Source organism: Amphibalanus amphitrite, unplaced genomic scaffold, assembly GCF_019059575.1.
Source record: "Amphibalanus amphitrite isolate SeventyFive unplaced genomic scaffold, NRLGWU_Aamphi_draft 000909F_arrow, whole genome shotgun sequence".
NCBI lineage: Eukaryota > Metazoa > Arthropoda > Thecostraca > Balanomorpha > Balanidae > Amphibalanus > Amphibalanus amphitrite.
The window spans coordinates 49,582-110,319 of NW_024882403.1; the positions used below are offsets into that span (position 1 = coordinate 49,582).

Consider the following 60,738-nt stretch of genomic DNA (forward strand, 5'->3'; position numbering starts at 1 on the left):
CCAGGTGACCGCACTTCCCCCGGCTCAGTAAAGGCCAAAGGGATTGTATTTGTGGGAGAGGTCGTCCTCCGGCCATAGGCCATTGCTATGATGACATAGAGGGGAGGTTTTATCTGCAGCGGATGAACCGAAATCGTAAGATAATTGGGGATCATTGTTTCATCGTTTCTCTAGGAACGATAAAACATTATGCGATAACGCATTATGAAATTCAATAATCCTGCATCAAGGATCACATTCCAATCTCTGAAGTCTTGTCTAACAAAATAGGTTCATTTTCTTGGCCGGACGATACAGATTACAGGACCATCGGTTCAGGCAAAGATGTGGGCGTGAAAAAAAATGAGAATATACAGCCATCCGACCCTCAGGCCTCAACTCTCGTTCACTGCCTTTCGGTACTCCCTGTGTGAGCATTATCTCACCATTGGTTCTTCATTATCGGCTGGATGAGACCCCAGTGGCACGGAGCAATCCTGTTTACCCTGTCCCTTCCTCCCAATCCCACCCACACACAACCTCTTCACTTCTATATATAAGTATGAAGATATTTATAGCTTTCTGCATCTGATTGTTTTCACCCACACAGCTCAGCCAGCCGAATGGGGTTCGATCAAACGGTTCTCCCACACATGGCACCGGATACAAATGCTGCCGAAAAATGGACGATGCAATCGATGAGTCACTCATACCATCCTGACAAAGATAATGAAAATCAAACAGTCTGCGGCAGGCAGCGCTCAGCCAAAAGGGAAGTATAATGAGACTCGCGGATGAATTCATACGGTGATACATGGGTCATGAGTCCAGGGGTGCGGAGCCGGAGCCGGAGCTGGAGCTGCAGAGCCGCCGGGGCCGGCACATTTTGCCCGGAGCCGGAGCCGGAACCGGAGCCTATTTTTTTCCGAAGCCGGAGCCGGAGCCGAAGCTGTCTGAAATTTCCACGGCCATAGGGGATGTACTGAGTCGGAGCCGGAGCCGGAGCCGGAGCCGGAGCCGGAGCCGCCGGAGCCGGACCATTTTACTCGGAGCCGGAGCCGGAGCCGGAGACGCCATGACATTTCACCCGGAGCTGGAGCCGGAGCTGGAGCCGTTTTTTTTTCTCCGGAGCCGGAACCGGAACCGGAGCCGTCTGAAATTTTCACGGCTCCGCATCTCTTGCCATGACCCGCGCCCGTGTGTCTATTCCGTGTCGGATTAAATGGCACAATATTGCACGATGGAGGCAACGACAAAACAATGTGTCGTTATCTGGATAAACAAATGACTTTGTATGCAAACAACTCATCATCTCGTCAGTTCTATTGTTCCGTAAGTCCGGGAATGCAACTCTGGCCATTTGCACAAGCGTTCATGAATTTTGAGTGGGTGATGTAAATCTATTGAATTAAACATGACATAAGAATTTAGCATAATTTGCGTTGCATTCATACCATTCACTGTGCTTAACTAGTAGTCTGCGCACATATACCAACAAATACTCTTATCCTGTAAATGCGGCATACTTAAGAAGGTCAGCTGATAATTGGTTACATGCCGGTGAGAATTACAACTGACAGTTTTTTTTTAATTATTTACAAAAAAAAAACAAGGGATTAGAGCCGGAGAAGTGAATGCTTCATCAGAACTTCCAGTATGGATGCATCTCGGTGATGCATGTCACTTATTCTGTCACAAACAACTAACGTGAAGCTCTCCCGACGCTTACATTTTATGTCTCAATCAAAACTAGACCAGCCACTTTCCCAAAAAACAACCACCGTCCGCCAGTCATATATAGAAATTCCACCCGTCCCCCTCTCAGAACTCCCGGTGGGCCGCCACTGTCTTCTGGCTGGCCCGGAGATGAGATGGGATGTCAACACTCAACTGCTTCGCCAGTGTAGGCTAATTCGCGCAATGGCAGCGAATTTATGAAAATGAACACGGTTTCATAACGAGGACGGCTTGATTATGTGAGGCAGGCACGTGAACAAATGTCGCATTGTGTTATGTGTTCACGATAACAATATATAAACGAAATGACTTTTGTCGACTAAGCCGGCTGGGAAAATATAAGCCTATGTAAATTTCACATTGCGCTTTGACTGCAAAAGAATGAACTTGATGTGGCGCATTAATAAGAATCTTATCTGTCTGGCGTCAAAAATGTAAGTCAGCCCCGTTCTGCAATTCGGCTTACCACCCTGACAAGTGATGTCAGTTACGGAAAATCGGAATACCGATACCAAACCAAATACCAACCAAAACCGTTGAGAAATACCGAAACCAAACCAACTTGGGAACATGAGGAAAATACCAACTTTTTACCGATTTCTTAGCATTAGCGAGGGTTCATGATACCAACAAAATACCAAACACATTAGGATTGAAATACCAAATACCGAGTTGGTATCGGTTTGGTAGGTATCGGTATACCAAAAAGTTGGTATCCGATTGACATCTATAACCCTGACTGAGGTTGGTGCGACCACTTGAAGTCTTTTTTTGCACTTTCTTGGAATGCGTAGGAGATAGAACTGAGAGCTGGCCTACCTGGCCTCTGATACAAGCCAGAACTTAGACATCAACCGCATTTTCAGGTCAGTGCAGGTCACTGACCTATGATGTCATAAGTGAACCTCTGCACGGTCCTAAAATGTTGCAACTTCACAACGTCCTCAGTGCCAGAGGAGCTTTCACAGGGAGGTGAAATTTACGGGACCTAGTATCCTCCAGAGGCCTCACAACTTCCGTATCTCGGATTTTGTTTATTTTTATTATAAGGTCACATGAGGTCAGATCGCTCACGTGGCCTCACCATAATACGTCAAAGAGGAAATATTAAAACTGTTATTTTGGCGGCGCTGAGTAGTGATTTGTGTAGTTTGACCTGACTTTGACCTGAAGTTAACACCTTATGTGGGTTCTCCCAAACGAAAAGCATAACATTCGACGTGCCTGAGACATGTGCCAATCACGCGCCACCACGGTTAACACAATGGTGCCAAAATCGTGACTCTACGACCATTTTTGGCAAAACTATTCACCAAAAACCGAGCCCCTACGTAACGCCATTTGACCTGAGGTCAGTGATCACTGGTTGACCTGAGGCCTTAAAATTGGTTACCAGCTGCGTGTCTCAAAGGGGCAATTTTTTCGCGAGGCTCTAGCTCGACCAGGGGCGAAATGGCGAGGGGTTCCACCCCTCCCCCATATATGGCTAACCGATGAGTTCGGTGAGGGTCAACTCCGAAGTTTTATCCAAAATTTCAACTTACTTTTAGCGACTGACCTGACCTTGACCTGAAGCAAACATTTTAAGATTACGCCTTCCAAACAAAAAAGCAAAGGGATCACTGGGATGTAGGACTAGGGACAGCAAACGTTTTAGAGATATTATTTGTAAGATGTGTGTCCGATTATGTAGCACGTGGTTCAGAAGGTCTGGCCAAGTTTAGTTATGAGTACAATAAAGCAAATGAGTGTTACTAGATATTGCGTAGCATCTCCTGGCTATTATGCCCCCATAACATGACCATCATGACGCTTATTGCTGGTTCAGTATGACAGATAGTGCTAAATTAGACTACACGCATGCATTTAGCCATTATTCTGCACTTAGCGTGACGCATTTACGCAGTTTGAAAACATTTAGCCACTGTCAAACATCGTAGCAGAAGTGCTATTTTGAATGCATTAATTTAAGCTATACCTACTGTTTCATTGCGTAAGCAAGATATAACAACATGGCGTTTCATTGCATTTTTAACTAGCCAGCGAAGTGTGTTTGAGAAAGTATTTTAGGCTAGCCGATTACGCTGATTATAGAAGTAAAAAAAAAAATAACCAACCGTCTGTACACTTCTTGCACATTAATAATCACAAATAGGACAGTGAAGTGTCGACACTTGCCATGCATCTGTCAACACTGATGCCATTCGCTTGAAGCATTATGACAACTTATACTCCTGTACGAACCAAGATTCCTTTACTACTCAGGCTGGTTCACTAGGGAAATAAAGGCGTCTTGGTGACGGCATCAGAGGAAATCCTTCACGTTCAAATGAAGGGATTATTTGAATGGCTGATTTTGGCTCGATATACATAGTCCTGTTTTTTTTTCATTTCAGCCCCATTTATCGCAATGAGGCGAACTCATTGTTACATTGGTACAACTCTTGATGACACACAATCCTTTTTTTCTCTCCAGCTCGCTCGAAAGATGATGAAATTTGCATGCATGCCTATGGGTGAAGAGAGATTCTACCGCCGTGGTGACGTCACGGTAAAGGGATTCTGGAGCTCGTGAACGGGGGCTGGTGCGAACTGCCCCTGAATGCAGAATAAGTCTGCAGATCGCATGTGATATATCGAATGTTGCTTGCAAGTCAGACAAACTCTATTCCTTTGAATTGCGTTTTTCTATTAAAAAGCAAAACAAAAACAAACAAATAAACGGAGCAGTAGAATTGTATGTAGATTCGTTCGCATGAATAGGGACCGCCACGGAGGTCGACAAGACATCCAATATATTTAAGCCTGTAAACTGTGACACATGTGTCGTATACATTCTGCCACAATGTAAATACTAAACGGTTAACATTAATTCATTGCAAATGAACGACCATCACGATGGCAAAATAACGTGCTCGTCTTTTGGTTACATCATATCATGCTGAACATCCGTGCATGGTTCAATCTTGGTCCAATCTAGCGCTAAACCAAGTTCCGGACTTCCTTTTCAGATTTCGTGGTCCTGCTTTTGTGTACAACGTCGGACAATGTCAACATCGTGTTCTCACGCCTAACATGGTACCGACTACCGATGTGCCTTGTTTTGGTGTATCCGACCCAGATATTGCGATTATGCAACCGTAGCAGCGCAGCGCAGTAGCTGTGCGGTTCCTTTGATATCCTGGGAGGACACAAACAGAGCCTCGATAACGTTACACAAAAATATGCCGCCACTGAAATTTTACAAGTCCTGCTAAGCTGCACTGGATATCAGAGACACCAAGACGATCCGAAAAACAGCCGACTTATTTTCCTTCCGGTAATGGTATAGCTCCGCCGTCCAGCATTTCCTAGACTTCCGTTGAAAACAGCCACTCGGCAAGCCATCGATTATCCCCAGCTCCTTCGCCACTAGCCACTACTTTGCCACTAACCTCCACTGATAAGCTGCGAGCTCTCTACAGGCCATTATGGGCCGTTTGCCGGTGCCTAGTTGACCAATAAGCTCTCGCTTTTAGCCTTTATTGCTGCTAACGGCAGACCGGCGAGAACAGGCGGCACTGTGTGCGGTCTGCCGGTGGGCGCAGATGAGTCAACTTTCGGCCGACAAGTTGGGCCATTTTCAGACCGCACGGTGTGACCTGTCAGTTAGCTGAGGCTCCCCACCTCCAGCTGTGGTAATTTGGCACTGCTCGTTACGGGTGCTGAGGGTGGGCACCGTGTGACGACGGATAGAGGCGAGCCCCGTGTGCTAGTCCACTACGGAAAGCGGGGTAATGCGTCTTTGGTTAGTCATCATTGACGGCGCTCTTAGTTAGCATTGTGATAGATGATGCATCAACAACAATGCATCGATAGTTTTCCTTCTTTTTCCTGATCATTGAAACACTTTGTAGCAAACAAGACTCAATTGCCAACTTGTGTGTGGGATAAAGCGTGGACCTATACAGCTTTATAAGTTTTATTGCCGATTGCCCACACTCGATTACGCCAGCGTCATCATTATTTCATTTCATTTATTCACATATCAGCCACGGGACATGCCCATTTACGGCCAAAGTCACAGATACGGCCAAAGTCACATTAAATTCCTAATGCATCCACATTCCGTCGGCCTCCTCGTTCTCGCTTTCTTTCATTCCACATCATTCACGCTGAGCATCGCTCAGTGTGAAGGACATTTGACACTGAACATTGCTTCAGTGCCGCCTATGTCGCGGTAGCCGAAATACCTTTATTTCTAGCAAACCGAGAACACGCCGCGCCGGCCGCTTGTGGCGTTTACAGAGAGGGGTGACGGGAGCGGGCAGAGCAGCAGTTGGTCTGCCTCGATGACACCGGATGACGCCGGATGGCGGGCCGATGACGGACCGATGACGTGCCAGTGACGCCGCAGATGACGGATCAGGGCTCCTTCGACACCCGAAGAAGGCGAAACAGGGGTGCGTGTATAGGCGAGGCTTTTTGGGAGGAAGAGGAAAGAGAGACGGGGGAGAGAGAGACAGAGAGAGAAAGAGAAAGAGAGAGAGAGAGAGAGAGAGAGAGAGAGGGAGGAGGAGGAGCTTTGCTTCTAAGACAGCCAGCCAGTCGTACTCTGATTAATGCTACAACTACAATTTCGAATACCGCATTCAGCTGCACCAGGCATGTTACGATTACGGAATCCAAATCAAATGGTCCTTAAGACCTCATCATGTGAGTACTATTTTTAGAGCATCGCTATGCTTTCATTTTTTCGTGTTCAATATCTATCTTTAATTTCCATTTCATACTTGGTCTGGAATTTGGGAGGGCAAACCGGGAAGTTTTTCATAAATTGTCGTCGCTTTTACAAGACATCTCAATGCCTCACAAACCGTATCATTATTCATTACCTACATTATATAAAGTAATAAGCAGCCTAACACTTTAGTCTGGCCTGACCGTGTTAAGGTGTCCAGCCCGGTGGTCCAATCAGACCATTAGTACAGACTACAGACTGTCGGTCTGCCGTCAGACTCGAGTGTTTTAGTTGGACTCGCTGTCGGCAGTTCGCCTGAGGACCGCACCAATGAAAGCCGCGTGTGTGTACTTTGGTGAAGAACTGCCACCGCTCGAAGTGAGATAAATTAGTGCAGCTTTGGGTCGGTCCCGATCCATTTTTAGACGACCCGGGAGACGCTTGAACTGATGGATCGACAGCGTCCCGGCCAAGCTGGTAAATTTTTGGGTCCAGGGAACACGACGGTGATGCCTCGACGATACCGACGCTTTATATGTATTGTAAGACAGTGATACACTTATATGATAATACTTTTGCTGATCCCGATCGAGATGTCTCAAGGCACCAGCAATAACGATGCATTGTTCGATTTGTTCCAGTTTATCTATGTTTGCATCTATTTGGGCTTATCTGTAACAATCACCATTCCGAATATAAATGTGCCATCGTCAATCAACTACGCTGTATCGATAGTTCTCTTGAGAGGGAACAGTAATATGCACTTCATCAAATCAATAAATCTGTTGGGATAGCTTGGTTGAGTGGTGTGTCTGGGAATCTAGTCAGACTCGTTGCATTAGCAGTGTTAGAAGAGCGCTTTGAAGAAATCGAAGTACGGCAGACCGACGACAGATGATGGAGATTTGACGTCAATAGCTGCTTGTGACTGCTTCGCTGGTCTGTTGTGTGCGACTAATGTGATAAAAGTAAACGCCGTTATAATGTGACCATTATTTCATAAATATGGAAGGTATTGCAACAAAAATTACCCGACGTTTCGTTTAATCAAGGATAATCATTATCCTGGATTGTTTTTCAAGGACAATCATTACAATAGGTTGAAAACTATGCCTACCTTTGAGGTTATGATAAACGAAACGTCGGGAAATTTTTGTTGGAATGTCTTACATATTCATGAAATGCACAGTTTACACAAGTCCGTGCAACCGTTACTGGCAAGTCATCTCTAGACACCTTACATCTTTTGCTAGTCACAATGCAATCGGGTCTGACCTTAAACAATGTTCAAACAACAAGTTGTATACTTATCAAAGACGCAAATAATTAATCACTTTGCTAGCAAATGTTGTTGATGCCTTTCTGTATTAAATCACCACAGATCAGCTGGACGGGGCATGAAAACAAATATCTAATTCGAAAACAAACGGTCGGTTTGAAACACACAATCCAATGGTTGTAACAGTAGCGTCGGGACACCTTCAATTAAGGGGGGGGGGGCACTGCCGACTTTTGGTTCCATTCTTTCCATGCAACGCCCATAGGGCTAATGTTAAAATGCCAAAATCAAAGGGGGGCACGATGCCCCGGTGCCCTCCCCGTTCCGCCGCCTATGGGTTGTAAATACCTAACAGTGGGGCGAGAGGGCAAAAGCCGCTGTTTGAAGTTCGTGCTTTCCCATCGAGCTATGTCGTTAAAATTCTTGTGTATAGCCGATATTGCCTCACAGAGTCCCGCATCCCATTACATAACTCTCGTATTACCAAAATAGCATCCGTTGACGAGACACGCTCTCAACTCGGTGCAAATACTGACCAGCCCGGCATCGATCGCTAAATTTAGCCATTATCTGACCAATGTAGACCGTCCAGGGCCAAGCTGGAGGCCGGTGCTGGTCAGATTGATGCCTCTATCTAAATGAGGGCCTGTTTTACAGGCGGCATCTGGTCTGTGTTTGCCGTCGGTCATGTTCTGACATCGGACGTACCCACGTCCCGTGTTATCTGGTCACACAGGGTTTGTAACAAACACACAGAGCGGGCGAACCGGCGCCGGCACCGGGGAGGGGGGGGGACGACGGACCGGCCGCCGCGCTCTATTAGCGGTCGATTTGTTGGCCGATGTCTGTCGTTCACCGCGCTCAGATGACGGCATCCGCCGGCAGACCGACGCCGCAGCGTCGTTTGATCTGTAATCGAAGCCCTTCTACAGCGGCAGCTGCGCCGCGGAAAGCACAAAACCTGGCGCGGCGAGCGGCGGCGCAGGTGCGGAGAGTACGCCGCGGCGCGCCACGACAGCCGCACCGCTGATGGCACCATCAACTAGCGTCTAAACAGGAGCGCGAGCGGCGAAAAGCGCCAGACAGCGTCGTTGCGCCTTCTGGCCAGCGCGGCGCGGCGCGGCGCGGCGGGCGGGCGGGCGGGCGCGGTCTCCTCTCGCCAGCCGAGCCGGCGCCTGGGCTGTTAGACTAACCCGCAGAGCACGGCCGCCAGCCCACACACGGAAGAGACGGCCGACGCTCAGCTCCTGGCGCAGCCCGCACGGCAATTCCACAGTCAGCGGCGCCTCAAGGCCGCCGTTCCGCCTCTGGAAGTGAGCGTGTTGACACTACCTAACGATGTTGATTGTTGACTTACCCGTCAGCGCCGACCGCGATTGCAGATGTCCGCCCGCGATACCTTTCAGCAGTTCGCTCGGGCGGCGGTTTTCCTGCTCGCCGCGGTCGCGAGTAACTCAGTCCAAGGCGTCTGCCGGCTAATGGTGTGACGACAGACAGCTCGTCACACCTTTCGGGCGGCCCACTGCAAACATCGCGGCGAGGAGCTACCGTTCGGGTTATATTGGGCATTCACAAACCGGGAACGATCACACAAACTGGTAGGCTGAGTTAATGGATGCTATTCACACGACGTGATAGTTGCAAAGGGAGTCGCCTAGTTTGTCACTTGTCAATTACATCGTAACAAGAGATGAATGATTCAATACGGCCGAAACCGCAAATAACATACTCGTATTAGGCAACAGAAGTCAGTGCCGAGGCTTCCGTGTTTGCTGATGGCGGCAGTTTGGAAGTAGCTTCACTTCAACCATTAATCCGCGCGACGCCACCATACCGCAACGCACCACGCCCACGACTGACGGGTCACCGTGACCTAGCTGCCCTGCGGCGGTCGGTCACGTGGTCTCACTCAGCTGACACAGTCGGCGGTCACGCGGTCCCACTCAGCTGACCACCCACTCGGGCACAACAAAGGCCTCCGAGTGGCCGGGATGGAGCTTCCGCCCACTCGAGTGAATCCAGGATAATGCACGTATGGGTAATTAACGACCCTATGCTCTTAGGGAAGAGTTGTATGAGAAGGGCGACGTAAATTATTGAACTAACATCAGGGTTTTAGATTTAGCCGCTAGGAAGGAGCGTTATATACTACTGCATCTGGCGTAAATGCCGGCGAAAATGTTACTCGTAAAACGTTTCTCGATATCTTGCCATTCGTTGAGCTGAAGTGCAGTGAGAGTTATGGACCGGATGAAAGGCTCTTTCGACAAAGTTAAAACCGCCGTCCTCTAGAACCGACACGGAGTCCGAAATAGAATCGTAAGTCCACCACAACTTAACTTCCTGGCTGAATTGGCGTCAGTGACTCAAGAACTCGGGAACATGTTCACAATCACCCGAAAAACCAGACGGCTCCCTCTTTTCCACCGTACGAAATACAAACTACCGGTCAGTGTTCATAAATAAAGCATATATTAACACTTACAACATATACTGCCAGTCTATGTCGCCCTGCAGTTCAACGTGCAGTCCGAGCCTCACCCGAACATGATAGTCAGAGGCTCGGCCCACACATTAGTACCAGCAGCTTTTCGCTGGCAAACACTGACACAGCTCCTGACGCGAGAGCGGCAACGAATTTCCTCCTCATTCAGTTCCTCTGCGCCTCCTTAGTCGGAGCGTATGCAGCGCAGAATAGACATTAGCGGCGCAATGGGGCGCATCGCGTCTCGCGACAAAGCCGGCGCGAGCGGTGCGGAGTGGCGGGCAGTCACCGAGGGTCTGGGCAACTAAATCATGGCGAGCGCGCAAAATGAGAGAGTGCACTTTGCCGAACGAGTCAGGGTGACGGATGGGCTGTTTGCTACTGTGAAGGGCGCGCCGCCGCGACGGTGACGGAGGGCGACAGCCGAGACGATTCGGCGGGGTCTGCACGTGCAGATACGGCCGTCGATGGATAGCCGCGTGTCGCCAGCGACGCTGCGCGCGAGCGGCATCCATCTACATAGCCGTCACTGGTGAGAGCACGTCCGAACGACGCGAGAGTTTGACAGGAGTTAACGTAACCACACCGCGCGTGTTTTGGTTTCGGAGTCATCACGGAGGAACGCGTACAACCCGTCAACGTAACGTTGCGGCATGGCATTTGCACGTCCGAAGTTTAAGCGATGAACTGTGGGTGGCGGCGCACGGCGGGAGGTCGACGACAGGTGACGATGGAAGATGTGGGACCGGGATGTTTTGCTTTCAAGTCGCTGTTGTGTCGGCTGGGGAGGCGGGGGGGGGGGGGGGGAGGGGAGGACTGCAGCCATGTGACAGCCGCATTGGCTCGCACACATCGTCAGGAATCACAATCAGACACTCAACACGGAAACAATGAGCTGGCAGACATCCACAGGAAAACGGCGCTCCATTGTATTCGCCGGCGACAAGGGTGGGACACGACCGACGCGTCATCGCGCAGAGCGGCCCGCATGTCACCAACATGGTCGGCCAAAGCATGCAGAAACACAACGGACAACTTACGGGAGCTGCACAGTTCGGCGTAGCTTCCCTCCTTGACAAAAATAAAAGACACTTCGTTAAAACGCACACTGGCTCAGATCATCTGCCAGGCGTGCACATCTCGAAACAAAAACACAGACCTTATCTGGTGATATCAAAGAGCTACGTCCAGTCTTCGCCAGCGCAGAGGGGCCGTCCCCGCTCTTTGGCCAAAGACTAGTGTTATCACATTGACTGCGGGAGGTCGACCTGACACCGGGGCCGACCTCGCCGCACACCGCCACACGGAGACTGCCCGGCGGCAAACACTCACGAGCGCCCGCCACTGTCTACCGGCGCCGCACACGTTCTCTGCACATCCGGGCGGCCGCTTCGTCCAGTTCGGAACACCAACATTAACGAGCCAGGCCTCAAATGCCGGAAACGCAGTTTACGAGGCCTACGAGTGATTGCATTGCTTGCTTCCGCTGACTCTCTCGGAGACGCGCGTCCCAGCAGAGTATTTTTCGATGACACCTCTCTCCCAGCGCGCGATGACAGGCGGCACCTGTCAACTGTCAACTGTCAGCCGGCACTCTCGCCGACGTCCGACGCGTGCGTATGACAGCCACGTCAAAGAAATTCGGAAGAAGTCATCTTCACACTCTCAGCTGCAGCTGATTCAGCATTCATCATGATCCAGAAAAACGCTGGTGAAGTGCGGAGGACACTTTTCTCGCGCTTTCAACTAAACTCTGCTTCTAATATCACCTTTCATTCCCGATGAAATCGCTCCCCAAATGCGCTGGGGATGTCAGCCGCGCCAGTCAATGCTTCACCTCGATATCTTGCCAAGCGTTGCCCAGGATATGGGAGTGAACACATACACCGATACATTAACTGGAGAGCGATGCTCGCCGCACTATGGGCCGCGGGCGGCCCTGATCACGCTGTTCGAGTCCAGCCTCATGCCACGCGGAATAAGGTCGTCACCTGACCTGCTGACACGTTCACGGCGGGTCTATTCATCTGACCTGGGGATCGGCTCATCTGACCCGCGGACCGGCTCATCTGACCTGCGGACCGGCTCATCTGACCTTGCTGGCCCACTCATCTGACCTCGCTGGTCTCTCATCTGGCGAGGATGACGCTCACCGCCAAAATGAGCCAGTTGGCGATCTCGTGACAGAGCGGACAGCCGTTATCTGGAAAGGAAGGAGAAAAAACCACGGTCAGAGAAGAGATAAAACATGTCAATGAGTTGAGGCATTATAACTGGTTTATAAAGCAGACAAACAATTATTGTTTTTTTTTTTTGCTTTGTTTTTTGTTTGTTTGATTTTTAGGCGGCAATCGGAACAAGTTGCACCAGAACAATAAGTCTTCTAACCACCACATTTCATTCGGTGTGCAATGTTCCACTGAACTTCAGAATGGACATCTCTCTCCATTTGTACTCGGATGCAGTTCTGTCGCCACAAGACATGAAACAATTTCCAATATCGTGTCCCTCAGCGAAAACAAATGTCCTTCTGTCACACTGACTCGAAAGAAACTCATATTTACGACGGCCGCCAATAAATACCCGGACACGAAACAAATGACAGGTGATACGGAACAACGGCGTCCACTTAAATAAATACAGCCCGAGAGGAGCCATTCCCCGTAAAATATCACTGGTGCCCCGGCGAAATACACTCGGGTGACTGCGCCCAATTTCCTGCGGCAAAAAGCCTCTGGCGGCGCCATAGCAGCGGTTATTGGAGGCACCCCGGCTGGGGTAGATGCTGGGGCACATTGCGATATAATGCCGCCCATGGCGTACGATTTCCATAGAGCTATTTTGGGCTACCAGTTGGGTTGCTCAAGGCATGGAAGTTTATCGTCGGTCCATTGCGATTTATGAGTTACGAGTGAAATCGCAAACTTGATTTGTTCCCTATAATTCCTCTGATTTAGCAAAGCAATCCAGTTTTCCGAAATCGGCGGCTACTGAGACTGACAAAGACCCTTACCATACCTGTGGCAGTCGGCACTGCCTTCTTACATGCTGCCATTAGGAATCGCAGATTGTAATGATTCCCTTTGGTCGCTTTCCCACGAACACAATTACGCTCCCGTTGTATGTGGCGGGTCACATCGGCACGCGTACGGTACGCACAGTCGCACGCAGACGCACATCCGTGACAGCGGGACGGCCGGCCATAAATGACACTAATGACGACGGCGGTGCCTGTTACGTCAATGAAGCGTACTGCCGCGACGGCGCCGTCGTTGTCAAGTCACGTGCCTGCCGTCGGTCGGCCGGGTCGAGCGACTGATAAACAAATTACGGACGAAATTACTGCCCTGTGCCGGCCCCGGGCGCAGCCGACCCAATACTATCCGGTTTACGACTGAGTGCAAATGACTGACGGAATTAGTTTTACTACAGCTGGCAGTTCGAACTGATTTAGTGTGAACCCGTCTGTTGATGGGTGGAGCTGATTTGGAAATCGGCTGATGAGGATGACTACCATTGCTAATGTTGATTTCATTTTAGGGTGTTGTTACTAAATGGTTATATGGATCCAGTCATAATCAGCATGATTCAATGCGTGGAAGCGTTAAGGATGGTGAACAAAAAGGAAAAGACGCCGGCTCGAATTTCTAGACATTCTTGGAGACATTTCGTTACACACAATGACGTAGTAGCAGTAGGAGTATTCTTATTTCGAAAAATTAATTACGGACAGACAATTTCATTCCCATCAGAGCAGTAGCCACAGTCCGAGCCGAGTCCGCAGCTGGTGGTCAGATGAAGACAGATGACCTACAACGGGCCATTTTACCCGCCTCATGAAAATCAGACTCGGCCGCGACCCAGCCGCGCTGACGAGCCGTTTTGAAAGGCCGTCCTTTTATGAGATCCTCCCACCGCTCTCTCCGCCCGCACACGAGGCGCTCCTCGCTCTGCCTGCCTGTTGACGCACATTTTTCATCATCCGCATCCCGTCCTCAATATCGCACGCATCTCCCTGCCTTCCGAGACGTGGATCGGGAGGGGGAGAAGACACCCAGAATGAATACACAAAACCGGCCGGCCGGCCGGCGCGGCGGGCGGCGGCGCTATAGATTGAAATATACGCCGTCGACTGTTGCGCGGCTGGTGCGCCACTGTCGCCGCCGCGCCGTATTGTTTTTGTCGCTGTTTTGTCGCCGATAAAAAGTGCGCCGCTCGTCCGTCGGCGATCAGGCCAGCTGTTGCCGCCGGCCGCCGGCTTTGTGTCATCGCCCGAGTCGCCCGTCGGCCCGTCGGCGCGCCCTTTATTGCCAATACGCAGCCGACTAGTGAGAATAACGACGCCCTTTGAGAAGCCATTAAGCCAGAATTGTGGGGATGACTCATAATTTCGCAGAGTAAGCGAGCCCGCGCCGTCGCCGCTGTCCCCTGCAGGCACGGGCTGCCACGTCCCGGCTCATCACGCGTCTAGCGGGATCGGAGCCCACCCGCCGCGAGCGACGGCGCTGCACGCGCCAGTTGGAGACCGGGCCTGGTGACCGGCTGGTACTGCCTGGCCGACGGACAGAGGGCACACCATGGCGCGAGTTACGGTATTGAGACCTGAATTTGGGACGTTAAGAAAGACAGTCGCAGATGAGAGCCGAAATTAACGGGAGAGCAGGAGTCAAAATCAACCACTATGCACTTTCGAGGCACGAGTCAGAGTCAATCCCACAGTCGCGGCTACATTCGAGTCGAAATGCACCCTGAGGCGCGGAGGGAGCAGCGGCCTTTCTTTGAACGGTGGCGGAACGGACCGTCACGTCGGCTACACAAAGGCGCTACTTTGCACCACTCGGGTGTCACCTCTCGTCACCCAGGCGTCACCTCTCGTCTCTCAGTGACGCCCGCATCGTTCCGGTGATAGAAGGGGCGGCGACGAAGCCGGTTTTTGCTCGGCGCGGAGCCCCGGCCAACTGACGTCGTCCCGCCGAGCGGCGGAGGAGGCGTAATTGGACGAGGAACAAGGCCACTGAAGGCCGCCGGAAGTGGAACACAAACAGTGTGGCTGACCACCCACCGCGGGTGTGGCTACAGCGGGACGAGACGGCGCTGCGGCTACCGGGCTGGCGAGAACTCGGACCACTCTGGATCTCATCATAAACCGTACAGTGATACACAGACAACACGACACACAACCACCATACATACAACTTCACTGTATCATCCAGCCTCCACACGCTTCAAGCAGTCCACAACAAACACTAGTGCAGCGTTAGTGCACCACCCAACCTCCACACACAACAAACATTCCACAACAAACACCACATACAGCCACACAACATTTCTCCACCCCCACATCGGGAACTGACCGGAAGTCTTACTTTTCCGGTTGTCGGCCGTGCTGTCTAGCACCTGGGAGACCTCGGGCGGCCGGTCGCCCACGGCGCTCTCCTCGCGACTCTGCCAGTACACCGGCTGCACCATGTCGGGAATCTGCGAGACGCACTTGAGCTTGATGTTGCCAGAGCGGAAGTGGTGCGGCCGCACTCGGAAGTGCAGGCCAGCCGTCATCGTCTCCAGACCGTCGTCGTGGATGGTGGGTGGCCAGAGCTCCACGTGTTCCAACGCCGCCTGTGGGGGTGGGACGTTCACGTTAAAATCCACGAGAGACCACGGCCGTCCACACAGTCACGAGGTGGAGATTTGGATGGAGTGGTTGGAAACGGTACAAAATATTGAGGCAAAAAACAATGAGCCCGTTTTTCGTATGATAAACGTTACTGGTTGAGTAGCAGAAAGTGTTCTTTTTTATAGGCGTAAATGTGGTTGTATGTAAAAAAGCGACGCATGGAAATATGTTTATATGGATAAGTGTCAAGCGCTTCCGAGACATACACTGTAAACTGTTTGGGATAACCATTTACCACTTTTTCCAACAAACCCGTCAGATAGGAGTTAAGTACACCGCATTAACGCTAATCCATCCGGGGCTATCCTGGCTTAGTACGCTACCCTGCGTGATGCCCTGCGTTCAGTTCGGTCTGCCTTTCGACTTTCTGAGCTCAAATAGTATGACAAACGCACACTAAACTGAAACAGAATGGAAAACTTGCTGATTCATCTCCGTATCAGTAAATTTGGCTCTAGCCGGCCGGCCGCTGTTGCTAAGATCGCCGTGACCAAACTTAAGCCACCAGTTAACTTGTCGGCAAAATGATGGATGACCATTTCGGAGCCGACGGGGAGCAGAAGTCTTCTCCACAGCGAAAAGTAGCGACAGGAGTCACCACAGCCAGTAGCGGCCACCGCCAGCCACTTACGTGGACTAGCCTGGGGCTTGTTTTTTTTTCTTTGCGTTACGTAGGGCCTCGTAAAGACCCCATGCGTGACCTGCGTGCATTCCCCGTGCCTAATTGAATTGGATGCGAGAACCCGACAGCCAGAATACCAAAGTGTCCGACAAAAATGAGCCGAAAGTTTCCGAGTAATTTTCGTCGTGACGCTTTAGCTCAGGTCAGTAATCATCGTCGTACGGCCCTCCAGGTATTTAGTGGTTGGTTGCCAACATCACAATAAGCGATCTGCACTGATGAATACGTCTAACGGCTGTTGAAAACCATTGCCGAAATGTGTGCACGAACTCTCTTCTAATTTCTATTGAGTCATTTTACAGGAGTGTCTCTGTCATTCAAAGTTATTACACCAAAAGCACATAGGCTAACCAACCACTCTTTTGCTGGAGGGCCGTACGTTAGTCTCAATCGTTGACGCTACCAACGATTAATAGCAGCGATAGCAACACTGATCTATGACGCTAACAACGAACAGCACCGAGCACCAAACGCATTATTTCCGTCCTACTACCCTAATCACATGACCTTCCACTGCTCTACCGCATACTATAGGGGAGAGTGGGGTAATTTGGCCGCTTTTTTTAGAAACCGATGTAACTAAAAATCGACAACACATTTCTGCATTTTCTCCACGCTGACAGGTTTGGCATACATTTTACTTTCCTGGACAGTAAACTTGAAATGATAGAGTAACTACTTATATTGAAATTGTGACGTATTACAAGGGTCTGCAAAGCGGCCAAATTGCCCCACTAGCAGGGTTATTTGGCCGGGGGTGTGGGGCAATTTGGCCGGTGTTAGTTTGAGGCCATGATTTTTGTTATAGGCGAGTCAGCTTCACATTCAGCAATGACGCATGTCCTACGACGCATTTGAAGCATTTTGGAGGTTGACTCAGCCGTCACAGGGGTCGAAAATAGTCAAAATAGCGGCTCTAGATGCGATTGCAGTTTTCTACAAATAGCTTTTGAAGTAATCAAGCTAGGCCAAAACTAAAAGTACCATCGTAATTCTCTCGTCATTCCGCATCGAAACATGTATGTGTTGACCTCGAGAGGTCAAGGTCAAAGGTTGGCTTCAGGTCACGTTACCTCAGGTCGCTTGACCTCAAGGTTGCGTGAGTTCAAGGTCATCATGTATATCATTCGATGCGCCTTGACGAGCTGAACACAATGAGACCATTTGTGCGGCTGTATCTTTTTCTTTAACCCGCGCCCCGCTGGGGGGGGGCAGAATCTGCCCCCCCTCCCGTTTTTCGCCAATAACTTCTAAACGCGTTACGCCAGCGACTTCAAACTTTCAGTACCTTATCATACATCAATTTGACACGTTCCCTGAAAATTTGAGCGAAATCCGTCGGAAAATTTTCGAGAAATTGACGTTTTAGTGACGTCATGTTCGCCATTTTCGCCTCAAAAACGGCAAAATTTCAAACGCCGCTAACATCTTCATTTTTAAAGGAATCAAGACGTAACAAAAAAGTTTATACGTGATTCTACTTTGTCTATCAAATGGCTATCTCGGTTTTTTGAAAATTTTGGATTTTGGCCAAAATTTTCTAAAAAAACTGACTTTTTTGGGAAATTATTTATAAAATCCAAAATTTTGAGTGTATCGAAAAAACCGGAATATATGTAAAAGAACTGGTCTATGTGCACCTACATACCAATTTTCAGAAGAATCGGTTCAAAAATGTGGGAGTTATTCAAAATTTTATGACGTCACGACACACAAAAAAATTGAAAAATGATTTTTTTTTTGGAAGTTCTAGACCTCATACGGAAACAAAAATAGCACCATTCGATTCGTCGTGAAAAACTGCATCGGATAGACACCTTTTTAGGCCTTAACAACCAACTTCAAAATTTGACCTCACTTGACCTGACCTTGACCTGACCTCGACCTGAAATTCATCCAGAGGTGGTCCATATCACTTATTGAGTGTGCCTATTGAATTCCATGAGTAAAATGACCCATAAAACATGTGTCGCACATGCCCTTTTCTATATTTTGTTTTTGGTGACCTGACCTGACCTGACCTTGACCTTGACCTTTGAATGACATTGTGTGCAACGAATATTGTCTTGGTAGTCTAAGAACACGTTTTGGGCAATCAGTCTCAGTCCATTCTTCGCCAACTACGGTGCAAGGCCGATACTGTAGAAACTTGCATTTTGTACCCTTGACCTGACCTTGACCTGACCTCTGACCTACTTAAGCAAAAAAAATTGGGCTCTTAAGATCCGCCTTGTTGAGAGCTTTCGATTGCCGTTTTCCCCGTCTTTCTACGACCATCGGTTCGGAAGTTAGACAGGGGGGGCAGAATCTGCCCCCCCCCCCCCCAGCAGGGCGCGTATGGCTGAATAGCCCAGCGGGGCGCGGGTTAAGTAGTTATTAGCAAAAAAGCGTTAGGTAACCTTTGATGACGTCACATACCCTTACAGCTGTCCAATAGGAAATATGGCATCAAGGTAGTCAAAGTTGGTCATGAATTATGTCCTTTATGGTATAATGACCATGACAACTCGGCCGTCCCAGCATAGTGACGCTGAGTGCACCGGCCAAGTTGCCCCGCTAGTCCCGGCCAAATAACCCCACATTGCCATTCTGAAAATTTTTGTCTATAAAGTCGTCATGCCTGTACAGAACTAGATGAAATTGCTCTTGGAACCGCTGAACACGCTCAAGAATGGCGCTATAATGTCTGAATTCGTTTGTAGCCCAAATACTACATGTTATACAACTTTGTAAATAGAAGCAAAAGTTACCATTTTCTAATGAAATTAACGTTTTATTAATTTTGAATAAAACTGCGAGGGGCAAAGTTTTGACATTTGTTCTCGGGTTAGTTCTGCCGATGACAAATGAATAGAGACTTAAGTTATTTCATGCACTTTTATCAGGTTTCGTACAGGTGGGGGCGGCCAATTTACACCACTGGCCAAATTACCCCACTCTCCCCTACCGTGATACGAGCTCACTACCATTTAAACCCGTCCACCGCCTGAACCGTGACCAAGCAGACGGGTCATCACCGTGACACACGACGGGGTGGTGACTGGCGGATCTGCCGTCATCCGGCCCCTCCCCTCCCCCTCCGCGGGGCGCCAGCCGGACCCATCTGTCCAAACAGGGGCGCGTGCGGCGCCACCGGCCCGCAGACAGACACACAAACAGCGCGCGGACGGCGCACGTCACCACCGCGGCGCACAACAGCTCTCCGACAACAGCGCGAGCGAGGCGTGCGTTCACGCGCAGCGCCGCCGCTGCTTCGGAGCATTGCCACCGTGCAAATGCAAACGCGGGGAATGCTGCACCCATTATTTAGCTGTTGCTGTTCCATAAAACGACATGAGTTATGTGATCTGCTTCTCAAATGCCTCATGCTCTTACCATTACTCGCGTCACAGACTCACTCCAAGCACGTCAATCCAAGTCCACCATCCACTCTTCTCACCTCCTCGTTGTTAATGAACCAGGTGAGCTCGGCGGCCGGTTTGCTCTTGTAGGAGGTGCAGTTGACCTTGACCCGGTCACCGACCTCGTAGCGCGACTTGCCGCCCGTTATAACCGGGCCCTCCTCGGGGAACACTGCAGATAGAGGTGGAGGAAGGCTGTTAGAAATCTGCCGGGTAGCCAAATCCGTGCGGTCATGGGCTACACATAGAGAGCGATAAGAAATGTTGCGTTAGGAGCCTAGGTGGGTGTAATGCTGGGTAGGTAATCCAAGCATCCAAAGGTGCTACGAAGAATCGCAGTGGATGTAGCCCGATCATGTGTTAGAAAGGCAGGCGGGTTATTCATCCTGAACATATTAAATAACAAAAGTATTCTAGATCCGGCTTTTCAAGTTCACACCCACAAAGCTGATAAAGCCTCAGTGGCACCATCGATGGCGATCATTTGTTAGCGGAACTATTTTAGGCAGCTGTTTTATTCGTCGGCGAATATGCTGATCAAATAACCTGCTAATGCTCCTCACGGATGACACTTTCGTCGAATAGTCGGAAAAGCAGGTCAAATGTGTATTCACGGAATAAATCCGCAAATATTACTCCCATGATGGTGATAAGCTGGTGATAAAGAGCCGGCCAATTTTGGACTTTGGCGACCAGCTATAAATCCGCGAGGCGGGGCTATTTCATATACAGATGGATCAGCATAAATACGGTTGGACGTTGACACGGTCCAGGGCGTCACATTCCCAAACGACGTGCAGCCTTCGTCACCATTCACGACAGAACGATAGTCAACAGCTGACAGCGGAGCCGACTATCAGCGCGACAGATGTCCGACACGACACAGCTAATCCCTCCCACGAACTATAAAATTAAATGCATTCTCATCCACTAGAGGGAAGTTTCCCTATGCCATATTTACTCCTGCTTCATTTAGGCTTCTGGATATTTGGCTATCAGGACCAATCAAATCATATGAGTGTACGGTCTGAACATGAGTGTCATAGAACGTTGATATCCAAAGGATGCAGGCGCTAAAATGGTGCTGTTGAGTTCCCCAATACTAAATCACAGAAGGACAATCACTGTCGGATTAACACTAATCAGCGTTCCCAATCTTGGACGTGGCTAGCTTCGAGGTAGGGCAGGCCATCAACCCACACCGAATAAAGTGATTGTCAGGCTTTCGTGCTGTGGGCCTGTACAGAGTACACTGATGACTGTAGCGGATGAATAAAATGTGCATCTTGGTCGCATTTTTCGCCTCCTATGTTTCGCTTCTTTGATCAAGTGTAATAAGGGTGCCAAGAAAGCAAGGATAAACCTGAGTTTAGCATATCAGCTCCGAATTCAATCAGTGTGGCTCTTCAAATCACGAGGTGTCCGATAGGTGACAAATAGGCAATAGGCATATCTATGGTAAATGTATTACACTTCCTTTTATATTTCCTGATGCTGAGGGATATTCTTTTGTTTCGCTTTTTTGTTCCGTACAACTCCATAAATGTAGTCATCAGTTATTTCATCAGAAAGTGATTCACGAAGTCCAATTATATCCTCATAATTGAGCTCGTGGGAGTTTGAGGAATGAGGCTTCTGATCCATTGGTTTAAGTCCATCAGGTCCATAACCGAGCTCATATAGCGCTATTTCTGGAATCAAAACTTAGAAAAGTAAGCCATCGCTTGAAGGAAAGTGCAATCAATTATTGATCTACCAATAATCCAGGTTTTAAGTCTATCACACTCGTTTCATTTTTTATTTGTATCTGATCTAGCATAACATTGAACTGAGCACAAACACAGGACCCAGTGGCGCTCCTAGACCCGACAATAAATCGGGCAGTTGATAGACCACCTCAGATTCGCCGGTCCATATCATTTTGACACTGTCCATTCCTGCACAAAATGTAACTGAATACCTAACTGATAAACAAAGGACTCTGGATTTATTTTATAACATCAGCCTGCGACCCAACCGGCCGCTCCCAGCTAATGCTGAGCGACATTGGGGAAATTTCCTCGACAAAGGACACAGAGGTTCAGTCTACTGGTTTTATTTCTCTTTTGTATACCCGGACTCGTCGCTAGTGTTCATGCACTTAAGCACAATAACGTGGCACAGGGAGCGGCCGTTTTCGTGGTAACCGTCAGCGAGTTTTGGGACGACTTAAGTGAACAGAAGCGTGACCACCGAGGGAACGTCAACTGACACATGCATTGTTAGCATTTAGCACGGAATGGTCACAAATTAACAGTAAGCTAATCCTATTGAAAAAAACATTTTATATTAGGAAGATCAGCGCATTATCATTTTTGTTCGTGTTTTGTGAAGCCCGAGTCACATAGTGAGTAATGACAGTGATATGTGCTGATAAATGCCGAGCAATTTGCTATCAATCCATTCGGTTTGAGGACGCGATATGTGTAGTGGCAGTCAGCAATAATTGTGAAACACACTGAATGCTCCGGCATCCTTACAACAACGCTAATCATGACGTTCTTCGGACGTGGCGCACCGGGGCTCATATTTTCATGCGCCCAAATCATATTGCAAATAATTAAGGGTGCAACTTAGTCTAAAGTATAATTCACTAGCGAAACACAGAAACCTTGAGGAATATTCATAAACAGCAAACAAGTTTCTTTCTAGACAAATAACTTGAAATAAAGCGCACCCGTTCTTTGTCCTACTTTCAATTTCATCGGAGCTAATTGAAGCAAACTAATTAGCCGGGCTCCTGCAGGAATACTGAGGCGATTCCTCTCCGGGGCGCTAGAAAAACAAGCGCCGTACGGCTGCGAGATACCACCATCAGTCATCGTAACGAACCGTCATCTATCTCTATCTCGCTCCTGACGGGCCGCGCCACCCGATTCGGAGCGAACTTCGTCCTTCCTCCCTCTCACCCACTCTTCCACCCACTCTACCGCCCACCTAGTCCAGTGCGCAGCCACCCATCAGCCTAATGAACAAAACGTCGCTTCCGCTCCTCGCTAAGGCCCGGTAATACGTGCGAGCGAATGAGAGGCACGGCGCCGTCTCAGCACCCCCGGCCAATCCTCGCAATCCTTCCTCTGCTGAGAGTTGGCACACGGCGAGCGGCTGAGGCCCCGGGCAGCGGCCAGCCGACGGGACGCGCCGAGAAATGGCCACCAATTAGTCTGATTACGATAAATGCGAAACAAATCTGCCCCAGCTAGTGTTGGCGGGCGGCCAGCGCGGGCGGCAATCGCTGCCGCCCCCGCCCCCGCCCCCGCCGGTCGCCGCCCCCGCCCGGCGCCGCTGCAGCTTCAAGGAGGTCGGTTGGTGGGGCAAAGGATATTCTGGTGAGGAAGTGCCACTCCTGTAAAGGTGTGACAGTTCTGCACGACTGGCACACGCTCGCCTCGTAGAACGTGCGGGTGGTATAAATGACAGGGGCGTTCGCGGTGGAAGCACATACAGCGGCGGAGAAAGCAGTGGAGACCGATCAAAAGGAGAGCACGATAACGTTTTGCGTCTAACAATGACGAGATTATGGATCATGTAAGAGACATTGCAGTCCGCAAGACAAACGAATGCATACTACTTCTTAACAATTCAACATTTTGTAAGAGTCGAGAAACGTCATTTGTTATCGTGTGAATCAGTGTAAATTTATTGAAATAGTCTAACAATCACACATTTTTTTTTTACACACGTCAAACACCATCTTATACAAAATATGGTTAATATGAATAAGCTTTTAGCTGGCAGCGAGTGCAAACGGAGAACGCAGCGATCCTAGTTAAATCTTCTATCGTATAGGTGTGCGTTACGACTACGCACTCTGGGAGGAGTGCTCTTCATGGCTGTCCGAAGGAGCGGCACTCAAGAGGCGTATAATTTTCATAGTCAGGTGGTATTTCACAGGAATGCGATTATCCCGTGCCCATAAGTCATCGAAATAAAGCGGTCATCGTGTTTCAGAGACATCTGATGGATAACAGGCATGCAACGACTACTTAATGGGCCTCATAAAAGGGTTGAAGCTATGGAGTTCGAACTACTTTGTATGATGACAGCTAATGAGGCCAATGAGGAAAATACACTCATTTCGTTAAAACACTACCAATGAGTTGTGAAATAACCCTCGTTAACATGAAATTCAATCATGGAATAAATGTCTATCGGCATGCAGATTCGAACCCGCGGCCATTCTCACCTACGACGTGCACCTCGCCCTTGCCCTGCTTGGAGGAGAAGGTGGGCGCCTCTGTCGATATTTCGCACATGTACCGGCCCGTGTACTGAAGGGTCGTCTCCTGAAGACGCACGTGCGTCGCATTCGACGCAGACAACTGAAAACATGTGCCAAATGTGTATCAGTGGGCATTCATGTCAAGGAGACCGATATGCAGACATAACAGTGAATTTGTACACATTAATGACATCATCTATCGCATTGCGTATAGCTACTATGGCTCAAAAATGGATGAAGCAGTATAATAAGCGATACTAGACTCAATAAAAGATACCCTGTTATATGTGTTCTGACTTCTGATCTTGCTTCTGATACAATGCGCATTACGCACATCACAACTGTAAGAACAGAAGATGACCGCAAACTGTGTTCCACAAGTCACGCACATTTCCTTATGGCTTATCCTTCCCTAAAAACCGCTGTGAATGCAGCCCTGAAATGTCCAGTTAGTGACTATCATACCATCTGCCGTATCATTAGCCAGAAAAACCACCAGGCATGTATCCGAACACATTGATGACGGCACCGCAGCGAATTTCCCGACGAGGAAAGTGGCGGCACTTACATCGACCTTGATTCCCGGCTGGGGGAAGTTTTTCTTCTTCTGGCTCGTGGACGGCTCGAACCTGTAGAACTCCTTCCCGTCTTTGTACCACTTGATGGAGTAGAGCTCCTTGCCCTGCAGGTCGTAGAGACACGCCAGGTCGGCGTCGGCACCGCGCATCACGTGCTTCGGAATGATGACCTGGTTCAGCTCTAGTGCAGCTAACCCTGGAACGATAGAGAACAAGACGTTAGCACATATATACACGCTGAATTACGATAGATACATACGGCTTAGCGACACACACAACAATATTTTAGAGTTTAACAAACATAAAACATCCTAGCTCCTTTTCAGGAAAGCAAAATAACAAAATAACAAAATAACACACTGCGAAATAATTCACAAAACAAGTCTAAAAAGACCAGTAGATAAGAATTGATGTCTTCATTTTCGACCGTTCATTTTCCGCATTAACATCGCATTTCGCACAGGCAATCCATCAATTTTCTCTGTATTCATCGCATCCAACCACCTTTAGTTTCGAGCCTTGATCGCTAACCAGCCTGTGGGTAGCGTTTCCGTGAGGTGGTTTACGTGTGATTGCGCTCCGGTTAGACTTCAAGCGTGGAGCCCACGAGCCAGTGCGCGGCCCTAATTAGTATTCATGGAAAGTTGAGTGGCCTGTGCTCTCAGTGCATCTCAATGCGCAATAAGGGCAAGATTGGCGGCCCTCAGTGCACGAGAGGGGCTTCACTGAAGTCACGAGTGTACTCCGCCGGCGAATTAGAGAAAACTGAGCCGTAATTTAACACTGCGATGGATAGAGCAGCTCTCGAGGTCATCCCACGCAGCTAGGTCAGTGGCGGACAGCGCCCTCAAGCTCTTGACGAGCTCTCAAAAACTCTTCGTCAAGCTCTCGGCAAGCTCTCGGCAAGCTCTCGGCAAGCCGTCAAGCTCTGTAGTCTGACAGTGGATGTGCTGTGCCGACAATGATCGGGCGGATATGTCATCGACATGGTGCTTCCATACACCATGACGCTGAAGCTAAAACGGACTCTCAAATACGGACCTTCCTTGGTTGGCTTCCGAAGACAGAAATAGCCCAGCAACAATCGCATTGTTCAGATAAACACATAAATAGCATAATCGATTATCCAGGCGCAATGCGAGACGGGTCAGAAATAATAAAAAGCAGTTATTCATGCCTACACTGTTTGCTAGCGAAAATCCAGTGTTTATCACCACAATTGGTCATACATTCGCGTTGACCAGCTGACCAAACAGACACTCCGGATCCCGAGACCACCAATTGAAGGCACGATGAACGAATGTTCCACTCAATGAACATGAGTGGACCAACGAGCTAAACATATGCTGGAAGCTATGCACGACCTTGTCGGTTATGCATCAGGACATGTATCGTCCAAATCTGCCGGTTAGTCAGGGCACCGAGCTCGTTATCGCATGTCACCGAGTGTCGACAGTAGTTAATGGATGGCAAATGGGGCGAAACAGAGTCTCACACTTCCAGACCCCGCTCAAACAAGCACAACTTTTCACATCCGCACCATTCCATCATGCAAATTAGCCGTGGCAGCCGCTCCTGCCTGCCATATTTGACACCCACTACACAGTTTTTATCCGTCCCACATTTCGCGCGGGTCCAGATCCAGACTGGGTCTGTCGGCGGGACTGGGGCGGGCGCTGTGCCAGCTCGTGCAGCACCCCTCTTAGCGACACCCGCCGACGTGAGAAGGACGTGATAAACATGTGCAGTTGCACGACAGTTCGCCGCCCATAAACAAGCTAATTTCCGGCGGGTCAGTGTCGCTGATTGTCGTCAGAGGTGCCGCCAGCATGCCAGTCGTCACTGGCGTTTTTGTCGGGGCTGAGAGCAGCGTGATGCCGAGTTTTTCGGGGTGCATGTGTGAGCGGCCGATTTGGAGCTGTGGTTTGGCGAGCTGCGACTATGGTGAGGGTGAGGGTTTTAACCCGCGCCCTGCTGGGGGGGGTGTTTGAACACCCCCCCTTGTGGTTTTTCGCGAATATCTCAAAAACGGCGGCGCTCCGCGCCGCCGTTTTTGGTACACCTTATCATACATCAATTCTACACATGTTGTGAAAATTTCAGACCAAGGTCATTCAAGGTCAGGTCACCAGGTCACTTGAAGTGACCTCACCTCATAAAAAGTTTCGATGTCTGTCATAGCTACACCGAGTGACCGATTGCTTTGAAACTTTCAGCGATTACTAAGAGCAATAGCATGTACAAAATGTATATCTCAGAATTTTGATATCGATGACCTAAGGTCAGGTCAATTTTGCGACCTCCCCATTATAAGTCAATGGGAGAAAACTGAAATGCGCCTCTTTTGGACGAAAGACATTATAAACACTCCCAAACACTGAATTACAAGTGGTTTAGACACACTGAACATGAAAATGGTGTCCGTGACCCCTGTTTATGCCCTGAGGTCATCTTAGGTCACGAATGGTATCTAACAGTTTCTCGCAAATAACTTTTGATAGGGGCATGCTAGAGCGATGAAAACGCCTTAGATGTGTTCAGCTCGACGATACGGATCGACTGATATGCAACATGACCCTTTCCGGTCAGGTCATGACCTTGACCTGAGGTCAAATTTTCAAGTTGACCTTTCAAGGTCAAGTTATAGTTCATTCGATGCGTCTTGACGAGAGGAACACGATGCCGGTAAAAGTAAGCTCGTACAAGGCTTGGGTCAAAAGTTATTGCAGAAAACTGTTTCCAAAAAAATCGGCTATTTTTGCAGTTTTTGCCCCCTGCAGGCAAAACCGTTGACGTTAGGTCAAATCTGAGAAAATTACTCAGAAAGGGCGTTAATAGGGCTATCGAATGCGCTTTTCCGCGGCGCTGTAGCTCTATTGGTTCCCGAGTTATGCGTTGGCTTCTTGGAAATTGTCGACATTCGACCTGGAAATCGGCGAAATTTTGCCTTCAATGACCTCTGGTGACCTGACCTTTGACCTGACCAAAAAATTGACCGAAGTGATTTCCTCATTATTTTTGACGCTCTTTCGAACGCCGCCTTCTGCGTATCGCTACGTGGCCCAGGAGCCGAGTTAGAAGGGGGGGTGTTCAAACACCCCCCCCCCCAGCAGGGCGTGGAAATCCAGGACCCCCAGCCGGGCGCGGGTTAACCCGGCAGGCGGTGGGCCTACCAGCCACCTTCCGCGCGGTGGGGGGGGGGGGCACTTTTTTGCCCCCCCCCCGTATCTCCGAAACTACTGGACGGATCCGGAAAATTCAAACGGCGTTCGATAGCCCTGTCAAATTTGTCGAGGGAAACCAAATTTCATTGACCTCGGGGTCACCGATGACGTCATAGGTCAGGTCAAAGATAAAATGTTTCACCGTTCACGGGGCTTCTAGGGAAAGCGCTATAACACCGAGTAAAACGCATTTTGTCGAAAATCAGCGATAAGGCGTCAGTTGTCTAGTACATATGTTGCTATTAGAGGTCACTGGTCATACCAGGTCAGGTCACAGGTCAGGTCACCAAAGGTCACCAAGGGTCACCACATGAGCCCAACTTTACTAAGGTTATGCGATGCATGTTTTATGGCCAGTTTTTCATTTCAAGCTCAATGGTGTTGGTTATAAGACCATCAGGTACGGTTTAGGTCACTTTCTGGTGGAGGTCAGGTCAAGGTCAGGTCAAAAAGGTCAAATTTCAAAGTTGATATTTTTGCATAAAATGGGTATCGATTCGATGCAGCTCGTCACGGGGAGTCTAATGGTGGTCTTTGTGTTGCGCTACGAGGTCTAGAATTGCTAAAAATTGAGTTTGAAAATTTGACGTCATCAATTTTGAACAGTTTTTTTCGCTATAACTTGGCCAAAAAAAGAGGTATCGATCTCAAATTTGGTATGTAGATAGAAGGCGGTAGGGGCTATCACATATATTCCGGTTTTTTTGAAATTCAAAAAACTTCTTGGATTTTTTGGCTATTATATTCAAAAAATCTATTTTTTGATTTTTGGGGTCAAAATCCAAAAAATTCGAAAAACCGAGATAGCAGTTTTGTAGTCCTGTCAATTCCACACCTTTTATGTTAAAAACATTTTTCTGTATCTCTAAAGCTGTAGGCCTGACAGCTCTTCCCGCGAAACCTTTTTTTGGGTCGAAAATGGCAAAAATGACGTCACTCTGACGTCATTAGCGGCCAACCTATCGTAGCCTTTGGAAAAAATTTTGGTCACCATGTGCGCTAGCTGCTCCCGGGAGGGTACTGAAAGTTTGGTGACGATCGGCGCAGCGGTTCTCGAGATATATCGAAAAAACTAAAGGGGGGGCAAAAAATTGCCCCCCCCCCCCACCGCCTGGAAGGTTAAGTGGACGCTCGTGGAAAGTACGATGTTAGATGCCTGTGTCTTATACAGCTGGTACCTATACCAGACCTTCCTAAAAAATTATTCGCACGCATAAATGTAACGAATATTTTTGTAATGTTTCAAACTGCACCTAAATAATCTCAAAACATCCATATCACAACAAAACTATAAACCGTAAATAAAGCTCTTTTATAAAAGGGGAGCGGGGACACATTTAGACAATCCATTTAACCTTTGATAACTGCAGCAGAATGTCAACATCATAGACAAGTCAACCAACAATCCCCGCTGAAAATCCTCGGACGCAAACAACTCAGCGCAAACATACACTGGCGTACCCCGCGGCACAGCGCTCTCATATGACAGTCATATCGACTGCACTGACACTTTTTGACGGTCCGGTAATCCAACACCGAACTGAGCTGTTGGGCTCTTTGTAAAGCTCAACCATAGGGCGGCAGGAGCGGACAATCGTTCGACGTGACACGATAGTCCAAAACAACACCTGTGCTGAGACAGGTCACTGGAGCTCCGGCGGGGCAGTGGGACAGGCGACGAAGCGTTTGAGGGTCACGTATGTCACGCGGCACGTGTGGAGAAAGGATAGCAAGCGTGGCACACTCCAGCACAACAAACGCGTGTTGAGAAATGGGGAACAAGTGTGCGCCGATTCGGGTGAGGGGGGCAATGTGGAAGGTAAGGGATGATAGAGTGATTCATAGTTTCTGCAGCAGTGAGCGCGCCTAAAACCTACGAGATAGCTAGAAAATATGCACACATCGTCGGTTTTCATAAGAGTTAGTGCTAATGCCATTAGCGGGTTTTGGTCTATCGTGTAATGATCGTGCTGCAATTCATACGGGACGGGTATGGGACCTGGCTTCACGAACAAACGTAATGATTGATGAAAGTCCACTACGCATAGGCACGAAATGTCACTATAAGGCAGGCGGACGTTATGCCAGCATGTGTGCAGAGTATGCATGCGATCATTTCACGGGCTGATGATGTCAGAGCTGTACTTCGGTATCAATTGTTCTACTAAAAACGGCGGGGGCGCAGGCAATGTGTGCATTCTGTGGTTTAACTGATCGCGATAGCAACTAGAGTGGAACGAATGACGAGCTTCAATGGCGCAATCGCCGAACAATGCATCAATCGGGCCGATATGTGCGGGTCCACAAACAGGAAAATTACATCAGTGTCTCAGCCAATTGTCAGAGACTGGCGGCCCTTATACGCTAGCTGATGATCTATCAACTAGTCGCACAGAGATTCCACGAATTCCAGGTGAAGCTATCGTGAGAAAAAATATTCCCGCCTTGGTTGATTGAAAGTGCCACCAACAGCGACCACACCTGTGGTCACCGGGCCAGAGGATTGTAGGAATGACGCACTACTGAATGTCGCACACTGCCAGCACTAGCACAATCACTGTGCACCACGCAGTTCATTACATATCAGAAGCCCATTATCATACAATGGCACAATCACAGCACACACATCTTAAGATCATCAGCGTCACACCGACCGCAGCTGACAACAAAACAACAAGGCACGCCCATCGACTCAGGCAGGCTCTTTTCAGCTGACGCATGCTAAAACAAAAGATGCTAAAACACATCAACTGCGGAGGAATCCACGACCCGTGACGAATGCGAATCCGCACGCCCTTTTGTCTCAAAGACAATGGGGAGACGGTGATAAAGTCACAGGATGACATGAGAAACTCATAGGCCAACACGAATATTGTATGCTGATGTCACACTTGCACGCATCAAGCTGAACTGGTGACATTTGACACAATGCACGGCGCACGCCAGTAGCACATAATGGGCGTCATCGGACCGTCGTATTGGGCGTCACCGTCAGTGGGCGTCGTCGAACAGTCTCAGTGGGCGTCATCAGACAGGAGCGTCACCGAACCGTCATCAAGCGTCATCAGACCGTCAGCGGGCATCATCAGACCGTCAGTGGGCGTCATCAGACAGTGGCGTCACCGAACCATCATCAAGCGTCATCAGACCGTCAGTGGCGTCATCAGACCGTCGCATTTGGCGTCATCGGTCAGTTATTGGGCGTCATCCGCCCGACGTGGGGTCACACGACAGCACAGACCGGGACCGGACAGACATGTCACCGCCGGGCGTCCGGGCCATAGCGGTGTTTTTGTGCGCGTGTCCGCGTGTCACCATCCGGTGGTACCGACAGAGCACACTTCCTGCCCGGCCCGCCTGACACGATCAGCGCAGGGGGTGACTGGCGGGGCGGGACTGGCGAGATCGCTGATAAAGATAGGAGATTGGGCATCGTGGGACGGAGTGGATACTGGAGGACGGTTACCGGCTGTCACAGGGGTTACCACGAACGGCCTTGGTTCAGCCCTGTCAGGCCCACAGAGTTTACCACACATGCGATCTGTAGCGCAAGAAGTTCCTCCTCTAAAGACTCAAGAAGTGAGATAGTCGTCAAAGCTACTTAGGTCGAAGAAAAATGTATTTCAAAGTGACCGGCGCAGTAGCGATTAGGATTTCGAGCAACATTTTTTTTTCATATAGTATAAGCTGAGAGCTCCTGAAGTTTCGAATCCGCATCAGCTCGTCGCTGCGACATACGTGAGCTTTTCCGCTTTCCTCACTCGCCCTGCATTTTCTCGTCCCTCCCCCAGCCGTCCCGTCGAGCTGCAAATAAAGTCCGCAGGGAGGCGGAGGTTCAGTGTCCAATAAATCGGTACCACGCGCCTTCCTGTTTGGCAGCACAGGCGAGAACACCGCCTCGAGCGCCGAGCGATGTATTCAGCTGATGAAGTTGCAAAAAGAAAAACCGAACCTACCACAAGATAAAGCGGCAACATCAGGGAACACATTTGTCTCCATCCCGAGAACATTTCGAACCCATTGTGAAAACCGCCCACAACCAAAAGCGATAAATTATCGACCACTGGTCGCCGCAATATTTCTCAGTGGGCCGATCATACGGAAATTAATCACTTTAGTCGGCGATGGAGCCACGGCGGTGCATGCCGGTTTAATTAATGATAGCGATCAGTTGGGTCCTCAGGCAGGGAACGGCAGATTGCCGGCTATCTCTGTGTATCACGGACTCTGTGGAGGCGATGCGATCGCCGTCCAATATACCATCAATATGATTGGGATTTTCTCATTATTCATGCAAAGAAACACCAGGTAAATCAGAAGTTGACAATTTTGTTTGTGGTATAATTAAAAAAGAAAATTTGTCTTGAGCCAGGGAGAAGAAACATTTTTAAGGGAACGGCCGCCATTATTTCGAGCTGCTAAGGATAGATATTAGATATTAAATAGATATTTCATACGTGGGACATTTTGTTTGCCCCGTTCTGCGTTGGCTCTGCAAATTTTGTCACCGCGCCAAAACCAACCGGCCAAATTATCTGCCACTGTCCACAGCAGCCTACTGGCCAAGATACGACCACGTGCTTGGCTGAGGGCCAATTTGTCACCCGAAAAACACGCCCCAATAAATCATACACCATCCCTGCGAGGAAACGCCGCTTCCTTTTTGCGGGTGTCACAACAAATCAGCGTTATTGGAGGACGGCGCCGGAGCACCGTTTCGTTATTGGGAAATGGCGTTGGGGTTCGGATCCCTTACATTAGACCAACCCCGTAACTAGCTCCGGTTTCTATCGCCTTGTGAAAACAGTCAGAGGAGAGGAGCAAGATGCTAATTATATGTGCTCTCTGCTCCAGGCTATACTCAAGCCAAGGTATACACACTTGCACAGGTAAACATTATGAATGCGACTGTGTAGTGTGCACTGCAGTCGCAACTCGCACGTCACTAGATAGGGTATCCGGCATTTCATGTTGGTCTATCTCAGCATAATTGAAGCCCATGCAAATAATAAACGACCCAAGCCGGTCTTGGAAAACTATTCTAGTCCACACCATGCATCGAGCCGGCGCGCTCAATGCCGGGTACGGAAACTATTCTGTCTCCCTCAGGACTGTTCAGAACCAGATGTAGGCGGCCTCGCAGGCCAAGGACCAGCGTCGTACTTTTAATCAGAAATCCGTGCACATTGCAGCGCAAGACATACCTGTCCCTGTCAGCTATACACGACACCTGTCCATCGAAGCAGAGCAGGGAAAGGAAGGGAGAGGGATGTTGCTCCACGCCGATGGAGCCGCTCATAGGCTGGCGGGTGTGCTAAAGGTTCGCTCGTACGCCCCGCACAGTCCAATGAGCGCCGCTGATGGCGGCAAGAAACCAGCTGGGCTGTCGACTGGATCATGATTTATGGGGTGATTTTGGAAACACGACATCGCAGGGCTGGTTAACGTAAACAACGCCGAAGGATTTTTTTTTTTTGCACAAATCGTATGCAAGTTGTTGTCAGGGAGGCTAAGTGCATTAAAAGCGAACGTTAAAACATTTCAATTAAAATTCAAAACGTCGTATTTCACGCACGACTTCAAACAGCGTTAAATCTCTGCCGTTTTAAGTTCCTCAGATCGCTATTTCATGGATGCTGCTTAAAAGGATTCAGCCTAAAACATATGCTGAAATTTGAATAAATGAATGATCAAGCTCAGCCAAACTGCATAGTTAATACACCCCAAACGCGGATGCATGGAGCGCAGACCAAAGTATCGCGTATATAACGGAAGATGCATGGCGCCGAGGGCCAAGTGTCTACAGTGCAATGATTTACGGGAGTTGCAGACCGCAGGGGGCCACAATGAAGGCTGACTGACGCCTGGCGAAGATTTACGAGAGGACGCCCCAAAATGAGACTCGTGTCCGCATGGAGCCATTCATAACCGGGACCATGCTTTCACGGGAAGATTACGTCGCCGGGTCTGCAGGAAAGTTGAAATAAACGAGACGGCCCGCTGACTTTGACGCCAATGTCTGCCGCAGGCTCACGTCACCGAGGCATTCGACGGACAGTTTGCATCACTAATACAGCACTTTATCGACGGTGGATGCTGAGCTCAGTGGAGGGAGCCAAAATGGCTAAACCATCGTCAAAACGGGTCTGAAGCATTTTGGGTCCTTTTACACCAAAAATAAACAGACATGGATGTTGAAAAGGCCACGTTTTGATTTTCATGGTCCATGAACATAAAAGTATACCTTGCCTATATTATGCATAACAATGTTGCGTTGTTGATAAGGAACTAGAAATGCTTCGGCTTAAATATGGACAATATGCTAATTATATATCTTTCAGTGATTTCTTGTTTCCTTCAGGCTACTCAACGAAGTTGAAAGCTTAGGACGCCTTAAGTGCACCCTTTTCGTGGGCATTAATTACTGTAGTTAGTTGAAGCACGAATTGTTCTTTGTTGGTACAAAACTTTCGCAAAGCAGTGCCCAAAGGAGCGGCTTTAGTTTCGCTGCACTTTTCAACAATCAATTTCTGACCTTGTTCACTTATATTGGGAACGAACAAATGGAGCGGAAAGACCGACTCTCAGCTTAACTCATAGTGTCAGAACTCGAGGCAGCTCTGCGAAAGACGAAGTAGCGCAAAACCAAACGCCTAAGATCCTTCCGCGGAAACTGAAAAGCTCTAAGTGCTCAGCAATAATGGAGAAGGACCCGGAGCTCCTAAAAGCCTCGCCGGTGATTTTTCTTCTGACTATCGTCAGCATTCGCAGGCTGAGCTACTTAATCCGGGGGGGGGGGAGGAGGCAGCCGCCAGTGCAGAACAGACCGCTGAAACGTCTTGGCGTTGTGGTCCTCGCATTCATAAAAATCCGCGGGGGAAGTGTGTCCATTAATGACCGCAGAGCAACTAAGGCCTAGGCGCACGCCAGCCAAGATTCAAGAACTATGTCCAAGTGAAGATAACTTTACAACCCTTCCCACAATTATTCAGCAAACACCTGCTTCCCAAGTATAACGGGACGCCTTGATCGAAGGACCATAGTGCCCTGCTATCTGTTATGAAATTGGCCCCCATTTGCTTCCCCACCCACCACGCCCCTTGTGAAATCGCGCGCGGCCCCTCCGAACTGTCCCCGTGAAATCGCCGCCCCGTCCCGTGCCGTGCCGCTGTCGGCGGGAAGTGGCCGCCGCCGCCGACGGGAAGCGGACGACGTTAGTGACGCCACAGTGACGGCCGCCGACAAAGGCCGCGTCACGCCGTCACGCAGCGTTACGCGGCGTCACGGCCGGCCGACGGCCGTGGCCACGTGTGACGGAGGCCGCGCCGGACCGCGCCGGCGTCACGGAGGGGTAACGCGGTGCCGTGAAGCGGTCAGCCGTCTGAACCGCCGGGGAACGCGGTCTGAACCGCCAGGGAACGCGGCCTGAACCGCCTGGGCACGCGGCCTGAACCGATAGGGCGCGCGGTCTGATCTGCTGGAGTGCGAGGCCTGAATCGCTACGTCGGGGGACCCGGTCCGTCCTCATGGGGATCCGTCGTCCTCATGCCTTATACAATACACGCCGCACTCGAACCCAACATTTTCTAACGTTCAGAATGTTCAGCGTGTTCTGAGCAATTCTAATCTGACCCAAGGCGATCGGAATTTGATGTCATTGGATTCGACTTTGATGCGTAGTTTAGCTGCGTGTTCCGAATTCATGAAGCTAAATTCATGCGCGATTTTGATCTGGCCTTATGTCGTTTAGCCCGGACGATTTTGGTCCGAAGCTTGATATAAGGGCAGCCAATGCAAGTTGGAGACACCGCCGAGGTTTATAATATACACATAGCCATAGACAATTGTTTAACTTGTTGAAAGATCTGGTAGTTCTATAACGAATCCGCCAAAATACAACATATTATGCTCATTAAAGCGTGTCGAATGGTAGCGCCATCCATTCCCCACACGGTGCGGTCAATGGAAGCCGCAATAGGTCATCGCTGTCGGAAGCCTTACAAGGTTCGTTTGCGTCCATTCTGCGGCCCCACCGCCCACCATTCGCCCTGGCTGGCGGCGGCGGCTCCATACACACTTTTTTCGCGTGTGTCGCGGACAATGGGTGCCAGTTATTCACATATCAGCTGGCCGGGTGGACGCAGTGACCCGGGTCCTGTCGCCAGGTTACGTCTATATCCAAATAATCGGGTTAGCCGGCTCCGGGCTCCGGTAATGGTGGCCACTGCGGGAGGCGATAACGCTGACTGACCAGTCCACGGCGGTCGATTGCGTTGCCTTCGAAAGGGCGACGGTTTCGGTGAGGTGGCGGTGGTGGAAGGTGGGAAATGAATGGAGACCGGTAGGCGGCGGCGCTAAACGGTAGACAGCATCTATATACATATCTATATTGTAAGGCGAAAGGTATGTTTTAGACCATGATTTACCCTTTTTATATTACAAACATAAAAGCCATTTGGTCTGGAGGAAGTACAAAAGGTAAGCTCGAGCTTCTATTCCTAATTTTTATGAAACATGACAGACCCAGTCAGGTAAAATGCAGCATATAAAATCGAAGTTCTATGCTCCATATTTCCTTCGGCACCGATTGCAGCCTCGGCTCCTATATAATGCATTGATATGCAACCAACCATCCTACCACGCTGCCGGCTGCACACTGCTTAGCGACATCGCCCTAACCACCCCCGCCCGCCCGTCATTCCCGATTCCACTGGTCGTTTGTAGCACGCGTAGGCTCTCCAGTGAAGTAGACATGTTCTCACGATATGCCACCGATAATGGTAGCGGCGCGGCAGTTACACTGGGAACATCCAGTCCGTCAGATCCAGTAATGATGCGGTTCGTTCCCATTTGGCCATGGAACCTGCCACCGGCCAAACTGGTGTAACGCCGACCACCGACTGGACTGTCAATTGGGGCCGTGATTAATATTATCTTCCATTGGAAATTAGTCGGTACCGTTTGAATGAAGTGGCCTACTCAAATCAATTTGTTATGATGGCAGTGATATGTAACAAATGAAGAATATTAGGTTGTAACCTTCCCCACCCGAAGAGTCTATGACTGATGGACAGGCTGTCATATTAGCCACACAATGCCATTAGTCAACTGGCACATTCAGATCCCTCATCTGCTTCATAGGGGAGAGTGGGGTAAGATGCCCAGGGTGGGAAAGACGCCCCACCCCCTCTAGCGACGAAACAAAGAATCGGACCTGGAAATTAATGTTCTTAGCGTAAAGCGGAAGCCTGCCTTGTTAACGGCACAAAAAATTGCGAAGCTCAGTTGGGCAACGGCTGGCTGATGACTGCATGTTTTTTATTTGCTGCTTTCAAAAAATATTTTGGTGTCAGAACATTGTAAATATCAAAGAAGGTAAATAATTTTTGCGTCCCTTGCTATAGTCGTGATACATTAGCATGCGTGTACTGTGTCCCAAACAGTTTGTTTCATGGTTTAGTTTTATGGCTAACAAATTGTACTGATTTAATGTTATTTCGGTACCTTGGGGTAAGATGCCCCCTGTCCTGATGGGGAAAGACGCCCCCCTAAATCTGTAGGCTGTCCTTCAAACAGCCCGTCAAATCATTTATTACATACTTGTGATGTAGACAAAAGCCGATCTGGGACTATTGAGAGTCCAGTACGATCGGGTGCTCCCCATGCCGGTCTCTCGGCCCACATAGCGACTTTTTGGGCGGCATCTGACTCTGAGAGCCCTCACGACGGCCTCTGTGGGCCCAATTATTGGCTCCAGGGCCCCTCACGACATACTTTGAGGGCTCCCACGTTGGCCCCACGGGCCGCACTGGCATCGGAGGTCCCCACGATGGGCTCGAGGGCCCTCAAGCATCATGAAGACCTATAAGAGCCCCACAGTGGTCTCCGAACGCCACCACAGAGGCTTGTTTGGCCGCGCTGGACTATGATGGCCCTAACGATGACCTCTGAAGCCCCTTACGACTACTTTTGAGGACCCTTATGACAGGGGCGGATCCAGAAAATCTCCAAGGGAGGGGCCATTAGAAACCAGGAGGCCCCCCCCCATAATCCCACCTGTTGGAGGCCCCATCTTCCCACTTGTTGGGCCCCCCCCCCAAAAAAAAACTGCGTCTATTGAGCTTATCTAGCTGTTCAGGCAACATCTCAACATCTGTGCAGGCTTGGAGGCCCTCTGTGCAGGTTAGGAGGCCCTGTAAAAGTGCTCATCTCTGTGAGTATAAGAGACCTCCAAGTTATGAAAAGCTTTACCAATCTTCTAACAAAGAAGTCTTCTCAGCTAGTCTTCTAAGAAATAACTAAGTGGGTAGGTTAAAAAAAAACTCATCGGATTTCGGCCACTTTATTTTCAGGAGGCCCCCTTTTCAGCTTTTTAACTTTTTAACTTTTTATTTTATTTTTGAAAAAAATCGGCCAAGGGGGGGGGGCATGGCCCCCATGGCCCCCCCCCCCTTGTATCCGCGCCTGCCTTATGATGACGTTTGGTGTCTACTGCAGGCTCGAAGGGACTACTGATTCGTTCAGGCGATTCACGTGCCCATTTATGTCACTTATAGTGCAAGGGGCATCTTTCCCAACGTCAGGGGGCGTCTTTCCCACCCTGTGGGGTAAGATGCCCCCTTTCACTTCTTCAGGAAAATGCTTAATAGCAAAAAAAGTAATAATATTTCAGGCACGAAAGTGTGATATTTTTGGAGAAAAATGATGTCGGCTTCCGTTGAAACTCCAAGTTTTTGCTTTCCCATCGTCATTTTCGAATAATATATGACATAGTAAAACCCTGGGCATCTTTCCCCACTCTCCCCTACGACAATCAGCCAGCCAAAGCAGACTGTGCCGAAACAACATATGGCCAGCCGCATTGGACTGCATTCGAGTCCAAACGTCTGCTCTCCACAATTTGTTGTCAGAGTAAGCGGACCCACGAGGTCACGACCCCTCCAAAACCGGCCGGATACCATAGTGTGCGCGCCACTGCCCCCGGTCAGCACGCCGGCATCAGATGAAGCCACCCAACTTGGCCCCTAAATACCGACCTCAGGTTCAATGGAGCGGACTAGTGCAGCGGGATCAGTCTGTTCAAACACTGGGTGTCGGGTGCAGGCGGGCGGGCGGACCCGACTCTGCCGACCGGCGCGGCGGGGGTAGTCGACAGGGAACGCGACCGACCACGCCATGGCCGTCATATTCCACGGCACGCTTCAGTGGCCGCCACCGGAGCTCCTGTTACACTAACGGGATCGGACCGCGACAGATGACAGCTGGTGTAGGTTGTAATTGCACAATGTAAATGGAACAGTCGGAGTGAAGTCTTGGCAACGGAATAGGAATATTATTTGGATAGAAGGCAACTGACCTATGTTATTGTAAAAAGGACACGAATGGGCATTTCCATAGAATGATTCTCAAGAGCTGTGGTCAGTATTAGCTAATGGCTTCCAGTTTCCACGCAAAGGGTGGAAACTGGAAGCCATTAGCTGGAAGGAAAAACAAGTAAGCTGCGATTATAGGCTTAAAAGTGTTTCAAATCTGACTCGCTATATTTGTCCCACAATTGTCCACTGTCCACTGAAGGACCACCAATCTCCTGCTGCGACAGCTGCGGCTCCAGCGCCGTAATAGTTCACTAATCCGGCCGCTCGGCCCCGACAATGACCTGTCACAGCGGCGGACGGAGAAAGGTCACTGTTGGCACGCGCCGGGTGACCCCTCCCCGGGAGGACACGCGGGGAGGCCGGACCGACCCCGACCCTGGGAATCCCGGCATTAGATCATGTCGCCCGAAACGCGCCGCTGACCGCGACACCACGACAGCCACGATGGGAAACGCACGATTACCTTCGACCCGGCCCCGCCCCGTGCCCCCCCCCCCCCCGCGCGACACCCACCCAGCCCTAACGGGAGTGGCGCTCTCGACAACACGAACCGGCACTGGAAGCTCGCGGTGCAGAAGCTTTCCCACGGTCACAGCAGTGTGTCGGAAATCTAACGCCTTCCCAGGCCGCCCACATTCCGGTGCTTTCCGAACGTCGGAAGTTCACATTCATGTAAAGTTCCGTGGGGAAGATGATAGGAAAAGCTAGGTCTCATGGTAGCTTCCGGGCAATGGATACGATCTTGGTATGGAAAAGCAGGGCGGGTGGCAAGAAACCCGCCTCGAGGGGTGCTGTTGCATGCAAGTCGACATCGCGTGACTGTGGAGGCAACAACGTGCGATAAGTAAATGCGTTCACGAGCAACATAAAATGTCCAGCGCCGTCAGACCACCGGGGAAGAGTGGCTACTTCCGAGGGTAGAGCCGACAGGGGCCGGAAGGGTCGGCGGGCGGTGCGGGGGAGCGGTAGGGCGGAGGGCGGGGGCGGGGGCGGGGGCGGGGGCGGGGGCGGAGGGCGGTGGCACCGGCCCGTGCGCAGGGTGCACACAGGGGAGCGGACCTCACAAAGGGGTCGTGGCGGGCGTGACCGCGGGCGTCATAATTGGCGTGTTCGCACACATTCGTCCTCTGGGGTCGGGCAGCTGGCGCCCCGCTGTGCGGCACCGCGCCGCAGCTGTAGGGGGTACTGGGTCGGAGGGAAACCACCGGGGCGGGAAGGCAGCGCCACCCGGGAAGCACCGCCCAACAGCACTGCCCCAGGGCTTCCGTGCACCGGTACCGCTACGTACCGCAGGAGTGTGCCGCTGGGCCTAATGACCGTGCTGCCATGTTACAGTGGCGATCAGTTCAACGTCCACACCGCATGGAAGACCTGACAAACAGAGTCAGTTTTTGCGTCTCCGTGCATTGCAGTCTGCGGGAATCAGCCACGTGCATACCAGTTCCAAAAACTCGGCCACTTCAGCTGTAAGTACCAACTGAGACCCAGTCGTGTGAGTTTCTGGCGCCGTCGATCCCGATTTAGCGGACCTGTCGGCTGGTATATAGGGCCTTGCGTCGGCTGTCATTCACCGCCACACCTTCCGGCCATCCAGCTGTGCCGATCGACAGCCGGGTCCAGTTCATCCACACCAACAGATGAGAGCAGCTCGGAGCCACTGAAACGACGCCATACGTCTGCGCCGCCCGCCAATTGACATTGATAGATGCCTCTCCGGCCGAGTCCATTAGTCGTGGCTCAGATGGCGAAAACGGAACGGCGGAAGCCGAGATGCAAGCGGAAGAACGAACAACCGCGCGGCTCTCAAATTCACCCAAGGAACTACTCGGTTATAATCTGCAACGAAGTAGAGCGTCAGGTGTGAGTTGATTCAATTAGTCTCATCGGAAAATGAAGGCCCAGCACCTGACACGTGCGCTGCACCGGACCCGGACTCGGCGGCCACATTACGGCGTCGTTTACCCACTTTGCCCACTGGAATGGGGCCGATCGGAAAACACGGCGGGCGCGAGGTGTTCACAGACCGTTCGTCGGTCTCCGCTGGGAACCGGGTTCGATTTGGCGCGACCGGACTCAATTTGGCGCGCCGGCCGGCTTTGATCCATACACAGCGCGGCACAATAAAAACGATAATCGGCGCGTCGACTGCGCCAGATGGAGCGAGCCATTGATTCAGCACCGGCCGGCGACGACCACCGCCGCTGAATGCCAGATTACCGACTCGGAAGTCCGTGACCGGACGCCCGGCCGACCGTCCAGCCGGAAGCTAGCGAAGCAGCTCGCTGATGCATGCTCAGCATGACGCCTTGTCGGTCCCGCGCCGGGCGAGACAGGGGCCCCATGGGTAACTGGCTGCAGGTGCCGTCAGCGCGTGGTGCCGGTGCGGTCACCGACTGTCATGAAGGGGTTACGGGTGGACTGCGTCCCAGAGCACCTTACGAGGCAGGTGCATCAGTGGTTGACGAGCGGCTGTCAGCCGGCTGACGAGCGGCTGACGGGTTACGGACCGTAGGCTGACGGGTTACGGACCGTTGGCTGACGGATTACGGACCGGCGGCTGACGGGTTACGGACCGGCGGCTGACGGGTTACGGACCGGCGGCTGACGGGTTACGGACCGGCGGCTGACGGGTTACGGACCGTCGGCTGACGGGTTACGGACCAGCACAGGCGAGCCGTGTCCTAACAGGGCCACTCGTGAGACGAATGGTTCGTAAAACAGCAGCCGGAGAGCTGCCGTGACCCTCAAATCCCGAGAGAGGGTCGTGAATGTGACCCGGTCATCGTTTCACCGCCGGTCTAAAGCCAGCAGCGCTCCCCAGGGCTTCCAAAAGTGGGCTCGGAAACTGCATAAAAATATCCGCAGCTCCTGATAAAAGCTTTCGAAAGTTTGTAATGCGTCACTGCCTACGCAGGGATGACATTCACAAATGGAGGTCTAAAATAGGGTCATGATACGAGCAGGGTGCATAGAGAGAGTGAAAATGTCAAGCCAGGAGGTCGAACCCACCTTGCTGTAAAAGTCGCGGCCAGTGAATGACGAGCTCGTCCTAATGCGAACGCATAAATTGAATAGGCATGCAATGACTATCGTGAAAACCATTGCGCCCCAGCTTTACGGCGGATGATTTGCCTTGTCACAATAAAGAATCAAAGGCCTGCCATTGTGAAGCCAGACCCGATAATTGTTAGTTCAGTGCTGGAACAGACGTTTTCAGGTCCGTAATAGGCAGGTCTGTCTCATGTCTGCACCGTTCACTTTTAGTGCTCCACACCTGATAGCATTACAACACAATGCCATCAACACCTTCTATGCTTGTTTGCGAAGTGCAAACTGAGCTGACCGATGACAAACTAACCGCCAGACACCTTGAACGGCATGAGACATCCAATCCAGTACTGAGTACACGAATCGGATTCATATCACGATAAAAACAAAGCGCCGGCCGCGGCTCGATCCAACACTAGCAGGTAACCAGACCGGGCCCAAGATAACATCAAAGTCCTCAGAGGCCACAGATCTGAGCACTACGTCCTGCGGGGCGCCGCACTGTAGGCCGGCAGCCTGAAAAAGCGCTAGAAATTCCCCCAAACTGACTGTCCGCAATATGAACAAAATAGGTATCATTTAATCCCGAATTGATCGAAGAATACGATTCCGATGCTAGTTTTGCCCTAAGGTCAAAATTGAGGTCGTCAGTTGTCATCAAACACAAGACAATTTAGGCTCTCTATAGGCCACCACATTTACCGATTTTAATGATGAACTTTAGTGGTAATTTTTTAGTTGACCAATCGTCGTTTTGAACGAAATTTGCTGTCAGACTAGTTCAGGGCACTGTTGTTCACTGTGCCAACATCATTCTGACATATTGCATCGCTTTTCTGCAAGATAAGCTAGCTGTTTGCAAGCAGCTGCAAGACGTAATTTAAAATCATATCCAATTTTTTAATTAGACTTTTATAAAAACGTTATTTCGGGCGGCTAAAAATGAACATTTTATACTAGCCTCTGATTACTTATCTTTTGTTCCATATAGGTGCTTTGCTGCTTTTCCCTGGTACTTTTCGAGATATGCGCCAGTAAACCATATGATGTAGGGGCAATTGTCACCTCGCCGCTCTACTGAAGGCCCGGCGCTCTTTAAAACGCTGGAAGTTGTGAAAAACAAACGCTTATAATCTAAATAAAATATATGTCCCTAAGCTCAGAATTGATCAACGCACACAATGCTGTCAACATTTCTGGGCCAAACTAAAAAATTCAGTCATTATTAACCCCTAAACACAAGTCAGTGATAATCAACAACAACTTGCTCTTTAGGTAGACTTTTTGAGAAATGTTATTTCGAGCCGCTAAAAATGGCCATGCCATACAAACCACCAATCATCTTTCTGTCATTCCCTACTCGCAATTTTTGCTAATGCCTGCTACTCTTCGAGGTCACGTGACCTCACCATTAAAAGTGAATGGGGAAATAAGGAAACTGTTGTTTTTGCGCATGGAATGATTTCAAACTATCTCAAGCACACGGACTCGTGATATCGTGCACTCCTTGCAAGATCCGATGCTTTACTTTTGCATTTTTGACCTTCCGTGACGTCATTTATGACGTCACACCGGTCATAGGAGTTTCTCGTCAATAACTCATGATCAAATTGAGCCAGCGACTCGGGAAAGTCACCAATGGACTCGGGAAGACCTCCCGAATCGAATGATATGCGATACGACCTCCTTCGATTAAGTTCGTGGCCTGATGGGCTCTGAACTGACCTTGACTCGAGGTCAATACCTTAAGTTGACCTCACCCGAACAAAAAGTATACCATTCGACGCACCTGAGCCAGGCGAACACGATGGTGCCAAAATCGCTGCTCTGCGGCCATTTTTTTGCGAAATTATTTGCCAAAAACAAAACTCTACCTTGGGCTTTTTGACTTCACCTCAGAGGTTACCGGTTGACCTTGGGCCTTAAAATCGGGTATCAATCGTTCCGCCTTGAAACGGCGCACACGCTTGTTTTTTCCGCGAGGCTCTAGCTCCATTAGGGGCGAAACGGCAAAAAGGGGTCGTACCAACCCTCCCCCCCTCGGCCGGCCGAGGGGGTGGGGGGTCCGACAATAGGTCCGGCGAGGGTTAAGCAGCCCCACTTCGTTTTTAGCATGTTTGCTTGTCACTGAGATCAACAACTCAATCACAAATAATTTCTAGCACTTTTCCGGACCCCCGGCCCAGTGTGCGCCGCCAGGACAGATTAAATTACGGTGGCGACACGTGTGTGCCATGAATTCGGTAGCGGGCGACACCGCGCTGCTAATGAGGCGGCGAATTGACACGGCACGTGACACTGATGTGGCGTGACTTCTCGCAGACGGTTTCACACTGCACAATATCGGCCTGGAATTGAGGAACACGATGGACTGTGATGTCCCCTTCCTGAGCTTGGGAAGGGGCTGGCCGCTGGAACAATGTCAAAAGTTCCCGAGATCCTGAACGTGTGGGCCGTATGTAAGGCACGACCCGCTAGGTCGTGAGCTACGCACATATCACGAATTGTCACATCCATAGTGCAATTCACGCCTCACCTCTGTGCCATCGCATAGCCTATCGGCGCCAGGGTCCTACCGACCTCACTGTTGCAGTACGAAACGCCGCCCGTTTCCAGCCACGCATATCCCGCTGCTGCCTGCAGGCCTGTATTTACATTGGCGAGGATCTCCTCGGAAGACCAACGAGATATGATAAGAACCAACGGCTCACTACATATGACCTCAACCTGGAATCAAGAATCGTCACAAGGGTGGCTTTCGATGACTCACCTACACAAGCAGATAAAGAAAATCAAGAACGTGCCGTCGAGAATGAGGAAGTCAAGCGAAACATCTCTGCAATTGATAGAAAATCATGTTTTTCCATTCCTCTGGTGAATCATCGCTGTGCAGAACATGACCAAGGCGTCAGAAAGCGTAGCTCGCAACACCAGTCGGCTATAAACGGTGGTACGGTTCGGTGCGCGTTGACATAAACACTCGTCTGCACCCTCCGCGCTCAGAGCAGCGGCGCAGGGCGACTGCTGCAAAGCGGTCGATCATCCGAATCAATCCGAGCCACACCCGGACTGTCCTATCCGATACGACGTGTCGGAACGGCGCGGGCGGCGGCTCGGACCCGTGTGAAGATACTGGCACATCACCAGTGGGACTGGGGTCCGTGGTAAGACATCTCGCGGCTCCCAGCCGGCCAAGTTTGACAACAAACGCCGCGACCGTGGCGCAGAGGTAGCGGAGTTTACACTAAAACAGCAAACACACAGGGTGACACGTTCTGAGCATAGCTATCGGTGAAGGAGACACTGTAGGGCGTCCAAACGTTCTCATTATGTGGTTAGACGAAGTTGGTTCGCAATTCAACACGGCTTAGAAGGGTTGAAATGTTTCTTTGGATTATCACGGAGGGCTTTGCGATTTGGTTCAACAAGTGCACCAGAGAAGAACACCCCTACTCCGAAAGATGGTAGCGAATTGGTTCTTTCTGGTTTTCTAGCTTATTATCGCGTAAGTATTTGAGTCGACAAGTGCGAGCGTGTTTTTTTTAATGAAATATGTGAACCCGGTCAGTCTGTAAAGTGTAAAGGATAAAAATTGTTTCTCATCTAGCTTAGTTTGATTAGCATCTGTATATTCTCATTCATACATACTTCAGCGCCAGCACCAGCCATGATTCGCGACACATGCCAATGAAGAACAGAACCAATTGATATGTGATTCACATACAATTAGTGTCGTTATGCTGCCTGTATGTACCATTATAATAAGCTAGGTTGATGCTACTGCTGGCGGCGGCCATTCATTACAACGGTACCACGATTTCAGCTTACCAAATTGGTACTTCAAGGTGGATGCAAATGACAATGTTGGATAATGTAAAGACACGAAAGAAACGTACCAAGGACGAGATCGATGTTAGTTTAGGTATCGCGAATCTTTATTCAGCATCAGGCCTTCGTTGCAAATTGAAGAGAGAGAGAGAGAGAGAGAGAGAGAGAGAGAGAGAGAGAGAGAGAGAGAGAGAGAGAGAGAGAGAGAGAGAGAGAAAAAAAAAAAACGCGAGCCGGATACTGTCGTCAATGAAACGTGGAACAACTAGGCGAAACCACCCGGTTGAAACTGCCGCGTTTGTGCAGCATTGTGGTACTCTGGGTAAATATATTGGCGTCTGGTGGGTGTGTCAAGCGAGATATTGTCCCTCATGGGTGTTATTTTACGCGTAAACGTGCACTTAGAAGCACCGTCTCAGCTCGGGACGCGTAAATCGACCTCTAACGACCCTCGGGACGGACTGACGAGGCCCAGGGCGGAGCTTATTTTCAGCGCTGCGCTGCTGCCAGAGGCGACAATTTCGGCGCTATAGTATGCGCCTGCGGAAATAAGGCTGCTTCAGCAGCTGAATTTTGGTTATATTTCAACACAAATGAATTGCTGCCAGCTACTATAGTAACTTGCCCCTAGGGCCCGTCGGGAGCAAAATAAAAAAAAAATGCTCCAGCGACGCTTTATACATTATAGCTACAGGTTTTGTAACATACGCGTTATTAGACCTAACACACACCGCGCATCCTCAACGTGAGGTATTCAAAGGCAGAGAGGCACGCCGCGTGAGAGAAAGACAGGAATGTTCAGAATTTGAAATATGTAAGGCACGTGGCACTCGCATGAGCGCGCGTAAAGCTGATATTTGAGAGGTCGGATTGGCCGGTTACCCACGGTTGCCGCGGTTGCCATGCGACCCCACGCGGACCCGGGCTCGGCTAGCTTGAGCTAAGTCAGTGCTACACTGTAAAAAATGTTAACTAACTTCCGTGTTATCATGGCAAATCTCACTAACCTAAAGCGTGTAAAGTTTACACGCATCTACTGGCCAAACGTGTTTTATATAACACGCTTTTAGGAAAAAACGTGTTATGAAACTAAGACATTAGTTTTCGACGTGGTGTTGACCTACACGCCTTTTGCGTGTGACCGTGTTACTTAACTAATATCTACCTGTCAATGTACTAATATTATGCGTGTAAAGTAACTAAAAAGTTAGTTATCCTGGCAAATCTCACTAGGCAAAAGCGTGTGAAGCTTACTAGCATTTTGCGTGTAAGCGTGTTTTCTTTTATGCGTGTTTTATAACACCGAAGTTAGTTATCATGCAACTAGGCATCGCCTAGTTGCAGGATAACTAACTTCGGTGTTACATAACACACACAGAAGAAAACACGCTTACACGCAAAATGTAAGTAAGCTTCACAAGCTTCTGCCGAGATTTGCACAACGTGCACATGTTATCCAGGGAAATATCATTAGCCAAATAAGTTATAAACTTCGGGATGCAGTGTGTAAATACAAAGTTTACACGCATTTGGTTAGTGAGATTTGCCAGGATGACTCGAAACGTGCAAATATGTTTTACAGTATATATGTTGCAGGCACTTTAGAAAATCAGTCATTTTGTAAAATGCCTAGGCATTTTACAAAAAGACGGCTGTTTGTAAAATGACTGAACGCAACCAGGCTTTTTTCAAAATGGCTAGCCATTTTACAAAATGACTAGGCATTTTGCAAAATGCCTGACCAGCATGGAACGTATAGATCCCACTACAGATACTATGGCCAACAGTTTTTGGACGTCTTCCTATACCCTATAGGTACGTGTTCAGCCTGTAGCTGATCGATTTGAAGCTCTGTGATGACGATTGACGACAATGCTGAGATAACGACCAGGTTGAGTTGCAGACTCGGCTGTAGCATAAAGCATTGTTTAGTTAACGCTGTAAAAACTCCCAAGTACAGGGTGTCCCAAAAGTAAGGTCATCATTTGTTTTGGCCACACCGCCAAAAATACGCGATGGATAGAAATAAATAGGACATCATATGAAAGAGCATTTTATTAAATTTTATTCTGATATACATATAAATCAATACATTGGCTCGTAGCACCACATTTGCTACTTTTCTACATGGCTACCATTTCGGGTCGCGTGCATGAATAGACTGCGCTTGACTTCCTCCGCCATTCTGGAGCGATTCTCTGGTGAGATACCGCTTATGTTTGCTCGGAGGGATCATCCTTTAGTTCTTCCCGGCTCGTTGGGTTGTCCTAAAAGACAACCTTTCCGTTGTGTACCCAGAGAATAAAAATATGAAGGAGTAACGTCAGGTGACCGCGGAGGCCATTCAATGGCGTTGCCCTGACTGAAAATTACGCGATCTCACATCCACTCTCGGAGACAATGCATGATCTTCAGGACGGTGCAAGCATAGTCTCCATCCTGCTGAAACCACTGCTGGTTGATGGTGTCGGCACAGCTGCGTTGCGACGAACGGAAGAACCACTGGGAGGACTCTCGGCCACCTCTCTTGATTTATTTTCACCCGATTCCCGCTGTCGTCCTCAGGACCTCGAAGCACAGGTGGCTAACTATACATGCCCTGTGCGTACATTATACCTTTTTTCTGACGTTTTACCGGTTGAGGCGAAACTATGCATGAGTTCAGAGATAGGGCGAGCTGATAGGGTCTGCTTAGGGCCGAAAACTGGGCGGTATTTACCCTTTGTTTTAATGACGGACCCTCTCTAAGAGTTGAATTTCGACCTTCTCAGTTTTATGCCTACTGCTCGGTGTAGTTATGATCAAAAATGGTTTAAGCATGCAAGAAAATAATTTTATGGTAATTATGGTAATTAATGCCTACTGCTCGGTATTTTTACCTTGCACGTGTTAAAATTGGAAGTGATTCGGACTCTTACTTCTCGAGATATTTAAGTTTTAAATCATGACCTTACTTTTGGGACACCCTGTACATCAACGCCGTTCATGTTCTGCCTGAAGGCTGAAACTAGACCTAACAAAACCAGCCGGAGACCGGCCCTAGTCAATAGGCAGGACCGGTTGATGTACATACAATTACATGTAAACGAATGAGTGTAGTCTTTGTTTGATTGTGTCTTTGTTTGACAGCTTTGAGTACCTACTTGCATGGTCCCAGTTAAAAATATCAAGCTCCACATCGGGAGAATCATCAGGTCGCTTGGCGTAGGACGAGAGCGTTGGTTTCAAGAAACACTAACGCCTAAGTGTGTGGGATCGAATCCTCGCGACCTCTAATAGTTTTACAGATACAGGCCGGCATAGGGCCAGTCGTTTGTTGACGCTCCAGATCGATCATTTTAAATCCAGCAGCGTCGCTGACGTGGGGGTTGGAAATGTCGCGGGCCTGCACTTCTCAAAATAGAGGTAGGTATGGGCTTCCCACTGCTGGACTCCTCTGGTCATAATGCTGGACTCCTCGGTCCACCTACACGCTATCAAAACGTATATAATTAGGTACTCGTATCTACAACACGCTGCTCAGTCATTTTGTAAAATGGCTAGGTATTTTGTAAAATGCCTAGGCATTTTGCAAAATGACTGGAGAGTCAGTCATTTTGTAAAATGCCTAGGCCTTTTGCAAAAAGCCTGGAAAACCAGGCATTTTGCAAAATGCCTAGGCATTTTACAAAATGACTGATTTTCTAAAGTGCCTGCAACATATATACATGTTGTGCGTTTTCACACACCGTGTTGCGACACGCGTCGAAATTTTTATTTTAAAAAAAGTATCATACAGACGAGTATTTAAACACAAAGATGTTTATTCAAACCAACGAATGAAGCAACGCAACCAACCTCATGCCAACCAACGTCATAAATCAGTCGGTAATCTGCACCGGTCGTGGTGACAAATCTGCACTGATTCACACCTGCAACTATAAATAGCCTGCAGGAATCCGCACCAGCCATGACACCATACAGGCTCCAAATACCTATCACGAAAACATAAAGAATGCTTCATTTCTGTCGATATGGGTAAACTAAATTGCAACAAAAGGGCAAAAATTCCCTGACCGAGCAATGGTGGCTCATGTGTCTACAAAAATTTTATTTGACAACATGGGTGCAGTGACAGGAATTGCATAAAACAGCACCTCACCGCGTTCACTGGTTGAGTGCCCAACCAAAAATTAGGTACATTTAATTTCTTAATGCGGTTTTAGTGTGCAACATGCTCATTGTTCAGTCCGTCATATGTACTTATAGACGTCAATTGACAGTCAACAAATGAACAGTGTCTCCAACCTGAGACCCTATAAAGCCTGGTTGGAGGTTCAATTGAAAAGAAAATGAGTGACATAGGTACATAAACCACACTAAACCGCCAGCAATATCTGCACTGATCTTTCCCATAATCACTCACCATACCAGTAAGGATGAAAGCCATGTCCAACAATCCATATCATTTCACTGTTTGACTTCTTATTATTCTTATTCTTAACACCACAGCAGCTCCTTATATACTGCACACGCAACACTTATACGCCACAGCTCAGCTCCTTCACAACGCACACGTCCTCTCCCTTCTCTGACTTGGCACAGACTGAACATGGCGGGCGCAGAGGGGCGCACAAAATGGCGATTTTTTCAATTAACTAAGGTCTTTGTAATGCTACAACAAAAAGGGTAGTAAGAAAACTAAGATTGTGAGTTACAACATGCGTTTGATTTGTTATTTAACACGTTATCCAGAAAAAAAGGCAAAGGAAGCATAAACAAACATGTTTGTCAAATAACACGGCACGGTTTGCACGGATAATATTTGTCGGCTTACAATGATGTTAGCTTTTCTGCTTCGATGAAATGGATGTGGTGTTAGGTTGCAAACATATTTGTTATCTGACCCGTTTTTTGCAACAACGTGTGTTTTAATACTAGATTTTGCTTGAAGAATTAACTAACTGGTTTGTTAGCATTTTTTACAGTGTAGAGCGCTGTGGCTAAGGAGAGTACCATCGGGAAAATCGAACATGTCACACATATCTGATCGGTGGTTGATCGGCCAGACAGCTGAGGCCAGACCTCAGTGCTAGACAATATTAACTGGAAACGTCTTTCAATCAGCCTTTATTTGCAAATGACAAAATTCAATATTTTTGTCAGCATGAAAAATGCAGGACACAGGCATTTATTGGAGATGATGATAATGTTGGTTGGAACACATATAAAGGCTAACGCAAGCCCGACCTGAGGTCAACCGTATAAAAATACCGTCGAACATCGGAGTTCATTGGTAAGATAAAAATGAAATACTTGCAACATTAATAACCGACGCAAGCATAATTACGAACATCTAGGTCACCTTTTTCCTTACTGTTAGCGCCATGCGACCGTTCCGATGTAGCATCATTACCGAACATTCGTGACATAACTATGAACATCCAATAGCGAAATCGATATCATGTTGGTGCACAATCTCACAGTTTCTGACCCACACTCACCTGGTAAGACGGCTGCGAGGGCCGCTCCGATCTGCAGCACGCACATCCACATCTCACCAGTCTCCGTGTGACAGTTTCTCCGAGTCTACCGTCCACCGCTTCGCATGCTTCAGCCGCACCCAGCGAGACCTCTCGTGTCCACGGAAATCGTGATCAGACCCGACCCGGCCCCGAGCACATTTCGTGGAGCACCTCCGGTGCAGGCGGCACGCACCACCACCGCCGTGAGCTCTGGACGACTGACGCGCGCCGCCGGCCGCCGGCCGGGTCCACGGCACCGCGCATGCGCCAATTTACAGCGGTCTGGGGCAGGGGGGACGGGGAGGGGGTGCGTGGGATGCAGCGGGGGGTGGGGATCGACCACCTGTCCCCGGGCACGTGGGTGTACCACTGGACCCAGCGGGACACCCAAAATGGCTATAACGAGGTTGTTTTTGTCGTAATGAGCCGCTGCGCTGACCCGGATAGGGAGTTTTCAATTAGGATAAGAAGTTGACAGATTGGCCTCGGGAAGGGATGATCAATAGATGTTGACAGCCGCTAGCCAGCTGCGGCTTATAAATGAATTGGTCACCAGTTCACTTAGGCCAGTGATGAATTGGATAAGTTCCGGTTAATTAAGAAGTAACAGAAAGATAAGGAATTGTCATAGGCGCGGGAGCCGGGGGGGGGGGGGCAGTGGGGGCAGCTTGCCCCCCCAACTCTGGGGCCGTGGGGGCGGTGCCCCCACAGCTTTGAGACGGAATACCACACTTTTTTTGCAAATGTTTTCTTTTTTTGTTGAAAAAGCCGAGGGGTGAAAATTAAGTGGCCTAAAACCGGTGAGAAAACTAGATTTGGGGGTACCCTAGGTTAATCTCTGTTATGGTGTGCCCCCCCCCCCCCCAGTCGGAAAGTAGTTCCCGCGCCCCTGGGAATTGTGGTACAAATAATACAGATACATTGTCGTGGATTAATTTTTATAAACGTATCTAGATACCCAGACGAGTGACTTTTTGTGTAGTTTTGTGGTTGCCGTTGATCAGCACCTATCAGTTATCACATTGTCCTTTTCCAGCAATCCCTAATACCAGCAGCGGCGGAACACCCTCAATTAAGAGGGGTGGGGGTGGGGGGCACTCACTCAATATACCCTGGGGGGCACTGCCGACTTTTGGTCCCATTCTTTCCATGCAACGCCCATAGGGCTAATATCAAAATGCCAAAATCAAAGGGGGCACGGTGCCCCGGTGCCCTCCCCGTTCCACCGCCTATGCCTCATACGTTGCGTAGCATCTTTATGTTTTTTCTTTATTTGTCTCCTATAATTACAAAACATGTTTGTTGCGTGCTGAGTGCTGGCTTTAAATCTTTGCATTGAATTACCTACCTTTAATACTTTTCCTTCATGCTGCTTAGTGCTTTCTGAAGGGCACGAGTTGCTGCTAAAGCTGAGCTGCAGCCTTCAATATCCCATGTCGATTGTCGAGTCCAATATTACCGACTTCAGTTTTTGACTCGGATCGTATACCCCAGGTCCGAAGCGGGACGAACAGAGGAGCAATGCAAAAATGGCTTCTATATATGTTTATACACAAGCTCTGTAAAAATAACGTATTGTGAGTAATATAAATAAAGTTCATTTTAAGTTTGAGGACGAACATTTCTACAAAGTTTGAATCTATAGCCGTTTCCACGACGGATTATCTGGCAGATGCACCGAACTTGGTGACCAAATCGCTTTTACAGCAAATATCTTCATAATGTTCGAAAAGCATGTCTGATAACTTGATAAATCGAGTATGTAAGCAGCTTGTACAACCCAAGCTGAAACATAGTCAGGATCAACTATGAACCTAATTTGACCAAAACTCACCGAGTATGACCAAATGTGCCATCGTGAAAACGGCTAATGATAAGTAAAAAAAATAAGGCTGTCGGATTTCGATAAAAACGCTGAGATGATACACACTGTTTATCACTCAAAGTAAATCCCAAAGATGAAAGACGGAGATGGTTTCTTTCTTTTTCTGGCATTTTTCTGATTTGGCAAGTCTGACTGAGCCTGAGGAACACACGCTTTGGTTGCTGTCAAAACTCTCCAGCTTTGCATGGCGGTCATAATGGACAGCTTCAAAGTCATCAAAACTAAAAATGTCGCTTAGCTAGGTGGCAATGAGATCCAGAAGCCCAAAATTGATATATGTATAAGACAACCTACAATGTCACAGAATAAAAAATAGCATTCAACACAACTTAGGCATCAGCTATAAATAAAAACGGACGTTTCGAGTCGCATAGATATATACCAACAGAGAGGCATTTGAAAAAGCCACAAAACAACCACACAAAGCACACACAACCGAAAACCTGAACCACATCTCTAAAGAAACATATCCTATCTGAAGCACCTCTAACCGTGTTCAGGCATATGCAAAAGAAAACTTTATTTTAACAATACTTCTCAGAGTTTTGGCAAAAAGTTTTTGATAGCATTGCCGTCTAGACAACCGTGAAATATTTCTGTCATGCACGATAGAACTTCGGCCTTGGTTTCCCGTTCGTCGAGTGATAATATCCAGAGTTGAATAATACTTTGGCTTCAGCAAGGAAATGGTCACATCTCGCTAATTTAGCATAGCCCTAAATTAGGCCAGTTGTAAAACACACTATCCCAAATGCAATTCTGCCGAAACCACAAATCCGCATTTCGCTAATTAAATCACCATAGAATTCGAAGCGCTGAGATAGTCATGGCAGCCCGTTGTAATTGAATGGGACAGTTATTCATAGCAGTCAAACTTACGGACATTGGCGATCCGTCGAATTTCCTCGACGACGAATTTCGTATTTCTCTCGAGATGCGCGATGGTCCACATTTAGCGAGCCTCGGCACGAAATTACAAACGCTTGTAGAGAAAGCCCACACGAGCAGGTTCCAGAGGAAGCACACATCTGCGTTTTGGACATCTGCACTCATCTCCAGCGGCGGCACATCTGAATGTATCGGTCCGCTGTGGGAAGGTGGTCCTCATCAGACACGCGCCCGCTCCCCGGCGTGTACCAATTAGGTCGAGCTGCCGCCCATTACTGTCGGGCCCACCGGTATGAATACGCCTGTGGGGACGGATAAATTCCGACCAGGCGCCACCCTTCATAACGAACGCGCACACAAAGGATAATCCTTGATAACGGCCGCGCGTATCGATTCTGCACATATTGAGTGGAAGGAAGAGGGTCGGTCCGATCGGAGAAGGGTGCAGAGGGGGAGGGGCACCAACAGACCCCAAGGCGGTGTCAATACCGCCAACTCCTCGCGTTCTGCCATCCCTTTGAATTCAGCCCATTGCCACGACAGAACTTCTCCGTCCAACTTCGCGTCATACCAATTTCCCAGAAGCTCGTGGCCAACTTTTTGCGGGCGATCTTCCGCGAAGCGCCGTGCACGGCTACCTCCGGATGGGCTCTCGGCGTGACCGAGCTCCCCCGGCGCGACCCTGAGGACCATTACAGCCACGGTCACCGGCTGATCCAATTCCTGTCCGCCTGCCGCGGTCGGCGACCGCTCGGTCACGGCCCTCGCTGTCTCCCCGTCTCCCTATCTCCCTGTCTCCGGGGGTATAAGTTGCCGGATACACGAGTATGATAGAGGAGGCGCAGAGCGACGTGATGCAGTTCGGGACACACCTATTTTTTGGAGGGAGAGGGGGAGGGGGTAAGTGCGGGTGTAAACTCAGGAGCTGAAGTCCAGCTCCAGCGCGGCTGGTGACATGTGTTTTGGGCGGAAGGTGTGGGCGGCCGGTGGGAAGTTATTGGCTCTGCCACTTTGCAGTTTGACTGACAGTTGACTTAGTTTACAGATATATTGCACAATATATTGCACAAAGCGTCATTTTAAGGGGTCATTTCAAGTGCCACAATGTCACTGATAAGTAATTACCACCTCATAGCCAAATAATTACTAAATTGATATCACAACTCAAGCCCCATCATCAAATATGCCACCACAGCCGCCGCCTCTGCACCCTAACCCCCGTGCCCCCCCCCCCCCCGCCCGCCCGGCGACTTCCCCATCCTTGTGTCCGGTCAGGTCGGTCACGTCTGCCCCGGTACGGCGTGCCGCGGCCACCTCCAAAATGATGACATCTCCGGTCGAGGGGTGTCGGACGTAATTTCGCCAGCGCGTGTCGCGGCACCCACGGTAAATCGCAGAGGTCACAGCGGGTTTACCGGGGCGTCCCGGACATCCGAGACGAAATAAATGTCAGTCAGGTGTGGTGAGGTAGGAGGGAGGTCAAATAAAATTAATGTAGCTCTTGCCGAAGGTGGAGGTAAATTCTATAAGCGTGTAGGTTTTCCAGTCAAAGTGCGCCTCTCGCCCGAATGCATTAGCCTGGATGCGCACTCAATCTGTATACCCGCAGGCTGTTTTTTCCAGCGTTCGTGAAATTTTACGAAGTACGGCCGTCGCAAGCGGCTGAATATTTTACCTCTGGGGTACGCTGGTCACCAGGATGCATTTTTAAAATGTTTGCCAGCCTTACTCCGCATAAGTTGAGTGGTCAGCACTCAGGGCGTGAGCTTGCTGCCCGCCCAGTCCCATCCTCGCGATTGGGACATAGTGGGACGGGTGTGGTGTAAGGGGGCGCTGCAGATATGTGGGAGAATTGCAGCTGATCCAGCTTCCAGAAATATCTCATATCGTCAAATTTAGTGGACCAAGATTGCATTGCTCCCAAGGCAATATGTTGCAGAAGATATATGATGAACGACTTTATGGACTGTAGGCTGTAGCAATTGTTTTGTCTCGAAAAGGTTTCAGGTCATGCGTTGTCTTCTCGGTCCTATGGAACTACATCACCTAGCAGTCATAATTCTTCGAAATCAATTCTCTCGGCCTGTTGATCCGACCTGATGTGAGCGCCTGTTGTCGCGGCTTGTTGTGCCGTCCTGCTGTGACCGCCTGTTGTGACCTCTGTTGTTCCGACCTGTTGTCCCGCCACTCCCGCCTGTTGTCCCCTGTTGTCCCGCCTGTGGTGTCCCGTCCTGTTGTCCCGCCTGTTGTGTCCCGATCCGCTGTCCCCGCCAGTTGTCCCCGCCTGTTGTCCCGTCTGTTGTGTCCCGACCTGCTGTCCCCGCCAGTTGTCCCAGTGTGTCGTGTTGTCCTGTCCCGGCCTGTTGTCCCCGCCTGCTGTCCCCGCCTGTTGTTCCCGCCTGTTGTGACCGGCGGTCGTCGACGCGTCGGCTCCTAATGGCCGCCGGGCCCAGCGGGGAGCCCGGACGGAAGCGACGGCAATTAATCTGGAGCACACAAACGACGCTCAGCCGCCCCAGCCTGACGCGAACGGCGCGCAAAAACCCGCCGATACCACGCGACCAACCGTGCACGGCGCGCAGCGGCCTACACGACGCAGCGCCGCGCCGGAATGACCGCGTCTGAGGCTGCCGGCGGCGCTGCATCGGCGGAAACACGGCAGAAACTCGCGGCTAACTGTGAGACTGTGAGAGCTCTCTGCAGCAAGTTCCAGTGTGATCGCGGTCCGCAACGCCCTGCACGCGTCACAGACCACCCGCGCTCCGCACCTCGCCCAAACCGCGCCGGGTTCGTCTATGCACGTTCCTGTGGTGGACATGAACGGCGTTTTGCGGCAGGGGACCGGAATTCTGCTACACGCGGCTCGGCAGTGAACGCTCAACACGCACCCAGACGCTCGGGTGTTGGTTGTTCATGGCGGTGGTTGGAGCGGTTATTGCGGCGCTGCCGCCTTCCGGAGTCAACCACCAGAAAGTCGAGCGGCGATGGTTGAGCTATGGTTGGGCGATGGTTGAACGATGATCGAGCGATGGTTGAACGTCGCTATCGTGTTGGCGATGGCTGGAGAATATTGGGTGACAATTGACCGATAATTGCACGCTGATAGGATAATGTTTGTGCAAAGACTGAGCAAAAACGATCAACAGAAGCTGCGATCGAACAGCGTCAGCGATGGTCAGACTGTGGTGCAATAATCGAGCAATGCTATCGAGCGACAGTAAGCGACCGTGGATCGACCGTGGAGGGACATTCGGACACAGTCACGGGCGACAGTCGCGCGACAGTACAGGCGACAGCTGGCCAGCATTCAGGCGACCACGGTCCGGGCGACGCCCGCCAGGAGCGAATCCAATTAGCATTGAGGCGATTACGGCTCGGACAATGCCGCGTCTGAGGCGTGTAATGGCGCAGCGGTTCCTGGCGCGCCGCCGCGCCGGGATGAAGTCTCGGCTCCGGCCTGAAATACGTCCCCCGTTTCGCCGCCGCGGACTGGGCCTGCTCGGTGGAGCGAGCCGTCACCAGACACAGGGCTTGGACCGAGTGCCTGTGAGGCTGGTATGACTGGGCAGCTTCAGACGTGCAGCAGGAAAGACGTTACGGGTGAGGCATGAGCGCGTCTCGTGCTGAACTCACGCACGAGTTGCCGTCGTCGCGTGAGCAGGGAACTCTCCCAGTCGGCGGTAGTGATTATAATTGATGAGCTCAAACAAGCGTGGCGATAAGTAACACCAAGGTTAGTTAATCGTGCTGAAGGGTTGGAATGACAAGCAAGGCCAGAGGCGCTGATTTTTAACACTTTCCGGCCATTTGCCCTCTTGGAAGGGAGCCATGATAGGGTCGATCGAAAATTGGATGCGTCATTAAATCGTCATTAAATCATGGTGCCTAAGCGCTACAGCTGTGTAGCGTCAGAAAAAGACAGAACACATAGGGACATACATAGGGTAGTGTGGGGTAATTTGAACATATTTTTACGTCTTCTCCGTTGTACCAAATTCCAGTTCAACCCTGGATGAAGAAAAACTGCTTCAGTAGCGCAAGTGTCACTTGCTTTCACCATGCAAGCCTCATTTTTGGACGAGCCGAGCATACCTTGAATAGCATAGCCTCACTTCTCCACCAAGTCACGGTGTGTTCAAATTGCCCAACCGTGGGGTAATTTGAACATACTGCCTTTGCCTGTCATAAAAGCGATAGTCTCGCCAGCACCGATGTTGTTTGACCCATAAACAAATAGGCAGAACAATTCTAAACATACCTTCACTTGAAAAATCAACACAACAGCAAAAATAACAGTTGCAGAGTATCAATATCTGCACGCTGCACACCGGTCAGTTGACAGAATTCGCCCTTCTTCAATTAACAGAACGTCTATCATTTTTGTTCGATAAAAACTCTCCCAACCGTACTACATCTGTTAAAGTGGTGCCAATCGAAAGCTGGACATTTGGAGTTCTGATTTTGTCCAATGTCCAATTCGGAATTGTTTGGACAAAGGTAGCAGACTGGACAATATTGGACGATGGCTTGCTACACTTCAGCGCTTTTTATAAAGTAATCGTGCATAGCATTGATTGGCGAATGGAAAGCTTGTTAAGATCTCAATATAATGAACACTTTTCGGCTGGTAAAATTACATGATAAGCAATATAAATGACGGTTTTGAGTGTTGATAGCTGCATAATTTTCGGACATATTTGGACAAATAGTTGACTTAAACATTTTTGGACGGAAAATCAACAAAAATGCCGGACATTAGACGGATATTAGACGTAAATTTTCTAAAACTGGCATCACTTATCTGCTACTGCCTTGGGTCGAAAATATTGGCAAAAAAAAACTGGGAGCGTTGTTTTTTTTTTCGGAGCTATCCCTGTCTTCATTCAAATTCTCACACTATGTTCAAATTACCCCACGCTAAAAGTTATTTTGCCATTTTAAAAAACAGGGTTCAAAAGCAAATTTCTTGGATTGACGGCGCTGATTAGGTCATTATACAACAAAAGCCATTGCGTATTAGGCGCTAGCAATGCAAGATTTTGCGCTGCAATGAGGTTGCAATGACGTGTTGTTAGGCGTTTTTCCTTGCGAAATTGATTTTTTACACTGTGCGTCAACATCTTCATTCCCTGAAACTTAAAACCCCGTTCATATGATAGCCCTTTTAGTTACGATAATTTCTCTCATTGGTCTTATTGTCATGCCACTTATGGATTTTCCGTAATTTTCTGTTATTCACACTATGTTCAAATTGCCCCACATGTTCAAATTACCCCACCCTACCCTATGTGATCAAGGGAGGTAGCATAAGATCAGAGGTCATTATGTCTTTGCCATCCTCAGGAGGACTCTTGGCATATCTTCCTCCCAAAATCACTTCAAGTCCAATCTGCCTTATGATTTTCTCATCTTTCTCTGTCGTGTTTAAATTCCACCGGTGACCGATGACAAGGAAGACCACCGATGGCGAGGGGTCATCGATTACCGATTGTAAGAGACCATCATCGATGGTAAACGATCATCACCGATGGTAAGAAATCATCATCAATGGTAAGAGATCATCACCGCGATAGTAATAGATCATCTCTGATGAACAGGAATCATCGCTGATAATGATGAATCACCACAGATGGTAAGGGATTACCAGGGCGTTCAAAAGATCACCATCCAAAGGGAGGATCACCACAGATAACATGGAATCACCACCGAGTTCGAGGGATCCCCATCCAAAGCCGGGGATTAGTGACGATGGCGAGGCATCTGACCCCCGGATGACCGTATCCGGTGGAGGGAGAGCCCGTGACCTTACCCATCGGTCAGCCTGCCCCGCCGGCAGCACTGGGAGTGAGTGACCTTTCGTGGTCAGTCGTGGCCATCGTGGCCGGCATGCTGCCATCGATAACAGGGGAGCCGGAAAGCGAGCTGTGATTACCGATACCGGGAACGCAATGTGGGGCAGAAATAATAAATCTTTAAGAGTAAATCTTTAGGAATTCTCGAAAGACCGCATTCAATAACAAATAAAACTCGGGTCCAAACACTTAACAATAGAAAACATAATAAATTGAAATAAATCCCCTTAAACTAACAAAGCATGTTTCGTGTACGTTCAGTTTCGTTAAGAGGTCTTTTTACCATTATCAAGCTAAAGAAATCAATAGCGGTACTTACATCCTCTAAAGGAGTCTTT

General features: G+C 49.4%; 1 protein-coding gene across 2 annotated transcripts; it reads right to left on the reverse strand.

Annotated features, from left to right (window-relative positions):
* Positions 1–10,164: 10,164 nt before the first annotated feature.
* LOC122367937 lies at positions 10,165–52,027 on the reverse strand. Of its 2 annotated transcripts, none has more exons than XM_043341494.1 (6): positions 51,755–52,027; positions 24,787–24,992; positions 24,183–24,318; positions 19,996–20,129; positions 15,567–15,816; positions 10,165–12,403 (listed from the first exon to the last, which is right to left on the reverse strand). In XM_043341494.1, the coding sequence occupies exons 1-6, from the start codon at positions 51,804–51,806 to the stop codon at positions 12,330–12,332; spliced, it is 852 nt and encodes a 283-aa protein (XP_043197429.1). In that variant the 5' UTR covers positions 51,807–52,027; the 3' UTR covers positions 10,165–12,329. The 2 variants fall into 2 exon arrangements, with proteins under 2 accessions (XP_043197429.1, XP_043197428.1); XM_043341493.1 differs by having other exon boundaries at positions 11,115–12,403; positions 15,555–15,816; positions 51,755–51,998.
* Between the last annotated feature and the right edge of the window lie 8,711 nt (positions 52,028–60,738).

Bases quoted from the DNA above. Each gene is read 5' to 3' on its own strand.
- LOC122367937 (XM_043341493.1), bottom strand. From the start codon at position 51,806: ATGTGGATGTGCGTGCTGCAGATCGGAGCGGCCCTCGCAGCCGTCTTA. The intron at 24,319-24,786 runs GTAAGTGCCGCC...ACATGTTTTCAG, and splicing joins AGCCGGGAATCAAGGTCGAT to TTGTCTGCGTCGAATGCGAC. The intron at 15,817-19,995 runs GTGAGAAGAGTG...CCACCCCCACAG, and splicing joins GGTTCATTAACAACGAGGAG to GCGGCGTTGGAACACGTGGA.